The 60,948-nt window shown below is 35.6% G+C and overlaps 6 protein-coding genes across 11 annotated transcripts in view; 2 read left to right on the top strand and 4 right to left on the bottom strand.

The window, feature by feature from the left end:
* Nucleotides 1-213: 213 nt before the first annotated feature.
* Nucleotides 214-14,576, bottom strand: LOC124405715 (protein phosphatase 1 regulatory subunit 16A). Of its 4 annotated transcripts, none has more exons than XM_046880861.1 (10): nt 14,238-14,576; nt 13,609-13,735; nt 8,737-9,000; nt 8,300-8,602; nt 8,102-8,244; nt 7,643-7,768; nt 7,385-7,460; nt 6,902-7,119; nt 6,519-6,690; nt 214-1,325 (listed from the first exon to the last, which is right to left on the bottom strand). In XM_046880861.1, exons 3-10 carry the CDS (start codon nt 8,963-8,965, stop codon nt 1,012-1,014), a joined length of 1,581 nt encoding a protein of 526 aa, XP_046736817.1. In that variant the 5' UTR covers nt 8,966-9,000; nt 13,609-13,735; nt 14,238-14,576; the 3' UTR covers nt 214-1,011. The 4 variants fall into 4 exon arrangements, with proteins under 4 accessions (XP_046736817.1, XP_046736816.1, XP_046736814.1 ...); XM_046880860.1 differs by having other exon boundaries at nt 13,609-13,732; XM_046880858.1 differs by lacking the exons at nt 13,609-13,735; nt 14,238-14,576 and adding an exon at nt 9,543-9,652.
* A 483-nt stretch (nt 14,577-15,059) lies between these two features.
* LOC124405216 (transmembrane protein 42) lies at nt 15,060-16,654 on the top strand. The gene is made up of 3 exons (XM_046879920.1): nt 15,060-15,457; nt 15,557-15,703; nt 16,102-16,654. The coding sequence occupies exons 1-3, from the start codon at nt 15,344-15,346 to the stop codon at nt 16,243-16,245; spliced, it is 405 nt and encodes a 134-aa protein (XP_046735876.1). The 5' UTR covers nt 15,060-15,343; the 3' UTR covers nt 16,246-16,654.
* A 2,378-nt stretch (nt 16,655-19,032) lies between these two features.
* Nucleotides 19,033-36,026, top strand: LOC124405640 (dual specificity protein phosphatase 15-like). 3 transcript variants are annotated; one of them, XM_046880701.1, is made up of 8 exons: nt 19,033-19,151; nt 27,596-27,799; nt 32,069-32,185; nt 32,256-32,380; nt 32,975-33,146; nt 33,286-33,464; nt 34,320-34,520; nt 35,616-36,026. In XM_046880701.1, exons 2-8 carry the CDS (start codon nt 27,779-27,781, stop codon nt 35,896-35,898), a joined length of 1,098 nt encoding a protein of 365 aa, XP_046736657.1. In that variant the 5' UTR covers nt 19,033-19,151; nt 27,596-27,778; the 3' UTR covers nt 35,899-36,026. The 3 variants fall into 3 exon arrangements, with proteins under 3 accessions (XP_046736657.1, XP_046736659.1, XP_046736658.1); XM_046880703.1 differs by lacking the exon at nt 19,033-19,151 and adding an exon at nt 19,431-19,471; XM_046880702.1 differs by lacking the exon at nt 19,033-19,151 and having other exon boundaries at nt 27,526-27,799.
* Nucleotides 36,027-41,040: 5,014 nt separating this feature from the next.
* Nucleotides 41,041-43,163, bottom strand: LOC124405503 (ER membrane protein complex subunit 8/9 homolog). Its single transcript, XM_046880444.1, has 5 exons — nt 42,919-43,163; nt 42,716-42,792; nt 42,251-42,320; nt 41,879-41,973; nt 41,041-41,794 (listed from the first exon to the last, which is right to left on the bottom strand). The coding sequence occupies exons 1-5, from the start codon at nt 43,126-43,128 to the stop codon at nt 41,620-41,622; spliced, it is 627 nt and encodes a 208-aa protein (XP_046736400.1). The 5' UTR covers nt 43,129-43,163; the 3' UTR covers nt 41,041-41,619.
* A 2,490-nt stretch (nt 43,164-45,653) lies between these two features.
* On the bottom strand, nt 45,654-52,108 carry LOC124405581 (chitooligosaccharidolytic beta-N-acetylglucosaminidase). The gene is made up of 8 exons (XM_046880607.1): nt 51,866-52,108; nt 50,632-50,781; nt 50,015-50,207; nt 49,109-49,352; nt 48,378-48,702; nt 47,457-47,784; nt 46,961-47,368; nt 45,654-46,202 (listed from the first exon to the last, which is right to left on the bottom strand). Exons 1-8 carry the CDS (start codon nt 51,937-51,939, stop codon nt 45,957-45,959), a joined length of 1,968 nt encoding a protein of 655 aa, XP_046736563.1. The 5' UTR covers nt 51,940-52,108; the 3' UTR covers nt 45,654-45,956.
* Nucleotides 52,109-56,582: 4,474 nt separating this feature from the next.
* LOC124405263 (homeobox protein aristaless-like 3) overlaps nt 56,583-60,948 on the bottom strand; it is a 4,486-nt gene continuing 120 nt past the window's right edge. The window contains exons 1-4 of the mRNA XM_046880013.1: nt 60,806-60,948; nt 59,454-59,588; nt 57,825-58,090; nt 56,583-56,987 (exon numbers count right to left, since the gene is read on the bottom strand). The exon at nt 60,806-60,948 is cut by the window's right edge and continues 120 nt beyond it. Coding sequence (XP_046735969.1) covers nt 56,702-56,987; nt 57,825-58,090; nt 59,454-59,588; nt 60,806-60,883 — 765 coding nt within the window. The 5' untranslated portion in view covers nt 60,884-60,948 and the 3' untranslated portion in view covers nt 56,583-56,701. The remainder of the gene's footprint in view (nt 56,988-57,824; nt 58,091-59,453; nt 59,589-60,805) is intronic.

Here is a 60,948-nt window from a genome sequence, read left to right as displayed (position 1 = left end):
AGGACATCTAGCACAGATTCTAAGGTGGCACAATTTTAGACACTAGTTTCTAATTATTTGTAATTTTTTTTACTGATTTTAAATTGAAATAAAGCAATAAAACACAATGTATTGAATAGGAATGAGAACAGAATCAAAATACACAGAAGCATTATACTATTTCACATCTACATTTATACTTCAATATTCTTCGGTCTGTTTGTGTCATTGATTTTGAGATGAAAATTTTCGATAACAAATGCATAAAACAGTGCCAACGACTAACATATGATTAATTAACAAAATGGATGAAAAATTCAACAAATATTGCTATGAATGGAGAAAAACTTCTTCATCCACTGAGTTTCTAAGACTATGCTAATATAAATTATAAAAATAGATACAACACATATTACCCGAGTGTCAGGACAAAAGCTGTACATATAAAAATTCAAGACTATTTCAGAATCAAAAGTCTTGCATTTCCAGTACGCTGTTATCCAAATATATAATTGCTTTTGGAAAGACAAAAAATGTTCGAGCAATTTTTATAAGGACGCAAGTGAAACTTGATTATTTTTTAATACTAGTTCAAATACTCGTAATTTATCAACTACTTTTTAAACTTTTACAATTTTCCTAATTTCCGAAAAACTATTTCATTTCATACCGAATAGTGTCAATTTTATTTACATAGACTAAGGAATTGACCAAATAGGAGCTCTTTAGCTCGTTCTTTGCTTAATATACAAACGTTTAATAATTAAGAATAACTCAATTCCAACATGAAAAACATAATAGCTGCTGATATTGAACATAAGATTTACGACAATGGAGGGACACACTTGAACTACGACGAATTGTCACAAAATAATAATAATAATAATGAACAACATAAACTGAATGGAATGTATCCTGTGATCTGTGATGCGATAAGGGAAGATAAATAAACTATCTACTCTATAAATTCGGAATCACATAACTGGTGCAGCATTTGAAAAATTTGAGATAAGACGAGAACTCACTGACGCTTCACATCAAGACGCAGCAGCCCTTATCTGATTGACTATCTGCAAGGATGTCGCTGGTGTTTCCTGTGAACCTCTGGAAGTCTCTGGTGTTTAACTCTGAGCCTGATATCGATGAGACGGGCGTCGGTACTCCGTTGCCATTGGCGTCCACTGAGTTTGTGGGTGTGTGACGATTCTGGGCCCTCTGCTTCTTCAGGTCCGAGAGTGATTTGACGAACACTACAGACACGTGTATGTTGATCTTGCCATTAGCATCGGTCTCGGCTGTGTAAATGGAGGACTGCTGGTTGCCGACAGGCGGGTCAGGCCCTGCGACTGCCGAGGCAAATATGTAAATCCAAGGCTACCCCCGTACTCGAATCCCTCTCATATTATATTATATTATAATATATTATATTATACATATATACATCTCCATATACCATGTATACGTAAGTATGATTGTATGCATATTAAGTGTACAGTTATTGTATCTTTACATTTACAACGTATTTTAACACGTACTTACTATCCCTTCACCCTTGACCCCCACCCCCTTCTTACATATGCGGCGTTAAAATTCACTGTCCACAATGCCAATTTTATAACAATCTATATATATATATATATATATGGTATATATTTACGGGGGAGGGAAGCAAAGTACAAAATTTCTGGTAGACTTTTTGTCAGATCCGAATAAAGGAAACTAGTGAATTCAAGACTACGAAACTAGGTACTTAGTATTACTCAGTTTGAATTTAAAAAAATAGTTAAACCATTGATTGAAATGAAAACGAGCTACTGAAGGTTACTCAAATAGCGATTAAAAATTAGTTGTGTAAATCATATTGCAGCATCAATGATGACAGGATTTATCCTTAGATTAAAATTTATATACGCCATAAATGATTGAATTTATCGTCAATTTTGTGATAGAAAGAAAATTTTTATTTATGTAAAGTTGAAAATTTTTTAGTAAAGAAGCGGCAAAAAATGATGATTATTGTATAATCCATCAGATTTTGAGTTGAAATTAGAGAAGAAGAAAAATAACTGTAACATAATATTACACAATTCCGATCAAGTAACAGCTTGTTCTAAATGCTGAAATACGTTACACAATTGGCAAATGTAGACAGTTTATTCGACTAAGCACTAATAGGTTTGTATGTATGCGTTCAGTATATTTTGATAGAAAATGAAAATATTAATTTTTCTGTAACCAATAATAAGCGATTAAAAATTATACCCAAAGAGTTAATGAAATTTGGTTTTTAATATTTGACTGATAGCAATCACATAGAATGGTCATAACGAGTACCTGAACTTATACTATTTGTAAATATTATGCTGATATGTTTATCACAATTGGCTAGTTCACTAAACTAGGTAATTACGTATCTATTTGGTTACATGATTTTTTTAGTCTTCTGTGTGCAAATGACCACTTAGTTATAAGACTTTTTTTCAAAATATCCATTTCATTTCCATTTTTTTCTTTCCCCTTTACGTTTATGTTACTTTTTATGGGATGTGTTTCGAAATGTGATACAATAAATTGATTTTATTTAAAAAAAAAAGTGTATACTACCGCAAATAGCGGTACTTAGAACGTATCGTTATCAAAAGAAAGATGAAGAAAATCTCATGATTACAAGCTCATTGTAAGTCAAACCACAGGTCGGTAAAGTTATCCTGACTAAAATACTGAACACAACACTGAAAGTATGAAAGAATCGCACAAAGCTAATTACTAAGTGGAGGATCTGTTTTTGAAGGTCTTATTGTTACTGTATTATTTATTATTATCACTACGTATGATATTGTTTCCATCCTTGCGATTAATATAGATATGCAAAAAAAGTAAGAATAATACAAGAATTCCAAAATACTAAGATATACAAAATATTTATTTAATTATAACTCTACACACGCTCGTGGAGAGCCTTTATTTATTAGTTTCGATAAAATGATCAGTTCGTTTGAGTATGGAATTACACTATTAGGCAGTTATCTTTATACGTAAGTATGTATCACAGTATTCGCAAAAGAAGGTATTCCGAAATTTGCGGACTGGAGTTTTAATGAATAAAAATTACCAACGTGGAAATTGACTATCAAAAAGCTAATTTACTCAATACACTATGGAGAATATTGTAGGAAATCTATCTAAAGATCAATTTCTTTCCTAATTACGAAAGGTATAAAACTTTGATACTGCAAAATTTAATAAAACGACAAGCTTCAATCCCAGAAATCTGGATATACTTAGATTTAACGGCTTACAATCGTCATAAGTAAATAACAAATACTAATGGACCATCTACTTCAAGTGTGATAATAATAAAACGTGTATTAATATGCAACTTATTCGTACATCCATTTTTACGTATGTGAATATACATCTAGTGTCCTAAAATCTGTACTCATGCATGCTCAACCATGCTAGAAAATATGTAATATAATAATTCAGCAAATCATTCAGCAGGCTGATAGTTCGAATATTATAGAAGTTATTATTTGGTGGTCTGATATCTGTTACTGATAATCCCACAATGCTCCATTTAGTAGATAGCTCTGATAGTACAAAGGTTTTTATCTTGCTATAAGAAAATACTAGTAAAACGAAATAAAATCATTTCCTCAAGTCTTTATTGTTATTCGGTTCTTTCTTTCAATTATGCAAAAAGCAAGCATTAAATCTATGCAAATAGATACTGTGCAATACTGATGTTACTTATTCTGTAAGCTTCAAATTAAGAATACAGATTAAAAATCTTCTCTTGTCAATAGTTAAAATACGTAAGTAATAAGTAAAAAGCGATTCAGAACTTCTATAAAGGCAAAATGGAGATATAGGAAGAGAACGAGAGATAGACAAAGAGAGAGACAAAGATTGAGAAAAAGAGTGCATAAATTAATCGAAATAAGATATTTTAAAAATATACATACAGGGTGAGTCGCTCCAAGTATCGAGAATGGAATGGGCTTATTGTTAGTAGACGTGACGGGAGATCCCTTCAGCTAATCAACGGTCAGAATCAATTGCATCAGACTATGATCGTAACAGGAGAAGCATATTCAAGTTCTTGTTATAGGAAAAAGGTACCAACAACGACTAATCGAGCTACCGTGTTTATTATTAATAATTAGATCTCGGAATAAACGTTTCGAGGATCCCTCAGCTAATCACAAAAGCTTTCGATCGAACACATCGAAGTGTAGTAGAGTAACCAACTTTGATTATTATTAATCGCACAACTGGTACTGCTTAACACACATTCATCCCGTTAATTGGCTGAAGGGATGTGCCACAGCGTCTACTAAGTCCCTTGAATTCTCGATATTTGAAGCGAGTCACCCTGTGTATATATCTATATATAAATAATTTCTTCGGAATATGCAAAAATTTGCTGTTTATTACGGAACGTATGATTAAAGGAATAAAAATGTGAGATAAAAAACTAACCTCGGAATTATATCGGGAGCGCACAGTAATGGAAAAAGAAAAACGACAGCAGGTAAATGATCGACAGCTAGGTATTACGTGACATTCAACATTATATTTACAAATTTGTGTATGTACTCTACAACACTGGTTAGTTTTACATTTTCTTATCTTTTCTTTTCTTTTCTTTTCTTTTTTTAGTTATTCTCATTTGATTTCAATTTTTCATTCGTGTTTTATTTCATTTAATAGTTTGCGAGCGTGAAAGATAATAAAACTTTCCTACAAGTAATAGAACTATATGATAGTACTACGTCTTACCCTGTCTTTCGCGATATTACGTGTACAATTATTACCATCATTATCACTACTATCATTAAGTTAATATGATAGAATCACCGAAAATTCTCCTCTTCCATTATATAGTTATTTAAGTAGATATTATTCTTATAACAAGCGTTGATTTCATTCTGTGTGTGTGTGTGTTACCAAACGTTTTACAAAATAAACTAAGTACAAATGAAAAAAGAAAAAAAGAATATGGGGCAATAGAGAGATGTACTTAACGCGTTAAGTATAAATTGCTGGTGATCTAAGTATGTATCAAGTTATTTCATTGCTCTCGGTCGTGACGTTGAACTTTTTTTGGTTCTCAACACGTGACACTACCTACATACATGTATAAGTACGTGTGTAAAATATATAATACTCAAATCCACAGTGGAATTCATGCGTGAATGTGAATTTATGCAGCATCAGTTGATGCCAAAAAAAAGTAACTAATATAGCTTGAAAGCCAAGTACCAGTTGAAATGGTGATTAAATTCTGATTTCTAATTGAAAGGAAGCCTCAATTTCAATTATGAAAAATTTATTCCAACCGTAATAAAAGAATCTTGTGTACTGATCGGTAGAAAAATGTTAATCATATACTTTTTTCTATTTTAAAATCTGATAATATTCATAATTGATTGCTTAAACTTTTAGTTTTGTTTAAAAATGAAATTCTCATATATTCCTCGGATTTGAATTTACTAATTCCAATTAAAATTTAATTGGAACAAGTAAAAATTTGTACTCTTTATTTTTTGGCGGTGATGATATGAGAATAAATCTATAAAACAATCATTGAAACGTTCATATCACAGAAATATAGGAGATCTACAGTGATCTATGCACATAATATTCCCGTCCTATTTGCAAAAATAGTAATAATGGATGAGAATCAAATATCAACCAATCAACAATAGAAGTTCTCCGTAGACTAATAATGTGAGCAAGAATTCCAGGCTCTTCACTTATTCTTATTTTCAAGAGTTTGATCAACACATAATTGAATAATGTAAGTTAATTAATTTAAAAAATGACTGTACGATCGACATGTTTATACATGTGTGAATTGTTACAGAATTATATTTCCAGAGTGGCCATAAAATTCCAAACTTTTTAATTTAAAATTCAATCTATTTGCAGATTATTTGATAATCAAAAGCTGTCATCAATCGTGAAATGTATTGATGTTGCAAAGTTCACGTTTCCCAAAGCTTTCAAGATTTCCATTCACTTTTCTCGTCGAGAGTCGTTGAAAAGTGTTTATATAATACTTTTTCCTCAAATATTTGACGACCTGATTTTATCACAATTCCAAGTTTGTCAGATCCTCAACTCTCACTCATAAATTATTCCACACTTTATCTTTCGAATGAAGGAGACTTATGAAAGACTCTGTGGTAAAAAATGTCAGTGAAACACTTTCGATAGTAAATTTTTTCACAAAAACTGGGCTGAATCAGTTTTAGCGACTCCAGTGAAAGGCCTGGAACCTATTATGCTCGACTGATATAGTTTTATCACACTACAATTAATATCGTTTAAAAATTATGTATGTACGTGTACGTAATATTAACAGTAGTTACGAAAGAAATATTATGTATGGGTATATGGTATGTAATTCGCAACAAACACCGTTAACCGAGATTCCCTTTTTGTGACCAAATTAAAATTTTCTGTACTACCCACCTACCGCAATAGTCCACTAAACCACAACCAATGCAAGCAAAAGAAGCCACGGAATGTACCTGAGTCCTTGTCCACGTCTTCGTGCATAAACGAATCATTGTCCTTCCCTTCGGGCCCTCGTCTCACCGCAGGAGTTAAGCTGGTCGATTCTGTGTCTTCTGAAGTTGCATCATGTGCGTTGGTGCTATTCTCTGTTGGTGTTATGTTCTGCGTAGGTGCACCAACGTAAGTCTAAAAATTAGAAATTCATATAAAGCACATACTAGAAAAATAAGGATTTTTATGGGCAAATATTATATTATTTAACGATAATTGGTCAATATGTTTAACAAAACATGATTTGAAAATACTTTGGATGATGGTTGCACAAGTTTTTAGAGAATCTCATATCTGGTTTAGAAAACTTCGACTCAAGAAAATTTTATTGAATCGATTAGACTACCTGCTGTGCTTGTATCCTGAGCCTAGCTTCCTCCTGAGCGTCTTTTTTCGTGGTAAGTACTTTGTCCCTGATAGATGTTCGCCGAACGCTTTGCGTTCGCGTATTTATACTCTGAGATCTTCGTACTCTTCGCTTCTGAGCTTCTTGCAGTCGTTTACTCTCCTGTTCGGTTTTCAGCTCCATAATTCTCTCTCTCAGTTCGGGATCCTCGCAGATGTCTATGAAAATGCATTAACAATTAGCAATGGCGAAGTGATAAATTAGATACAATTCAAAGACCAATTGAAATTGACTATTATTTTTAGGAAAAGAATTTTTACACATTTTATCTCGTGTGCCATAGGATTCGAAATAATGAATTTAATTTTTCGTTGGTCCTCCTCCAACCCCAAAGTTTAAAACTCATCTGTTCACTTGGTTAACAGAATTTGCTTGTGAGAAAGGAAAAGTTTTCAGACGTACATGTTACAATACTATATTCACCTGCAGGGGTTTCTTCATGTTTATTTTTCGCGTTCAGATCAGCTCCATTGTGTACCAATAACTCAAGCACCTCCAGCTGAAAACCACATGGTAAAATCTTCTCAATAATACTTGTAACTGGAGACATTAGTCAATAAAAATCGTGCCGAAGATGACTAAATTGTCATTTGTCATTTAGATTTAAATATAAAAGACGATTTGTTCTTTTGAAGCTGAGACTGGGTGTACAGTTAAAAACTTTCATCAACAGTCACTCACGTGTCCCCAACAGGCAGCTGCATGAACAGGTTGCCATTTATCATTGTCCACAACATCGGTTGAAACATGCTGATCAAGAAGAAATTCAACGACTCTCAGGTAGCCATTTGCTGCCGCTATATGAAGCTGTAATTAAAAATAATTGTAATTTGCAAGCTTTTTTGATAATGAAGTTATAAAATGTGGTAACTTTAAATTAAGGGTGTTGTCTGGGTTCAACAGAGTGATTCCACATAGACGATCTTTCGTATTTACTTTCTTGTTTGTGCAATTTCTAAGACAATGCTGATTTCTAATAGCTCTCTGGGCTAACAACACCGTTAATCCTAGTTCCAAAGTTGTTGGGGATTAATTTACTCTACCAAAGTGACAATACAATTAAACAAAAAGCATTACAATGGATTTTTTGAGTTCAAATTCACTTTGTTTGAATAGATTGTACGTTTCTTATGTACTTACAGGTGTAGCACCTTGATGATCGGTATATTCTAGGTCACCGCCTTGGGCTGCGATCTTCTGCAGGTCTCGCAGCATCTGTACCTCAGTGCCAGCCCTCGTTTCGTCAATTAACTCTTGCGTCACACCACGCCTTGCCATTTCACCTGAAAATATATTCATTAATGAGAAAGAAAACGAAAAACATCCACAACGAAATACCTTCTATGCAGTCGAGGGTTTTCTCATCCTCGCATATGTCGTACGGCATATTTCCATCCGCGTTGACGGCCAGCAAGTTAGCTCCCCTCGCAATTAGGTAGCGCACCAAGTGAAGATGACCACAAGTCGCAGCAGCATGAAGAGGCGTCCACTTCTCACTGTCCTCTGCGTTGACGTTTGCCCCAAATTCAACGAGTATTTTCATCATTTCTTCATTGTCGTCGATGCAACATTGATGCAGCGCAGTTAATCCATCCTCGTTGGTAGAGTCAGGATTCACCTCTTTCTTCAAAAGCCTCCTCACTAATGGATGCAAGAGATATTCGATAGATATGAAAATATATACTATCCAATTGATAATTTTCTCTTCTTCATTTTTGCAATACATCAAGAGAAAACAAATCAAAGACAAGCAAGGATTTTGCTCGCTATACTACCTTCGTCGAGATCATTTCTGGCCGCAGCTTCTAGCAGCATAACACTGTCGCTAAAAAATATGTGACGTTTATTGCTTGGGTGTTTGTTCTGGTGACGAAGCCATTCTTTTTCACGATGACGCCATTGCTTCAACTGCTGCAGTCTTCGATGACGTGCCAAATGGAGTCTTTCCTGCGTCGTCAATCTCTCAATGTGCATCATCTCTGATACCAAGTCCGAGTGCTCCATGATGACTTGTTTGGAACTCTTGCAGCTATATTTACCTGGAAAAATCAAAGTGAGCAATGAAGACAGCAAAACTGGATATTTTGACCATGAAATTTTCATCAGTACAAAGAAACAAAGATAATGGACTCTCTATCATCTTAGGTTCCCTTTATTCAAATCTCCAAAAAGCTTAACGACGTGTACCTATAATTGCAAGGAGATCAGATCAGCGCTATATTTCAACAGGCTACAACTTACATAACATAGGATGAGGTGTTATAGTTACTGCAGTCCTGAATCTGGTACATAAATTTCAAACCACTGCTATCTCTAAATCTGAGACTATATTTTCCAAATGTAGTAAAAGCCCAATTTTTTCCAATCTACATTTGTTAACCGGACAATAATTCAACGTTTCTGCTGGTAAGCCTAAGGTTTACGTAAAAAAGAAACAGATCATTTCATTTCAACCAACTTGAGTCCAGACAAACTTTTCTCGCAAAAATATTGAAATTAATTAATAAGACTTTGGCGACTGAGAAACGGTGATGGTGAGGCCATATTGTAATTGAAATTATAAGTAGAGATTTGCAAATACCTTTACGGCCGCGAGCTTTGCCGGCAAGTTTAGTTAAGCAAGTTGCTCCCTGGTGAACCCTATTCTTCATCATTTTGCCCTGAAGTATTTAAAAAAGCGACGTTGGTTTCTCGACAGTTGAATAATGACTTTGAAAAATTATAACGCTTCTCGTCGTTGTTAGTAGGTGCGTGGCTGATGTAGCCCTGCCTTCTTCTATCATACATATCGCACCTGACTCTCATCACGCATCAACGACGTCAACATCCAGTCTCACGGACTTACATATTTATACTTATTTACTAAGCTGCCTTTGTCTGCGCAAGGTTTACAAGACCGAGATAATGTTTTGTGAAAAACAAGCAAGCCACAGCAGCAGTGTAGCAGAGATTTGAGATAGCAAAGAAATGAAAATACATAGCATTTTTTTCATAACTAAGCGATAATGATCCCTTAGAACATGTCTAGATACAAAACGGTAAAAACTATCGAATAAATATCACCTTGACGGTGGAGTACTTTTTTTAGATGATATAAAATAAATGACCGTCGCTTAATTTTTGCTCAAGAAAAGTCTTTCCGGGCAACTGATTACGGTAAGTACAACAGTTCAAAGGATTTGCAATGCTGAGGTTGAACAAATTACTTATGCAATAAAATGTTTTGATCTTGTGTCAAAATTTTGAATTAATACAAAGAATTCTGTAATGATATGTTGGGGCTCTTTTTTTTTAAAAAGACTTTTTATTAGTTGTTTCTGAATTTGTTGAAGATGTTAATTTGACCCCGTTTTTGAATGTGAAAATTTCCATAAGAATTCACGGACATTAAAGTGTGTACCTGAGGTTTGGATTGATCAAGCTTTGTTGAAAATTCAAATTTTCATTTCTGATTTTCGATGTTAGATTTCTCTCTCAATTTTGAAAAGTGAGTGAAAGCTAATTAGCTATTGGTAAGTAAGAAATGATAATATTATGGCTACATATTGCATTGATTTGCAATTTAGATTGTTATTGGAAAACGTGTTAAATGAAAAAATATAGAATCTTATAATTTCAGAACTGTGGAAAATGGTACTGATATCTCCTCAAATATTAATCACTAAGTATTACTTCTATTGAAGATGTAAAACATTATGAATAAATTATATTTTCAAAGAAACAGAAAATTACACAATTTGAGAAATCAAGTTTTTTTATTATCAAGTGTCAATCATAGTATTTACTACAAAATCAATTCGAAAAAACAAACTTTCATAAAACTTCATGTAAGCGATAAGTTTCATTATTCTCACCAGTGAATCGAAATACAAATGCAAATAGATATTACGTACATTGAAGTTGACAATTAAAATTCGCTACTAATCCAAAAACTGAAGTGCGTCGTCCAAGCATTTTATGCTGAATACGACGAAATGACAGAAAGAGAAAAGTGACTAGTCACCAGTCCTGTCATTGGTAAAAATCTAAAATTATTTCTGACAGCATAAAAGGACCAAAATTCAGCATTGATCAGCACCGAACAAAGAAAAATTTCAACCCATATAATTCAATATATATTTCGATTATAGAAAACGATGTGTACCTGTTCAATTTTTGCAATTACTGTTTTTGCAAATTTCTCAGGCAAGACATGATCAGACGATTTAAAAACTTCCAGTGTTTCTCTTTAAGGATGTACCAGACGTACGATCCAGTAAGAGAACTGTGAAGACTGAAATATCATACAACGGAGCTTCGGAAATGCATGTAAAGTTCATCGAGTTAATTTTAGTCGAAACAATATTACTTTAGAACAGAAAAAATGTTAGAAACCATAAATTGCAGATACGCTAGCAGAACTATTGATGACTTTGAAGAGATCTCAGTATTGAATCATTTCTACAATGAAAAAATCATATCCAATTTTACTGAACCAGGGCTCATTTTGATCGTAAATGAATTCTTTACAAATCAACAAAATTATATTTTCTATATGACTGCTCAGTTGATAAATAAAAAAACATGATTAGTGAAATCATTGTAAGCGACGAAACGTAAACCAATGCCTGAATAAGAAATACTCCATCGTTATCGAATATCCGACTTTGTGGATTTGCGGATTATTTATTGAGGAACAAAACAAGCCCGAGATCATAAAAATCGATCAAACGATGCGATTTATTCATTGTAGAAATGATTTGATAATAGAATCTTTTCAAAGTTACCGATAATTCTACTATTGTGGCTAAAATTTATGTATTTTTATAAAAGTTACATCTTTTCGACTGGAGTGTACTTTGGATACACCATAAAGGAGGTTGGTGGGTTAAAAATCGATACTTTATATTGCTTTTGTTACAAGGCAATCGTGTATCGAATATTTATCGAAATTATCATATTTGTAATCTACTAGGGCTGTACAATTTAATCCGCTGCACCAGCCAAGGCGGTAAACCTGATTAATCAGCTAATGGTTTAACCGATTAACCGGCCAAGTTGGGTAAATCTTCTAACATAGTAAGACAATTGAACCAGTTAATAGTTAGATACACTGAAAATCAATTTAATTAAAAATCAAGCAGTCCGTTGAGCGGTTGATTTTGAACCATTTTCAGTTAACAGTTATTTGTTTTCGCTGGGTAAGCCGGTCAAATTTCACAGCTCTATGATCTCCGAATATATCTTTGAGAAAACAAAAGTAAAAAATAGTGAAATTATAAACAAAAGCTTAAATATTGATGCTTCGATTCAAGTCGCTTCAAAATGGTTGAAAATCTAATAGATTTATTGAGAAAACTATTTTCTACCAAGTCGATAGAACAGTTTTATAGTCGTTATGATATCACCATTTTCTAAGCATAATCAATATCAGTGCAATGTTGCTAAAACTGAATATTTAAGAATACCAATACGAAAACAAAGACACTTTCAGTAAATGTATGTAAAATAGATTTTAGAATAAAATGGCTACCTAATTGTAAATCTTTGTTTATAATTTCAGTATTTTCTATTTTAGTGTTCTCAAGTGTATATATATCTTTGTAGCCTATGAGTATCATACTTTGATAAACACTCAAGGTACAAATATCTTATAATAAAATTAATAGAAAATAACAATTCTTTGGCTCTCCATTCTCCTCAAATTCCTTATTCAAATAAAACTGTTCCGTAGGTTCAAAAGATAGCTTATCTGCACCGATATTGTTCTATTACGACATGCTCCGATTACTATTCCCTGAAATTTCATGTTAAAAATTATTCCAATTCGTGCTATTCTCCAATTCTGATCGTCAGTGACTTGTGATCTTCTTATTCTAGTACAGATAAGAAATAATCAAAATTCGAATCTTATGATCTTGCGATAACTGTCTAAAAACTACACGTAAAAAAAGTTAGATTAAAACTAGTCGATACGATTGTCAACAGCTTATGATAACTTAAAATCAATCGCGGCAAGTTTGTTCAATTTGATCATGATGCAAATCGCTTCGTTACTGCGTATTCTGCTGTTTTTTCCCCCAAATGCATAGACGTAAGATTTTCCAACGATATTCACAGCTATTCCAACGTAATTCAATACACGGTGAGAGCTTGATTTTGTAGAAAAGTCCACTAAGACAAGCAGTCTAAAGGATAATCAGGACCCAAAAAACTCTTTTCTGCTTATCAAGGTTCTCCGACCAAGGAGACGGGTAGAAAAACATTGCGCAAACCTTTCTTGCGTGTACATTATAAAGACACGTTACATTCACATGCGAGTATTACGCATCCTTGTCGTTTATGGATGTATTTAAGCGAGCTCCATGCCTACATTGGAAATAATATTTCGCTGCTTGTTATCTTATCTATAGTCATCTTTTATTGGGCTTTTATAATCCACAATTGAAGGAGGCCTGAGAATACAACGGATTAACAAATGTGAAATGAGCAGAGTAGGAAAAAGAATAATTTTCGTATAATTTATTGAAAATTCTGAATAGCCGATGATAGTTGAAAATGTAATTTGTAAATTATGTAAATTGTTGATATAAAAATAGCAGTAATGATCAACGAACTTGAATGAAATAAGAAATATATATACAATCATCCGCACGTGCATTACTCACAATTACTTCTTCCTTTATTATATCACTGCGGCCGAGGAATAGATTGAAAATAGAAAACAAAAAGAAGCCTTCACTAGCAGCGAGTTGGTAATTGGAATGCAGCTGTCGACGTTGTTTCTCGTGTCTTCTTTTGGTTGTTATAAAGTATAATCAATCTAACGATGTTACGATTCACAGTCTCTCATCTCAACGTTCCACAAACTCGTGGAAACCTTCTGTCACAATAAAAAATGCACTTCGTTTCTCTATAGTTTGATTAACGAGTTTTCAGCCTAAAATATTGTTTCATTATTTACGGTATTATGCCTACACGTACCGCGTATGTGTATATATATATATACGTATGTGATAACCGTGTACATACGTATAGAAACGGAAATAATGTGGCAAGTTCAGCCTTATCTTCTTATTTCATTTTATTCCTATTGTTAATATTGTAGAGTAGAATTATGTGCAGTAACTAGATTCATTTTATTAACATTTTATTAACACACGAGACTCGACGAGACACGATGCATGAATGAATGCATGCATGCGTGCTGCACTGCACCGTCTCTCTCACACACGTTCACTCACGCGCCTAAAAGCATGCATATTGCACGCAGTAATTGACACTGTCTCATATATACCTGCCAGAATTACTCTGCGGTCTTCACGTTCCGTGGCAGGTTATATTTCGCGGCGGCATTATCAACGTATTCGCGATACGCTGTTATACGTCAAAGAAGCAGTAACCCGTGAACAGCATACCTGTTTCACAGGTATTTATAATTATTTCTCGAGCGAGGTTTGCGGGCTCTTCTCTCACTCACTCACTGCCTCTCTTTCCCCCTCTCTCTCGCTCGATATATCCGCGTGAAAGTTGTTGAAATTCAACAGCGATACACGGTAGGTAAAGACCTCTAAACTTCGGAATGTGTGCTTCTTTCGCTGCAATATACGTCGATATATTTTCCACATTTTCCGCAATGTCTCATTGTTACGAACCGCGGTTGTACATCTATGATGCGCATATTGCATGGAGGAAACAAACGCAAATCAACATATTATTATATATTCTATCGCTCCGTAATGAATTACATTTTTATAACGAACAAACGAACGCGGCTTTCCGGTGCGCGCACCGATTCAACAATTTGTTGCCAAGTTCACGACGTTCCATTGAAACGGCAGCGAATTGTACTCTCGTAATCAAGACTTGACGAGGTTTTCCTTTTTTCATATGGATTTTCTTTCTGCAAAGTTTTGACATGTGTTTGATGTAGTTTTTCGGACCCGAGAGGTACACTGAAATGAATTATGCGCATACGCTACTCGCGTAACACATCCATACGCGGTATTATCGAACGTGTGATACGTGTACGTACACGACTGTCAGCGCCATCTACGAGGGTTTTTCGACAACGACGCGTCTATGTATGTCGCGATACCTCGAGCATGTATGACTTTATGCACAGGCGTGTCAGGTGCGCAGCTGGCGTACACACCTTTCACTCGAGACCAGTTATTCACGTTTAGTTCAGGCGACCGCCGTCGTAAACGCAAACCTTCCGAACTCATTGAACTTTGAACAATTAATAATTAATCTCAGACTCGTCGGAACCATCGTTGTTACGACATAATATAAATAGAAGTATCAAATAATACCGCAAACCTTGATGGTGATATGGTAGTTTAGTTATTTTATTATTATTATTGTTATTTTTTTTTGTTCGCATTTCCGTGACCGTTTACGATGAATACGTCACCGAGCAACGGACGTATTCATTTGTCAATTGTCGCTGGTGTTTGCGCAACAATTGGTAGCTTGTTTGGAAAACTATCCGGTGGCGTTGAGGTCACGTCGACGGTGAGTGGCGGGCTGTTTGGTTGCGAAGAAGATTAGCGCGGGAAATTCAAACGATCGAAAGATAAAAGTGGCGTTTTTACCATAAACTTTTTATTGCAGGTCTTCCTACTGCTGAAACTCACTCTTCTCGTGGTTATGATCACAATGAACACTGCGGGCTGCACTTTTTTCGTCAAATCTCTACAGGGTAGCGGGTCTTCCTTACCAGCTACCGTCGCCAGTTCAGCTACGAACTATTTCTGTTCAGTAAGCTCGCACCACGACTTGTACTCTCCTCTCTCAAATTTTTAATATCAAGACGATTGACACGTGTCGATTGTATCGCCATCTCGAAACTCCTGAACCTCTCCTTTGGCCGCGGTTTTATTAAATCACATCGGCATTCGGCAGCACTTTGCCATTCGTATCTTATCTCGCTTAATCGGGAGCCACGTCATCTTGGCGTTTTTGGGCGCTCCGCTCTCCCCCTTAGAGTTATGCAATTTTAAATCCATATCTGCTGTGCAAGCCAAGGGTGAGCGAAAGAAATGTCTGGAAAAATGTACGAGTGATTTTTTTCAATTTTGTGACACATCGTATTGTTTCCATTTTATCCTAATCTATTAAAATTATTGATACTCAAACACATGTTTTGTTCCGATAAGGCTCTGATTGGCTTTCTCGTATTCGGAGAGTCGACTTCTCTGATGTGGTGGATGGGAACCACGTTAGTTCTCTGTGGATTGCTGCTAATCTGCTACACGCCAGTGACCAAGGTCGACCATACTACGAAATTGAAACAACGATAACGAGACTTCAGTATTTTACGATTTCATTAACAATCTGTGATCACGACATGTGTATTCGTAAAAATACATTGTAACTTATTTTTACTTATGAACAAACACGTTTGTATAAGGTGTTTAATTTTATATCTGTAGTCATACGAACTGGTGTCAACTGTCAAGATTTAATGGCTATTAACGCTTGATGTTTGACGTACATTCAGCATGCAAAGTATTTTCACTCAAGAAATAATGATTACTTGAGCCCGTATAAATATGTATTAAAAATTACAAAATATGTACGTATAAAATAGACTTAAAAAGCCAAAAAATATGGAAACAAGAAACTGCATTTTCTGGCTTCAAATATTATACTTACTACGTAGAAAACCAAATAAAGAATGAAAATGATTTAAATAAAAAATATGTATTTACATATTAATCCGGGCCCTGATTAATACTGTGCATCCTTCATTCTAGCTTTACTATCTCAGGTGATACTCACGCGTTTACAACGAACCTCAACTTCGTTAACAATTTAACGTACTTTATATTAATTGTGTATTTCTTAGTGGATAAGTATTTGAATGATGATATTTAACGTGTAATTTATCAATAAATAAAACTGTCATCGAGTACTCTGTTTCAAATTTTATCTTTATTATTACTGTTCTCAAAGTTGCCTCCTTCTAAAAAAATAGTTACTGCAACATCGAATGTTCACTTCCACTCAATGTTTGCGAAACAATATATTCGAGTTTCCATCGTGAACAATGACGGTATATTTTTGACCTTAAAGACTAAATTGTTTGGCAATTCTGTATGCAAATTCCCATATCATTTGAAAAGATCAATCAAGGAAAATTCGGTAGACGTTGATTTGGGTAAAGCTTTTAATTTTTTATTTGTTTTGCTTTTTTGCCTGTTTTTTTAATATTAAAGAAATGATGAATCGTCTATTCTGCGAATATTTAATTTTGCGTGAAAATGAACTGTTTGCGTGGCGGTAATTTTCTCCTCACAGCGAGTAATCTCTGAAAGAAAAATATCATACGTTGACAACTGCGGTAAGTTTTTGAAATTTTTGATAATTCATTAGTCAAAATCAGTAATAAGTGAAATAAGAAAGAAGAAAAAACGCTTGGGGATAAAGTTTCACGTTAAAAAAAGAAACTTTCAGGATAAAAGATATTAGTTACATCTGAGAGTCCGAATTCCGAACGCTTTCCACTTAAGGGGGCGCTTCAAATATCGAAGCCACGTATCTAAAACGAGAAAAAAGGCTCAAGTGAATTTTTTATACGCAATCTCAACAAAAGCAAAACTATACTAGTTTACTGTCGCGATTTCGTACAATCCGTGCCATTTTTTTATTTCTGTCTCAAATGAAAATGAATTGGCGTATTTTTGTACAGAATTGCGAATAGAATAAGACTTAAGGACTTCGATATTTGGCGGTATATACGACAACTTCGAAATCGACTTACCTTAAGCGAGAAGTTACTAAAATTATCCTTCATATGTTCCAATGAACGGACGATCTCGCCATAAACCACGTAAGCGAAAGTGATAGGCGTTCAGCGTTGGTCAAAGATTCATCATATCTGGTTTATTCAAACAGTGCCTTTTATTTTCAACTATTCTGTATAGCACATGCCCAATACATTTATATAGATGAGAGTACAAGAATGCCACTGAATGGTGAATCAAAATCGACGTAAACCAAATAATCCAATTATAGTCACATCAAGACGTCTCAAAGAAGGTCGATTTACACTTCGGGCGTCTTACGAGAATTTTTTTGACCCACCGTTTTGTACAAATACATGGCTAACTGACAGACGCAGGTCAAGTTTTAAAGAAAAAGTCAAACTTTGAACATTATGATTTTAGCATAAAAATTAGGGAAAAAAATCCCAACTTTTAAGACAGAAGATTTTGTTCCTATACTAAAAGTCTATTCACGACTAATCAAATTCCAAGAAATCGAAACCAAATTTACCAATCGTGCCAATCCCTCGTTCATGCTCGAGAAATGAACCCAATATGTATTTCTCACGACGTAAACGACTCAAGGCACACATATGTAGGTATCTACAACGGTATAGGCAATCCGGTCACACCCTTGCGGCTAATTCGAAGTACACTAAAGATTTATCAAGCAACATCTCTTTAGCTATGCAATACGAATAATTCTCAGTGAATTCGAATTTGACGAAAGGTCTCCAAACTAGAACCCTGACAGTAATCGGACTTTGGTGTATTTGATCCGATTCTACAAAATTTCTTGGCTCCCTTTGTTCGCGAGGGAACCATACGTCGAAAAAAAAAAAAAAAAAAAAAAAACCAAACCCAAGAACATTGGAACCGGCGAATCCACCGGAGATTCATCATTTTTATCGTTCTAGTCATAAAACCTTTCCTAAAATTCTTCATATCTCGGCTTGTGTCATTCGAATTTGATCAGATCCATTCCCATCATAGATCGCAGGTATGACGTTTCATTCGTGTTTCTTTTTTTCCCGCCCTCTCAACACTCGAATCAGACGATGGGGCCCATTCACCCTGAAACAACGCGTCCCGGACCCGCCTCACCGACGGTGTGTCGAATTATAGCTGACTCTGAACTCCGACCCCGCGTAACTCGAAGCTCTTGACCATTGGATCGGAGTCTTAGGAGAACAGCGGTCGAGGAACGAGGAAAACGGGCCTCCCCCGTCGTCGAGGCGCCTGTAACAGGGGAATTATCGAGCGGCGCTTGCGCACCCCGGAGACTGCTTGACGCCGTCAACGCGACGTCGACCGTCGGCGACGGTAGTGATGGTGCGTCGCGCTTTGCCGTCAGTGTGGTAGGTCCGAGGCTCCTCTAGGGCTGCGTCCGTCGAAAGTCGGTGCTCCTCGGTGCCGCATCAGCCAGCTCAGCTCAGCAGGTACCGTCCTCATCGAATCGCCCTTATCGGGGTCGCTAAGCGAGCGCGATGCATGCTCTAAAGGGCTGAGCTTTCGGAGTTAAAGGATAAGCCCAGGACCATGGAACTGTCCTTTCGTTCCCGCCCGTCGAATCGCCTAAGGGACGCCGCATTGTGACAGTGCCTGACTGTCATAGTGAGAATTAAGAATTAAGTAGTTGAAACGATGAAGAGCTTCCGCCGATGATCGCTCGATCTTTAAGTCACCCTGGAAGATCATTGCACTTTTCTTTGGAAAGGAAACTGCGACGGTTCACACGCCTCATCCTGATTTTTCCAGAGTGCAGCTGGTTCATATTCATACTTGCACTACATGCATGTTCCTCTTGATGCACGACTGTTTCCCTTGTCGGGCTTGTTTGAATTTATAACTCATCCGGAAATGGTTAAAACAGCGGGAAATACCATTGCAGGTTTACTTTTAGAGTCGCTCCGGATGATGGTAGCTCTGGATACACAGACCGGTTGCAATAGTTACTGTAAATTTTTAGGCCGAATTTTTACCGTCAACGGAAATTACATCATGTGATTTTTCATCAATTGGGGCATATTTTCAGCTTGAGCGTTGTAGAAAATGGTGATTTTGACATTGATCAAAATTGGTTGGTACTGATTTGGACTGTAGGAAATTTTTTTTCGTCAGTTGGAAAATTCAACATCAGATAGTGCTAGATTCACACCGAATTATAATATATAGAAGCTACATTGCATTTGTCTTACAAGTAAACACATGAATTCATCGAATCTAAAAATTGATGATTCAATTTTCAGTCAAATTCAATTTACACAGACTATTTTCTCAATGATTCGATCATTTTTAATTCAAGATTTGAAGAGAGCGTTGTTTTGAAGAGTTTGCCAATTAATTTTCAGCTGATCTTGTTTCGATTTAAACATTTAATTATCCTATTTTCCTCAATCAATATCTTGATGATCCACGTAGTTCAATTCAAAGAAGACGGATCTTTAAATATCACAGCCATATCTTTTAAAGAAACTTCTCCGAAAATTAACGCAATGTTGCCTACTTCAACCTATGAATTATAACAGCGGATTGTAATATTGGTTCCCACGAAACGTTTACCACGTAATATTTTTCTCCGATAATGGAAAAAGCTGATTGTGAAACTACACTTACATGACCCTGTAGTAATTACATCCGATATTTATGACACATATAGAGTCGTTTTATCGCATGTATAATTGATACGCAGAATGAGTGCAAAGACGAAACATCACTAGCGATTTGCAACGTTCCAACCTTGCCTTCGAGTTATCAAACATTACATCGCTGTAATCGCGATTTTTTACACCCTACAAGTTGAACTGCAGTAATTGAAAAATGACCAAACTTACAATAGCAATGACAAGGCATCGCAGCAATTGAAACTGTCGCAACAGAAAGTTACAAGAATGAAGTTAGTAACGTTACTGTAAGAAAAATGGCTACTTCGGATTTTTATAGGCATGTTCGAGTCAACCATTATAAACAAAGTATACTTTAGTCTTGCAAAGCCATCTCCTTGAAAGTCATTCTTAAATTGCCCAATTATGATGATTCTTTAGTCAGACGTTTCGTTACGTTATTATTATAACTTTGCTAACTTCAGCCTGATGGAAAGTTTAAGTTTTCATCGATATAGTACGCGTCAGTGTCACATCTGATTCTAAATGATTGAGAAATACTGAAAAAGCTAGAATTTTGTTTTGTTTTTCGTTTCACATAATACTACTGCATTGGCATACCATGCGCTGTACAAATTCCTAAATTATTACAAAGATTTGAGTACATATATGTATAAGTAGCTGTGACACAATTCCAGATATGCTCAATGTTATTCTTGCATATACGTAGGCATCCAAATTGCTCCGTTTTTGTTCATTTCGAGTAACTGTGTCTGTGAATGTAGTCCTCATACACAGGAGTTCTGAATAAAATTAATGTTTGCCACGTCACATGGTAATTTCGAGGTAAGTACACTGAGCTAATACATCATGCGACCTTTTTTTTTTTTTGTTTTTAACTTTTAACCAATTTTTCACAATACACTAATGCCATCATCGTTTATAGGATACCGTTAATTGGAATGTTCTCTCGCTCTCTTTTCTTTACAGAAAATATTCCTTTTTTACAGTCTTTTTAGCAAGGAATCTGAGTCCCTACATTTGCATAGTGCATATTGGTTTGAAAGATTTTTTTAAATTGCTGTCAAGCGATCCTTGGGAGGGTTTTGTATTATATACAGGTACAATTCGTTGTTACCGAATGCAAATTTAATTTCTTCGGAGTCTCGTCTGCAGTTTGGTTTACTGTCTTCTTCTGAAGACTCCGTTTTCACAGAAAGTAATATTTGAGACCTTTGAGACCATCATACTTGGCAACAAAACTTGCCTGAGAAATCGGAATGTAAAAACTTACCGAAAGTTGAGAAAATATTAAATACTTTTTCGAAAACATCGTTAGAGAAGCTTTATGATTTTTTTGTGAGATATCTTTTCGCAAATTTTATATTATTTCGAAAACGAAGTAAATACGTAACAGTTGTATCGCACAATTTTTTACTTTGAAGTGTATAAATCGTAAGAGATGTACAATTGAACGACTGCTACATCCATCGAGAGAATTTACTAAATTAGCAACTTCCGTTAGCGCGAAAATTACCGACACGGTCGCGGTCACGTAGTTTTCAAAGCTTTTGTACGTCAAGAATCGCTGCCAATTCGGTATGTCTATTAAACGTACTTGAAGTTCACGCTGGTAAACTATAGTTATGCGTATGCAACGTTACACGTATGTGAACAATGTCTCTAATCATTGAAATAATGTTACATTGTTCTGTGAAATGAGCTCGTAAACAATTTTCAGAACAGTATGAGGTGATACTGAAGATTTTTTATTTAAATGGAACGTGTTAAACGGAGTTATTGAATGTCGTTAATAATGACGAAATTAGTTCTCTTCTTCTTTAGCTTTGTTAGAAAACACGAAGCCGATTTGAAAAATTGCAAAAAAATTTTACTAGTATATTTATCGTTATAAAATAAATGCAAATAAGTAAAGATTTTACTTAGAATGGAATGAAATCTAGCAAAAGATATAGAATACTGGTTGTGTCAGTTTCAGAAAAGTTTTACCGATTTGTTGAAAATTATTTTTTACTCACTTAATGCGAAATTCGTGTAATAGCCTTGTTTGTGAAAACGAAAATCAACTCTTCGCAGTTATTGGATGGTCACGTACGAAGTAACAAAATTGTTTCCAGTATGTTGCACGTGATTTGGCTGGGCTTGAAAAACTTTACAAGGGAGTTTCTGAAATAAGAAAAAATAGAAAACTGTCATTTCACTCAGAGATTCATTGTGACTAGACTAAACAATGGACGGAACAGAGTAAACCAATTGAGAAATTAATAAAAACGTTTCCGAAATCTGAAAAACAAACACGAAATCTGATGGAAGAAAGTCGTAGCTACTTCTAAGCCAAATTTCAATTAATCAAAAATCCGTTCTGCATGAGCTTAGAGAATATTTTAACGATTCTGAAAAGTTTTAGTTTTTGTATTTTCAGATATTCGGATATTCTATTCGCCTGAAAGCGTGGTTACCGTTTTGCCAATCGTTTTTGCAGAGCTCCATTTAAACGAACGTAGACAAAAGTCAATTTTTGAGCTGATTTAAAAAACGTTTTCCTGTTTCAAAGTGAAAATCCGCAGCTTTTTCATGCGTTTTGATATATTCTGTTTTATTTCTGCTCCTTCCATAGTTAATATCAGCATCGTGATAGTTCACTATATTAATAAAACAATATAAAGTAAACCAGAATCTGTTGGAATTTTTTTTTCTTTTCTCTCGATATTATACTACAAAGAGGTCACGATTTTTTACGCGGTTGAAGTAAGTAACGTTAACGTTACGAAATCTCAGGAAAAAAATTATTATGTTACAATTTTGGAATCACTTTCAAGGATTTGACTTTTGAAAAATATTGGTTCCAGGGTATTGCCTAGCTGTTTATTCTGAAAACCTTCAACCTCTGTTTTTTCAACATTTCCACAGTGCACCTCGTCCCCACCTCGGTGTAAATATTTGCTTGTAAATCCATATATAGATTTTTATACGGACCAGGAATTTTCTGTTAAACTCGCCGTTCAAGAAGACAGTCAACCGAAGCTACACTATGCAAAAATGTAGCTTTGCTTGCCAATCTGTTGGCAATTTGCGGCAAGTTTCACCGAAAACTTTTGGTATAAAAACTGGAACAAGTTTATAAATATTCAGACGAATTGGTCTGGTTCTTTAATCAAAGTTTTTGCTGAAAATTTCAGTTTTTGCATTTAATTAGTTTCTCATCAAAGCAGAATATTATATAGTAAAGAAAATTTTATTTAACAATTTCACCGGACTTTATTCTCAGTTATTGACAAAATATATATATAATATTAAAGGTATGAGGTATTCCAAGGGATTCTGATTATTCTCTGATGTTTTCATGTGGAAGTCTTCGATCTAGAAAGTAATGATGATTTTTTCCAATTTTTTCGAGACTTGATTTTGCGAGTTGTGGCTTTTTCAAATTCTTTACTCTCGAAAGTCGCTTGTATTTTAGACGATTCTAGTTCATTACCGAAACGTTGCACAAAAAATTTCTCATTGAAAAAAAAAAAAAAATTCAGGTCTTCAACTGTCTTTCAAAGAAATATTTTTTTTCAGTTTTCAGATAAAAATTCCTCGGCAATTTTTTTTTAACAGAGCCTATCTCACTCTTCCGACAATCTAAAAATAAGACATTCTTTGTGAACAAAAAATTTTATGCCTGTAATACGAACGGCTTAGAAGTTTTTTAAGATATTCGATTAACGACAGCAAAAAAAGATTTCTCTGTCCTCACCTTAAAAATAACGGAATTTTGGATTTTATTGGTCACGTAGCTTTTCAGTCATTTTGATAACGAAGTGAAAAACAAAAACGTTTATTTTTTATTGAAACATATCCCAGCGGGAAGTTCTGAGGCTGTCCCCATCAAAGTTAGCAAAATTAACCGATTGTTTCTTTTTATTAACAATAAGATCGGATCATTTCACCGCGGTAGCAGTTTTTTTCAAAATATTTTGCGTTTCAAACTCCGTCTTATTTTTTTGTTTAATTATCGGACATTTTTTGCCCGTATTTATTGTTACTCGGCTACGTCAAAAACGAGAAATTGGCCTTCTTCACACTTAAAATGTCACTAGCAAGTTTTTCAAAAATGTATAAACTAAAGACCGAGACATCCGTGATTTTCTGTACGATCAGTTTTCTGTGTTATTGGTATTTAACGATACTTTGCAACGAATAAGATTTCAAAGAGACGCATACCACAGTAGAATAAAGTAAAAAATTGTCTCATTTTTTCTTTTTTGAGAGACTGAAATGATTTAAATTTTAAATCAAAATCGGACGGAACAATTCCTTATTTTGATTTTTTTTTAGAGACTGCGTTAATGTCAAGTCTAAGACTCGATTTAAGACGAACTTTTATAAGATCTGTGAATCCTTGTATGTTTATTTGCGTATTTCGGTAAAAAATTATTTGCAATTCTCCAACGTGGAATCCCCTAAAAAGTTTGTTTAGGTTAAAATAAAGATTCTGGAAAATTATGAGCGGGCTACGTGACCTCGAAGATCTTCTTCATTTAATTTTTCACTTTTTCACATTTTTCTAATTTCTGAAGAATATTGAAAACGTTTTATTTATCTCCTTCATCGGTCAAAATATGAAATTACGCCGTAAGGAAGACCGCTTTTGTAATTTTAAATCTCGAGTTCACGTCTAAGTCTGATAAAATAGTTAAAATTTCATCAAAGACATAATGATTGAAGTGCTACAATTTCTTTCTTCATAAATTCAACAAAAAAGTGAAAAATCAAGCGAGGACGATGTCCCAAATAATGTAGAAAGCTCATCTTGTCCAAGAATCTTTCTTTTAATCTAAATGAACTTTCTAGGGCGTGCCACTTTGGAAAACGTCAGATTATTTTTTTTTTCAAATATCCTAATCCTAATTTTTCCAAAATCCTCACTGGCATAAAATTTGCGAAAATTCTTTTGTACATATAGAGGACGGGGGGCAAAGCGGAATACTTAAGGAAATACTTAGTTTTCATGGACTCAAATACGCTGAATCTATTTTTTTTTTATTGTAACCAAAGGAAATAAAAATGATTTTCAGATGTCAGGGAAGAAAGAGATTTTTGAAAATTTTTGAAAATTCAAAATAATGCTCAATAACGTTTATTGAAGTCATCTTTGACTGTTCAAAAACCATTTAAAAAAAAAAATAATTTATAAAATTTTAAGGGTACCCCTCCCGTATACATATATGTATTTACAATAAAAGTAGATTCGTTCGTTCGTTATTTTCGAAAGAAATGAAAAAAAATGTTTACAACGTTTTTTCATATCGTATGTTACATATCTTGAAAACAAATATAAATTCCGTTTCCTGCTCTGTTGTTGTCTCGAGTAGCTTTATTGAAATATCAGTGCTGCATCCATATACCGAACAGGAATTTCACAAGGCGAGTCTTCTTGTCCCGAAATTGGATACCCAACCCCCGATTTACTGCACACCGGGTTTGTTTGCTCCGGATTCTTGATATGCTTTATTATATTATATCTAACAATAAGTCTGTGTCGGAGATTACGATCCTGTTCAAGGTTAGGTCAACAACCTAATTTTGCACATTCTTCTGAAAGTACATACCTACGTGATGAAATAACTTTTCCTTCAAGTGGTTCGTAATATTTCTGGTAATCTAAATTCACACCGCATTTTTTAAAAATCCTGGCGTCATTTGGTCTTGGAGGCCATTTTTCTTCGGTCGATGTTAACCCTTTGAAGCATACATTTTTTAAACGATCGGCCGTATGATCGTGGAAATTCTCACGCGGGGGCTTTTAGAGTCACTGATTACGAATCTGGTATTAGATTTGATAAATTCAAGATGGCGGAGAAAAATTTAGCAAATTGTGGAATTTTGATTTTGAAAATCTGAGTTCGCATTCGGATTTAGCAATAAAAAAAAACCTCGTATCTATCATTTTCAGCAAAATTGCACAAGTTCCGAAACTTTTCGCCACCATCTCGAATCCGCCATTTTCAATTTTGAAAATCTGAGTTCGTATTCGTAATCAGCGACCCCAAAAACTCATTTTCACTAAATTTCAAGTTATTTCCTCGGACAGATACTTCAAAAATAAATTTTTCCGAAAAAAACGTCATTTTTTTTAGTTTGTTTATTTATAAATCTTATATTATGTACAATTATGCTAATTAGACTGTATTTTTATGTCCGTTCATCAGTAAACTAACTAAATAGTGCAAAAAACCAGATCTAAATACGTAAAAAAGTACATAAATTAGAAAAATTCAAGAAAAATTTGGGTTCCCACTATGCTTCAAAGGGTTTAATTATTTTTCATTGATCATCGATTTATTTGTACAAAATTTCACCCATTTAACATATCCTCAGATTCAGATAATATTAATCTAAGAAACTGTATCAGCGGTTTCGACTTTAATGTAAAATCAATTATTATTGATTTTAAAAACAAAAAAAAAAAGAAGTAATCCCATTCCGTCCGGATATTTGTATAGTTTTGCTTGACGTGCTTTACTGTGGGGTGGAATATCGATCTGAACTGTTAGAAAAGTCTGCCGATCACATCGCAGGTGTTCCGGCATGTATCTAAACGCCTGCATTCCACATACACATATATACACACGGGTCTATAGGATGTACATAATTGAATGGAAAATAATTTTTCATTGGAATTTATGTGTTCATGCCACGTCAACATCGTCGATATGCCTACGCGATAGCTGCCGCACATGTAAAACGATTCGGTCGATTTTCGAAAAATAATTTTTCAATTTTTATATTGACGCTGTTGTTCGGGAATAATTTATACAGTTTTTTCGTTTTCAATTCGAGTTCATTCTCCGTTTGGAAAGAATTGTAACGCGACAAGTATGATATTGAAATTGTTGGATAAAATACAAATCTAAGTGTTTTCAAATTGTTTATATATTGAAAAATGAATAGGTAAAAGAGAGACGTTCAACCCTTTGAGTCACAGATTTTTCAGCTAATGTTTCGGCCCAAATTTTTTAACTCGTCAATTTTTGAGGTCGCTGATGACGAATCTGAAGTCGGAGATCGGTCATTTTAAATCCAATATGGCGGATGAAAAATCGAAAAAACTACGAAGTAACCAAGATCATTCGAAGTCGTAAATAAGCTGCGATAAGACGAGAACATGAAAATTTTTGAGGTGAAAGGGTTGAATGAAAACCTGATTGCTTTAAGGAAATCGACCATTATAAAAAGTAAAGTCGAATAAATTGATGTTACGCCTGTTCAAGGCTTCAGAAGCTGCTCCTGTCGCAGCAGCAGAAGGGTGGAGAGGAACCATGAAAAGGGGTGATAGCGAGCCGGAAGGAAGTTCTACGGGAGCTGGCAGGAAGCGAACAGCTACGAAAACAACGGATTGATGGCCGCCCTGTATTTCTACACCGTAGCTATTCGTTGCTTGGATTCTAACCGCCATGGGGAATGGCATGAACAAGGTAGCGTGGTAACAAGTAATCGATTCGCGTGTCTTGTAAAGTGCCGCTGTGCAGTTTCTTTACACAGCAATTTGCAAATGTACAGAAATTGTAAAGAAAAAACTTTGCTAAAGAAAGAGAAAACTGCATTCAAACAAGAATATTTTCGACGGAATAATTTTCACCCCAATATTAATTGATAATTTAAAATAGTAAAGTCATAAAATTCTTATTTTTAGTTGCGAAAAAGACGTTAATTCGTTATAGATTTATTTCTATTTTATAGTAGATTCAAATCTGACAACAGTGAGACGAAAATATATACAGCAGCTTGGGGTAGGAATGAAAATTCAAGTCGTGTACATGATGCTGAATAATTTACTGGCCTGCGATTGGACCGCAATTCATCGCAGCTGGTCCATTTACTACTACTGAGATAGTGTTGTCAGTGAGGGGGCCTTTTAAAGCTGAATAAATGGTCTTTCACAGCTTTTCGCTATACGTTACGTAACCATATGTTTGACTTGAGTATACTCAAGTTCCGTTGGAATGTACCGGGTCTAATGGCCAATACGAGGTGGCCAAAAAGAAACGCGTTTTGTTCTAATTGTAAAATAACAGCTGACGAAAATTGTGATAAAAAATTAAGAAATATTAGTAACTCGGTGCAATAATTCTGGTCAACATTCGTTTTATTTTCTTTGATATTTGAGTGGTCTTAGTAAGATTTCATGTCAACGGCCCTAAGGGTAAGCGTAGTTTTTTTTAAATTGGATTCAATCATTTACTTTATCGATATTTTCGTAATAATATATGACTCAAAAAATTAATATTTAGACGGAGAATTTAATTTTTTTAAATATCTTAAGTCTAGTTGCCCGTATTTTTTTCGTGAATTTTCATGTTTGAGAATGAATAATTTACGAATGAAATCGTAATTATATCAGAAACCGTCTTTCTTCTTACGATACTAGAATAATATAAAAACTATAGTCGAAATAATATAATCATGATTTTATTTAAAAATTCTGCATTCTAAAACCCGAAAATTCACGGAAAAAATCTGTTGAATACTTCAAGGTTTCTGTGTACTTGATCCAAGATTATTGTAAAGATACTTCCACGTGAAAAGTACTATTCTTGTGATAAATATATGATTTGTGATCGATTTTATAATGACTACAAATAATATACAAACCATTTTTCAACAGAGAATATAATGTATCACAGCTTTGAGAAAAATTGACTTTCGCAGATTTGAATAAACATTCTGACAAATCCTGTGCTATAATCGTCGTATAAAAACTGGCATTAATGGTGCGCTTCACGTTTTAATATTGTGTACTCGGGAATAATATTGTAAAGAAAAAATTACGCCATCGCATTTCGTGCGGAAAGAAAAGTAAAAGAAAAAATATATCGTGAGCCATATAATCTAGGCTAACGAGTATATAATCGTTGAATGCGATACCGAATTTTATTTGACTGTACAAAATCTATTCCGAATCAACAAACGGCGACGGTTCGACAACACAGACTGATTTGTAGTGTGGAAAAACTTTGAATTCTTATCGATTAATTGATTTGAAGTGGCGTAGTATGTAGATTCATACGATGGTGATTGTACATGGCATTTGCAACAATGTTTTACATTCAGAATGAAAAATCAAGCATGAAATAATGAATGAAATGAATTCGTAATTATCTAAAGTTTAAAATCGTGACTTGCGAGTGTAGAATGTAAAGTGACGGATTTATGTCATGTTGACAATAATATTGCTACACCATGGATTGTCGCATTAATAAATACATTGCATTTTTTAGATTCGATGGATTTAAAATTTTTGCAAGTAGATTTAATTATGTTGAGTCAAGTCGAACCTCTGAAAAGTTAAATTACACATACTTGGTGTAAATTCGTTCGAGAATCCTCAGTTTGTATAAAAAGTTTCTATCGCTGAATTACAGTTGATTTCAATTTCAAAGTCGAAAAAAATTAGAGTCAGCAAAAACATACAACAAGTGCATTGAGATTTTCATAAGTTTTAATTAGAGCCGAATTCGAAACAGTGACTGTGAAATTCTGAAAAATTGTGTAAAAACAACAGAGAATACAAACAATAATATTAATCCCAATAATTAGATACCACTGTAGAAAATTTCGGTCCATCGATCGGTTTTTCTTCTTTAAATTTTTTTCATATCTCGACTTTTAAAGTTAGTGAGTTTATGATACTAGCTATCTCTGCATATATTTTCTGATTCTCCGCAGAATTTGTGAAAAACTTTTCTCTGGGTTACCTGAATGATTATATATTACAAAACCCGAAGCCTTACCGCAAAATTTCTATATAATAAATAACCGTAATACATGAAATTTTTTCTCTGAAGTTCAATATAAAAATTTATAAGAATTAGCTACTCGTAAAGTTCAATTTCTATTATTATAAAGATTCTGTTTCTGAAAGTTTTCAATATTCAGTATAAATATTATAATATTCTCAGCCATGCATGTTTCGCGTGAAATCGAAAGCCTGAAAGTGACACGAGCTTCCAGATGTACCTATAGATATATTTTCTTTCCGTTCAAAATGATGCTTGACACGAAACAGCGATAATCTAATGTAGCTGCACGGGTATGTATGTACACGTTCGTGAATACATAGATGGGCCTAAAGGATTGTAATACCCTCGGACATGACATGATACCCGGTGTATTAGACGAGCGATCGATCGATCTCAGCGATGAAAGTGATAGTATTATACCTATGTACCGTGGCCAAGTCTATACTCGCATAAAGTAATCCCACAGTAAATGTGTAAAGTAATCTATTTGTACTATATGTTACACCATGCACAGTACACGTATACATGTTTGCAAATATCATGGCTGCGCGATCTTCAGTAGATATCACTCGGTATAACCGCGGCCTCCTCTCTACTATGTCATAAAATATTGTATTAATCGGGTTTATAAATATTTGCTATGTTTTTGGTACGCTGTTGGAGGGTCAGAAGAACGGAATATAAATAATAGAATAGATCGTAGTCTGGCAGTGAATAAAATGAGATTGTTTTAAAAATATAGAAAATGGAAAATGTTCCTCGAATCGAATTTAGACATGTCCGATTCATCTTGTCCGAATGTCGAGGGATTCAAACGTTGGAATCCAGGTGAATAACGAATGATTTCACTGTGGCGTGAAATCCGAGATTCGACAATCAGGTTGATTTTTAATACCACCGGGAAAAGAAACACATGTGCATGCATATACGGAGATAGAGGCTTGGCACAGTGTCGCGTGTTCGTGTCCTGAAATAATGAGGCTGGAATTAAACAACTCGGTGTTCGTTAGATTAGGCGTTGTTATTTTTTAATTTTTTATTATACTTCTCAGTGCTTTAGGCAGGCAAATTTCATAAAGCCTCTAATTATTAACGAACCCCTTAAAATGGAAAAACTACTGTAACCCGAATGAGGATGATTATAATTAACTTTGTTACAGAATAAGCATAATTTATAAACAATGTTGGTTAAAATCATCGCAAAAGGAACGTTTTCAGCGAAACTGTAGTGTGTATAAGGTACGAATGCTTATTTCTGGTTCAGAAAGTAATCGATGCTTTTCGGTCAGCGACCGCCTTCATTTATATCACACGTTTTCCTTTATATTCCAGAGGCGTCAGGTCGTTTTAGCTTCTTTCCTTTTTAAGACGTTACAATAATATCCAAACCCCAGACTACATGGCAAACTATTCTTCAGAATTGCTAAAAAATTGCCGAACCACGTGAAATTAAGTGTAATTTTTTCAGCCAGACAATGTGCGTCGTTAAAACTAACGTTTGGAATATATTATATAAAGAAACACAGGCAAAATTAAGTCAGACCGTACCGCTTCCCTTCATTAGAATTCTCTTGACGATAATCACATGCGGATGAGTGAATTTAGGACGTGTAAAAAGAATTTTCGTACACGTCATGGACACATTGTCCACGATGACCATTAGTAAGAGACAAACCATAGAGTGAGAAAACGAATGACATCCCTGAAAATTAGGTCAGTACAACAACGATCTGAAATCTTTTTATTTCTGCTGTAGTATGCTATTCGTTCAAGTATCCAAAGCCTCGCTTCAACTGCCAATCAAGATTGAAGATATTATATCAATTCCATTTTCCTCTCAACGTAAAAACACGGACTTGAATGATTAATTTCAAGTTAGCGATAAGCAAGTTTGCGACTAATGAGTGGAGTAATTTATCGCTCCGGGTCCTCTCCATATTTTAGGTCTTGCCCGGGTTATACGTGGGCAATTACCGGGACAGTAAGGATGCGGCTCAGTTGGAGCGCTATGAGATCACCCATATTCTTGCCATCCATGACGCAGCTCGGCGTTTACACTCCGTAAGTGAAATTGTGCCAAGAAAAGTGGAGCCATGGTCTCAGAATACAATTGATGGTTTTATTTCGGCAGGATAAGCACTATCTGTGTATACTGGCAGCCGATACCCCCGATCAGAACTTGACCCAGTACTTTCCACTCTGCAATGACTTCATCCATGCTGCTCGACTTCGAGGTGGCAACGTCCTGATACACTGGTAATTAGAACCATATTTCTGGTCTTTTTTTCGTCTACTCGTTGATTTGATGATCCTTGAAATCCTCGTTATAAAGGGTTTGATTGTCATTCTTCTACTTTTGAATTTAATTTGGTAAATACTCTCTAAAAATTCTGAACTCGCTCTAAGGCCATGCTGATTTGTTTGTGGTTTTGTCGAGTCCAACGCTTTCATATTTCTTACAGTCCCTGTTTGAAAAGACTTTGGTTAAATGTGTTTAGATAATGGGAGGATCCTCGTAAACGTGTTATTTTAACACCTTGACACTGAAACATTGTCTAACGTAGTTGCAAGATGCTGTAACGGTGATTTGTCACTAAAGTGCCCCCAAGATCTAAAAAACGTCTCTTGATATTCTTGACCAAATAGGCACTTGCGAATTTTCTGGAAGATACAGAAATTCTCTGGCTGTTTTCTCAGTGTAGTAAAATAGTGTAAAACATGATTTCATTCGTTGGTAGTAAGAGTGTAAACAACTCCAAACGAGGTTTAATTTTTTCTGCATGTAATATGTACAATCTACACGAATTCTGGTACCTATCGTGTTCTGCTTCTGTTCTCTTCTTCCAAAAGCTTAGCGGGGATGTCCCGCAGCGTAACAGTAGCAGTAGCTTACATCATGAGTACCACGGATCTCTCTTGGAAAGAGGCACTCAAAGTAGTTCGCGTTGGTCGTGCGGTGGCAAATCCTAACGTTGGTTTTCAGCAGCAGCTACAAGACTTTGAGGCCACTCGCCTCCAGGAGGTACGTGCACATTCCATTGCTCTAAATTCGGTATTGACATTGCACTGTTATGTCAGGCTTGCCTCAAAAGTATCATTAGCAATGGCATGTGTAACAGAACTCGTTTCGGTGTGATATTTACGTTTCATTTCCGTTACAGGAACGAAGAAGATTGAAAGAACGATATCCTAGCTTAGCTCTAGCAGCATCAGACGCAGAAATCTGCAGAGCTGCTCTCTGCAACTACGAGAGTCTGGCACTTGCGAGAGAAGTATGCGAGGGTAAGTGTGCCATGGGGCGCACTTGTCCAACTGGCCTTTGCCGGCAGCCATCCAAAAGGTAAGAAACGTGTTTCACGCTATTTGTGGAATGGGACTGAAGTCAATTTTGGGGGCAGGCGAGTAGAAATATCAAAGACGACACATTGATAGACAAAAAGCGGTTGACCAGCTGCGTTTCCTGAATCTAGATTATGTGCAATTTTGTGAACTATTATGACCCATTATTTTTTTTTTTCAGTTTCGTATGACAGTTTGTTAGGTTTTGATATTATGGAACCCGCCACTATCCCCTTGAACCCAAATTTCAGATCAATTAGAAACTTTTTAGGGGCTGCTTAAGAATTTAGAAGTGTTTAAAAATGGTCAAAACTCGATTCTTTTGTCTTCGATTTTTTTTCTTGTTTCTTGAAACAAAGTGTCACAATCATGGTTAGTAAAACAGTACACCGCCATCATTATTATACCTCCACTCATTATAAGATTAAACTGGGCACCCTGATACGTAAAACAGTCCCTGACGGATTTGGGTGTAAATTCGTATCGCGAATTTATAGATAATGCTAAATTTTCATAGAAAAACAAGTTTTGGGTACGAACTTACTTACACTTACACCCAAGTTGAGGATATTTTACCTCGCAAGTCAATGAAGCGTGATTAGGCAGTATAAGATTTGTGGGTAGGTATCCCAGTAAATCAAAACGAATTCGAAAAAGTTAGGGTGTTTTTAGACATCGAACTAAATTCTCACGACGAACTAAATTCTTTTTAATTCTTGTCGGAATAATTCATTTAAAGTATTTTTCCATGCGATCTAATCCCATTTTTCGAAGGCCGATTCGTTTTGGATTACTGGCATGATGCGCATGTGATCAGAGTGATCGTATGACAAGATTAGCATGCACTAAATTGCAGAAATTTGAGGAGAAAATCTTCAACCACAAGTACGACTAGCCTGACGACCGGGAGGACACCGCCACATTCTCCAAGGATGCTCCCATCGGCGCCACCCTCGCCGGCGTTTCCGAGATCAGCCAGTACCATCGCGTCTGGTCAACGACCGCGCAGTGGACCAGCAGGTCTGCACTCTTATACGGGATCTGCACCCCCGTCCAGGTAAAATTGTCACTGTTCAATTCATAGAATTGCAGAAAAGGCGAAGCGGCAGATACGATAGAATGTTTGTCGTGCATTTTTAGACGGAATTGCAAAGCAAAGTGCACCTGTTGTACTCGTTTTCGCGAAAAACGACGTGATATACGCTATTTTTTGTCACACTTGCGAGGGAAAGTTTGATTTGAGAAGCAATGAAGGTATTAGGTTAGGTTACTTACGCTCAATGACACATCAGTGCGTAAAATTGAGATATTCGACAGTGCGCATGCGCTGAAGAAAGCCCTAGTGTGTAAAATATAGCATTTCAAGTATGCGCATGCGCTAACGTCGTTTTACCGCACGTTTCGGAAATGGAACGCTTCAGGCACGGTTCACAGGCTTTGAAAATCGAATTTTCGAAGCGGGCGTTGAGAGAAATTCATTAAAAATGTGCTCGCTCAAACATTTTCGAGTATTTTCTAATAAGTCAGTACGTGTGTATGTATGCCAAAGCTCTGGTGATACATCAAGTATTCGGTTTTTAAATTAAAATTTTTTAAATTCTACTAATTCTGGCTACTTATATCACCTGAATTCTGAAAAATCGAGTGATTGATTCGGATGAAATTGCGAAAGAAAATGAAGTATTCGATGAAGATGTGACATAATTTTTTTAATATCTCTTGACTGGCCGTCACAAAATTGTGGACATAACCCCAATTTCAGAATAATTCATAATTCTCAGAGTTTTCCAGGAATCTTCACAGACTTTCGTACGCGATTTTTTGTTTTCAATTTATACATCATTATATACATAGTCACTTATTACACTTGTAAACCGGGTGTTTCATTTCAAGTGGACTGGTCAATTAATTCGGGAGCAATAGATTTAATCGGTAAATATTTCATACGAAAGTTACTAGATAAAGGCAGTAAGGATAAAACGGAATCACCTTAAATTTCCTCAACAAAAACCTGTAGTTTTAATTATATAACAGCGTATAAGCCATAGCTTCAAAACAAATCCAATACCATTTCCTTGCTTTTTTAATGCTGATAGTCAGATACTCTCCATTCAAGCACGCCATACAGCCTACCAACTTTTATTTTTTTCAGAGCCATATCTCGAGTGGATTTATCCAGCGCCGTTGCATGCAGCAGCAGCAATACCAACCTCTCGACGGTTGGCAGAGGTGGGCCGCCAAATTCGGGAAACAAATGGCGTCTGCGCGCTGGATCAGCTCCTGTCACTCCCAGAGCGACTCCACCGTCTTCTCCGCAACATTGGCCACGCTGCAATCCCGTTAACCTCCAGGCCAATCAGGCTAGACTTCCGGTCTCGCCACAGCCTCAGACGCTGAATCAGGCCGACAATGAGTCCCAAAATAAGATAACGTAACGGTAGGAATACGTTATTCATTTGTTTACCCAGCGGATTGGGATCATTAGATGACAAACTGATGAGACGAACTTCATTGGATTATGCATTATATGAGTAAAGAACGGATGTCCAAAAAAGCGATATTGGGATCCATCATATGGCGTGAAACTGTATAAAAGCAATATGGCGCTGAAATCAACTGATTGTTGTACGACTGCGTTAATTAGGTGTGCAAATGAAAAATTCCATTAGTATCGTTGGATGGAATGTCGAAAAATAATTGACACCAATTTTTTCTTTTTTCAATTCAACGTTCCCTAACGAAGGTATAACAGTTTGAAATTGACGCGTGACGTCACAATGTGCTTAGATATAGATATAGTACAATGTGAAAAAATGAACATTATGACGTCACGCGGAATTCGACTTCCTATATATTTGTTAATAAACATTGGATTGAAAAAAGAAAAAATACGTGTCAAATATTTTTCGATAATCTATTTAACGATACTAATGGAATTTTTCATTCGCACACCAAATTGCATAAATATCAAAACGCCGAAAACTCGTACTGTGTGTATGATGCAAGCTAGTTAGCCTTTCGTTTTTTTTACGTTAAGTTAATGTGGCGTAAAAAATCTGACACTAAGCAACTTGTATAATATATAAATATTCTTCCTGCGCATTGGATACCAGGAGATGATGAAGGAATTCGAACCTGATCTTGAATGAAGTCGGTGAGATAGATTGATGACTGAGTACAGACAATTAATATGCAAAGAAATAAAAACATTCTAGCCATGCTGAACCGTCCAAAATAGATTCGAAAGAAACGAACAAACAAATAAAAATCGTTTACACATAATTGTAATACTGGAAGATCGATCGATTAAATTTAAACGGAAAAATTGCCAAGTAAAAAAAAAAAAAATAACAAATAATAATTCGTTAAACACGTTTACACAAAATGCATTATTCGCGTTAAAGTTTTCATTTATAAATGTTGTTATTGCATAAATGAAAATACTGTGCACACATATTATAAATAATGTATTATACATATTATAATGATTGTTGGAACGGAATCGAAGAAAGGAAGAAAAAAAAATTAAGAAATTATTACGAGATATAAATTTTATAGAATATTGTTGTGAAAATTCTTATCGTTATATGAATATAATATGATAATAATAGCCAACTATTATTTTATTTTATTGATCAAACTGTTGATACTTGCACACAGTCACCGACACAATGTTGCAGAATTTTATGTTTACGAAAAAAACTAGTAATTCTGTATATAATGAAATGATATTCTTCACCAATCTGTTTTGCAAATATACAATATGGGCAATTCCACCAATTACACGCCAATAATCCGGGATAAAAATTTGAATTGTGTACAAGTTTGAACTAAAGTGTGCACTGAGATAGAAAAATTGACGACGTTTTAGTCTTCTACGATTCACGCTCTGGGATAAATTTGAAATGCAATTTTTCAGTTATGCAAAATCGACTTTTCTCCACTGATTTATATCTCCGTTGTTGCCTGTATCGAATTATGAAAAAAGAAACGTCCCTGACGTAAAAAAACTCTTTTCGCATATATTATTTTTTTCAACGTAGACACGGTGAGGTTTTAATGGTTGAAATTGATGTTTAAAGTATGAAGGGTTGAAAACAATTAAAGCTGTTAACGATGAATAAAGAATTAACGAATTGTCTGTGATAAAGTGTTCGATAGGCTTAGTTTTTGTTGGTTTAGATAGCAAAGGTACGAAAGATTCACATAAAGGGTATCCCTAGTTAAAAGGGCCAAAGTGCCCCAGTCTTATGCATGTATATAGATAAATCGTCTTGTTTCAGGGCTAAAAATAATAAGTTATACAAATTTTTCGCTCTCATTTTTTTTAGTTCATGAACAAGTCAAAGTTAGATTTTCCGAATAAATAAATAAAATACTGATAACTGGTGATAATTATGATAATAATATATGGGATTTAAAGATTTTATTCTTGTACGAAAGTCGTTCGTGACTACATATCATTACGAAATATGTTACCAATGACAATTAGCAGTCAATATTTTGGAGAAATATGTGAAAGAAATTGTAAGGTAATCGTGCGGCGCATTTCTTGTACTCCTTGGTAAAATCGAATTTTACTTAAAAAATTTCAAGTCCTACTGAAAAACTCTGAGCTTTCAGGTATATAAAAAAAAAATAGAAAAAAAGGGCTCGTTTCATGAAAATTGTGTTTTTTTGCGTATTTTCGATGTCTATGTTTAAACAAATAATATATTTAATGAGATGCGAGTTGTTCGATATCAGGAGTGTAACTTTTTATAATACGTTTCCGACAACAAAAGAAATATAAAAATTTACAAAAATCCGATTTTGTAAAGATTAAAAATTGCAATCCGAAAATGGTGCGGATAGTGAGTCCTAGAGGGCTAAAACTTGGTCAATTTTCCTATTTTCGTCCACACTTCAAGAGGTCTCAAAAACGAAATTCAAATTTTTTATCCTGTATTATTTGTATATAATAGTTGGAAATTCTCATATAAAAATGCGATATATTATATATTTTTAGCATTAAGCTGTTACACGTCAGCCACGAATTTAAAGAAAACACAAAAACTGTACTAAAAGTACTATAACAAAATTTTTACTTCCTTGCACAAATTTTGCAATTTAATATATGACGGCAAAAATGTTATAAGTATTTTGCGTAACTATAATCCGATGGTAATATCACTGAAAAATTCAAAGTGAGGCTAGATTGGAATATAAAAAAATTTATTATCTCTATTATCTCTAGTTGATGACAGATTTTTTGTTTTCGTTTAGAAAAATTTTGGTTCAACAACACGAATCAGAAAACTCATGCTGGTGATATTTTGTGGCACAATCTTGTTATTTCGCTAGCAAATTTTTTAATTTTTTCAAAAGTTTTGTCATACCTACTAAAAGTTTTTAAAACTATGTCATTTTCACACAAACACAAGCTCAAACTACACTCTATAAAAATGTATAATTTTCTTTGATGAGATGAAAAAGCAAAATGGGGTCAAATACTTTAAATGCATGATTATTGTTAAGGTTTATGTCATTTGTTTGGAATGCGTTATAGCGAATATCAACTATGGATTACCTTACAAACAGTATTCAAGTAAGTATAAATTTCGTGGACAAAAGTTAAGAGAAAGCTATTAGAAATTTGTGATAATTTATAAAAATTCTGTACTCGCCAGATTTCATCCAAAGATTATTTCTAATATATTTGCTTATCTACCGTTGAATAAGAATCGATTGAATAAACGACAGATGAGAAGTGCAAGACAACTTGTGCATAATGACATGGAAAAAACGTAGTAAAAAGTATTAAAAAATATTTAGAATGAAGCCTGCAGCCAGAAAACATGATTTTTACGTCAGGCACAGAGTTTAGGGTTTAAAATTAATATTTATGATAACGACAACGTAACAGTAAGAAGTTAAATAATATTAATGTCACACAAAGCAGCTGTAGCACCATTGTGTATAGTTCATAGAGACGTCAGAAAAATCTGCGATAGCTTGATCAATGCCTTAGTGATTAGCATGCCACTATTTTTACGTGTAGAGCGAGATATAAATGTAAGTAAGACACTAACGATAAAAAAAACGTTGAATAAGTCATAAATTTAAAGAAATTTTTTAAATCCTACTTTTCTAAGTAGGTCCGTAAAAATCCATAATAATATATATGCTTGATCATATCGTGTTGTTAAGTTTGACAATTTTAAAAAATTATCAGAAAGAAAATTAAATTACTATCAAAATTACAATTCTTTAATGAATACCGATATAATGTATATCGATAATATCGTTATGGTAATAAAAATAACGATATAAATATTATACATAATATATGGATATATATAGATGAATAACACTAATGTTAACGGGTGCTATTTTCCAACAAAACATTAAAATAAATAAAAATAAAATCGCAAATATTACCGATAGCGTATTTATAATATATCATAGCAGTGACGACCAGTTTACGCTACACATAATCAAACAGTACACGTGACCAAACGACATGCGACTAGTTGCAGTTTGATTTATAATGTCCCAAGTCAAGACAGCTTTTTGTTAAGCGTATATATAATGAAGAAAAAGAGATAGAAACAAACAAGAAGGCATCAAATGAATTATTAATTTATCCAAGGTTGACACCTATGACAAATTTTGACTAAACTGCATCGACTGGCAAGAAAACAAATGGTTATGACAAATTGTTGCACGTATCTATCGCACCGCATCAAATAAAGCTGGAAATAATTATGAAAAGATATGATTAAATATCCTGCCTGTGCTTGCAAGAAGATAAAGTTTAAATAATTGAATAATAAGGTTATTTTTGTTTTCTAAACAAGAGACGCAGAGGATCGTTCCGCAGCTGTAAACATCTGGAGAGTGTTGTGATTCGGTAAATGAGTACATAGATACCGACTTAGAATAAAATTTCAATAATTTTGTACCTGAATAAATGAAAAGTTGAAATTTCTATCGAATATTTGTATCGCTGGTGTGTGATTCAAATCAATTTCAAGAGCGCATGGAAATCAGAAATATGCCACGAAACAAAAGAAGGTAGAAGAAGCGAAGAATAAGTGTGAGAAAGGCGAGACGAGAGATATAGGTGTAGGTAATTTGTGTACAGCTGAAAAGCCAGAAAGTTAAAAAATTAAACTAAATAACTGATGGTTTAATTGTGTATCGTATACTGTTAACAGAAGAAAAGTGATAAAAATTTGACAAACAAAACAAATAATAATAATAATAATACAAACAATAAATAAAAATAAAAACAAATAAAATAATGCAAGGCGAAATAATTTGTAAAATTTCTTACAAATAACTTGAAATTTTGTAGAATGAACATAAAATCATCTGTGAAAAGCTTAAGCTGAATAAACATTTCTTTCACAATCGTATCAAAATTTGTCTTTTCTCCTACTCTTGTAATATGCATGTATCTGTAAAAATAAACATGCAACATTGAAATAGTTTTTCGGACTTCGGTTTTCAGAGGTCTGCATATTTTATTAAAGATTTTGTGACACAAAAGATTTAAAGGTGCAGATATAAATACAAAAAAAAAAAAATCAAAAAAATTAAGTTACTTTTGTTGAACTATGAAATCGGTAAAATTATGGTACTTAAGGATTCTGTGCAAAGTTCAGGGTTGTTACAAATTTTTCAGTGAAAATGTTGTCATTTTTATAGGTTTTCCAATTAAGACTATTTCTTCAATACGATTGTAGTACCATTTATTCGGAACGTGTTACGAATTACGTATTCATTTTACAGGACCTATTTGAGATAATATTATGTTCTAGAATGCAAAGCTGGAATGCGTAATATTCATGTTATTGCATGTTTTGTTTATATCGAGATAGAATATAACTGTCGTATAAATCAGAACGCGAATGAATTTAACAATTGACTTGCAAATTGAACCATTCGCTTACATTACTCACGATTCTGTCAATGATTAACGTGAATCCTGAATTCAAATAAGAATTTTTACCCGTTTTCACCCAATTTTTTTTATAATAAATTGAAAACTTCCCTCACTTTTTTCAGTTTTCCAGGCTTGCAGCAACCCTGTAAATTATCTCCCCTTTTGGCCCTTGGCAATTAAATTACCGTGGAATTTTTGTGAGGCACTATTCGCTCGAATATGTAAATTAAGAACCGAAGCCAACAGCTTGTATTGCTTCATCTATGATTTTGTTCAATTCGTTATTCTGCCAATCAAGTGATATGTTGTCGAGATGATTGTCGAAGTCGACAAGATCGCGGTAATCTTGCCCTTGCAACATCGTCGAAACTCCATCTAGAACACCTTTATCTAAGTTTACCCTATAAATAAAAGGACAGATGTTGTTATTACTCGCTAATCATTACCAAGATGCTGAATTATCAGGTACAATAAATATTCCATACTTATTTTTTTCTATAGGTTTCCATTTTCCATCTACATTTAGTGAAACTCTCAAGGGATTTTCGTCCATGCGAAGCGTAACTTTCCTGTTGTCAACCTGTAATTTTGAATATTCCTTCAAAATATCTTTTCCTTCTTTTGTACAATTTACTAGTCATGTCACGTCGAATTAAAAATTTTCTTTATATGTACAAAAACTGGTTTTCTTTTGTAGTAAGAAATATTTTATCTTCCGACATTTTAGAAACATACAATAGAATTTAAAAAAATGTTTTATGTTCTAAACTAAAGAGAAACTAAAATGACAACTGAATCCGAGAATGATATCTAAATTGGGCTTGATGATCACAATTGCCAATTTCCTCCATACTCACCACAACTAATAAGGCCGAAGCATAGCTCTCTGCTATTTTGTCGGCTATTCTGTGTGCTGGCTTGTCCACGCTAAGAAATCATACCAATATTTAATGTATAAAAAGGATGATTTATTGCGATGAACACAAATATAAGACTTGCTCTTTTCAGATTGATTAGGACAATCGACACACGTGATGGGTTTTAAAAATAGGAGTAGATATTGTTTTTTAACTGGTTTTTTCAATTTCTGATTTCTCTTAGGTCGAAGTACCTAAAGTTATTACTAAAACAAGACTCTGATAATTTTTTGTGGTGTACGTAGAACTTGGTAAGTTATCTAGGAATAAGAGACACACTTCAGGGTAAATATCAGTTACCCTATATCCGTTTAATATTCGACTCATTGTTGGCGATAACTTAAGTTTTAAGCTACATATCAAGTATCTAGTTTCAGTCAACTTTTTAAAGCCGGGAATACACACCTTAAATCAGAAATATTTTCATTAGCCAAGTAGTAACCAGCGATGAGTAGTCCTTGGTGAGCAGCGACTTGATCGACCTGCAAGAAGCAAGCAACAACATGACATGTTCAAAATTGTAAAATATAGTCTTTGCCAGAGTTGGGCCACGTATACGAGCAGCTGATACATGAATAATAAATAATAACGAAAGTAGGTAAACTAACCATAGTCAAGGCGACTTCAGCCATCGGCGATACATGGAGACAGAGGTGAAAAAGGGGCACGACATCGACGATGTAGAGTTCTTTCGACCTGGAAGCATCTCTCGGCTTCTGCTCCGCTAATAGCAAACCGTTTATTGCACAGTGAGGATATTTCGCTGCGTGTAAAATTATCTTGCTGTAAGCGCGCGTCGAAAATCTAACCTCCGCCATGCTCGCGATCTTCCGTTGTTTCACTTTTGTCAAGCCTGTAGCATGAAGAATAGGCAGACTGTGCTTGACCACTGACAAATGACAGCTAGCTACGCAACTCACGTGACTGAAAATACAAAAGACTATCGCGAGGCAGGTTCATGAATTATCGACCGAGTGACTTACTACGCTGGTAACAAGAGTTCTGCATAACCAACAACGGTCAGCGATGTATTAGGCTGAATTTTCACCGCACAAATTGACGCGGCAACGCTGCAACGCTAAAAACGCCGTCGTTGGCAAACAGATGCTCATGAAAATGGATACCGACGCAACTGCAAAATACCGCGAGTCTGAACTACGTGGTTAAGTCAGTTGTTCACAGTTGCGTTTTTATCTTAAGGATTGATGAATCTAGGATTATTGATTGGAAGTGTGAAGAAACGCAGAAAATGAAGGAGGGAGAAGAAAATCGATTAAAACGGTGACAGTTTTTCGAGGTAAGAAGATAATCCAATTCATTCGCATTATTCCTGAGTCCAGCACTCGTGCATAATTGAGATGCCTTTTCATGTCCATACTGAAAAAATGCTTTGTTCTGAACAATAAACAATATTGAAAACGAATCAATATTTGATTCATTTCAATGCATTACGTGACATTTATTGATTATTTTTTTATATCTCTAACTTATAGGCAAGCTCTATGGAATACACTGCGAGCAACGTACATACCTAAAAGTTACAGCCAAAAAAGGTAAGATTTCGTTCGCAATTCCCCTGTTGTTGATCCATTTCTCTTTTTTACGTCTTTTTCGCATTCCTGAGGGTACATATTAGTGGGAAAAACGTCCTGTGAAACGATTCTGAGAAGAAAAGTTTCCGAGATTTGAATATCGCAAAAAATCAAGGTTAACCCCCTTTTCAATAATTGGTAAAAATTTTGAGGATTTTGAAAAATGCTGGAATAAATTCTTTCATGCATTGTATAGACGTAATTTTGCAAGAGGAATCGATTGCGCGCAGTCCGAATATGCCTTCAGCTACTTCGTCTCGCTTCAATTAATGTGCTCCATTTTTTCACAAATCCAATTAACGATCCTCGATCTCCGAAATCTTCGAATGAAAATGTAATTCAGCTCTATAGACCTAACCACGTGGGTTTCGACGCGCGATGAATTCTATATGCTAAATATACTAGATAGAATTGATAAATTCATATTAGAATCGTCAAAAATCCGGGTTCAGATCCGTATTATACAGCAAATCCGGCTTTTGAATCCGCATCTAATAGAATTTCGAATCTAAAAGAAACGCGACGGCGTTATAATCGATAAATCTACTCCTTCACAAGTTATTTGAGGTCCTTTGATGATGTTTGACCTCAAATAACTTTTGAAAGAGTAGATTTATCGTAAAATGACAAGAGACTTTTTTTGTAGAACCTTTCATTTCCTACAAAAACATGTTTATGAATTTTCTGTACGACGCGTCGTTATCTAGTTATAAAAATTGCAAGGAGCAAGAACCATTTTTGCCGTGTTATTCTTACGGAAAATAGAAAATCGTGATGAGGCACCTCTAAATATCAATATTAAAAGCTTAAATTTTGATGGTACTTTTTTTTCATCATCGAAACAATATTTTCAGTTGGAAATTATTTTTAAAAAATAGTCCATTTTTTTGGTACAGTCTAATACATAATACTTACTAAATAAAAAACTCGAGGCCGAAGCATAATGTTTATTATAAATAATGATAATATAAATAAAATCACGTGACATCAATTATGGCCGATCGAAACTACCGACTTGTTGAATATTCACCGCTTCTACGATTTCAGAATTTCTTTCGCTTCCGACTCGCGAATCGCACGTAGAGATAAATAATAGTCGAGTGGAACGAAACATCAATTCGATTTCACGCCTCTGGATCAAACACAAGTAGCGATGCTTATCGTAAAAACTGATAAAAATTGTATATATATATATATATATATATATATATATATATCTATTGTATATGTATAACATGCACAGAAAATTTCATCGAATCTGAAACTGAAGTTTGAAATTATTTTAGAAGGGTCATGGTATCTACTTCTGCATTTACTAGCAAAATATCGAATCACTACTCATTGTGCTCATTTTCAGTCAATGATATTTGTGTCTATTCGAATTTCGGGTGAAATTACTTTACGTAAAATTGAAATAAGTTACGTATAGAGTAGTTATACTCGTATATACATAGGTGTGCCAAATTTGAAGGGTAGTTGACAAATTGTGCCTAAGCAAGTAATTTGCGACAGGCAACCCATGGTCGGATGCATCGTCTTCGGGTACTACAAAATATCGACGGTCGCGGGTTAAGAAAAGGCTAATCTTTGTGGCTTCGTTAGAAATTTCGACACAATGATATATCTGTAAAAAAACATGAAGGATTGAATTTTGTAAACACAGGTTGAATTCTGCGAATACAGAATTTGTCTATAATATAATTCAGAGATCGGAGCAATCGGATACCAGCATACATACAGATACAGAATATTTAAAGACGCCATCTGGCGACAGAAACTCGATTTACGGCAAACCAGAGTGAATTTGATAGTAAGACATTTCACAACGCATATATACATATATCACTCTTTACCAAATCAATATGACATAACAGAAGTGCAACTGTTAGCACGGAGTTGTCTGTCAATCAATATTCGTGTAATTCAGCTCAAACTGGGATTGAAACAATCAGCTGATTGCCCAGTGCGACGCCATATTCGCTCGCGCCACGCCCACATTTTAGATTCCAATATTCATCATCGACTTTATTTGCATCATAGTTCGTACTCATTTTTCACTGGCACTGTGCATCGTGCTGCGCGCACCATTCGGGTGCCATGGCATCCGAATTAATACCTCGAATCGTCAGACGGTCTCTATGTCCGTGAAGTCTGGGCTCTGCTTTGGCGGTTGACATGAAGAGTGGATTGCTCCAAAGTCGTTCCGCGGCTGCAGCTGTGCGTGGCCAAAGTCTTGGATCCAGAGATCTGCTATCGACGTATTCTCCCCAGGATGCTACTTCGCCACCCAAAACTTTGTCCTTGTTATAAAAGAAGAAACATTTTAATGATAAGTCTTTCAGTGAATCTAGTTAAAAACTGGCAAGTGCTTGTAGAAGTGAAAATATTATCACTCCATCAGTAAAAATATTCGGTATCTTAAGTTTTCGAGGTTTTTCAAAAATAGGTTTACCGTGGTTATAGAATCAAGAGACTTGGTGAAGTCACACGCTAAGTGCAGTAAAAGTCAACCGAGGGTTGCTTAGTCTCTGCGTTTTGCCCATTAACTTCAAAGTTAATCACACTCTGGATTAAAAAGCTCGACGACACTTGGGTTAAAAAATACTATCGATCTTCTGATCTTCGATCTTTGATCGAAGTTTCAACGAGGAGGTCCCATTAAAAATATGAATTCTTTCCCAACCCTTTGCTTCTTCCAAAAATTTAAACCTCGGCTTCAAATCTCTCATGATTTTACCACATATTTTTAGTATACAATGAACACACGCATAAAATTATTACGCCAGTGTAATTATCAATGTTTTTCTAGTGCTAGTCTGTCACTGATACTACATGTGTCACATCATCTAATAAGTGTAAGTGCTTTAAATAGATACACCTTATCTGAACAATGCCCCGAGATAAGGTTGTAATCGAGTCGTCTATTCACAGTATCTACACTTACACTACTTACATAAATTTGAGGTTGATACTATGGTTAACTTGATGCGTTACATGTATATGAAACTGTACGCTAAGAACTCCTTGAAGGATCCTCGACAGAAAATAAAAAACTTACCGTTTTGGGTATATGATTATTGTATACGTCCCGCCATGTGTGGTACTTGGTATCACCCCAAAAGCCGTGGTCAAGGTACCAAGTGTTCTTTGTGCTGACGATGATCCGGTATCCTAAACTAAGGAGCTGGTGGGGTATCGGAGACGAAGATTCGACCCAGGTTTGAACAACATATCGGTTTTTGTCCAAATATTTTTCAATCACTTCTGGACTGGTGAGGTATGAGGACCAAAGTATCGTGCTTGCGTTTCGACCACCTGCCTTGCCTCTCTCCTCGTTGACGATGTTCAGTAAGGATGCTTGGAATTCGGACCAGAGCTGCAAAAAGTCGTGAACCTCTTGACCTAGGCCTCGACTAACCATCGCGTCTGTAATTTCTTTCGTCGCGTTCCAGCATGGTATGAAAACCTGTAAAAAATCATAAAGAAGGCGTGAATTCTAAGGAAACCTACTACCATCGTCTCAACATGCAGTGACAATGTGGTGGACAGTGCACCTCGTCTCCTCCCATGTGGAAGACCTCATTGGGGCCCCAAAGTTCTATAATGTCCTTATAAATTTCTCGGAGGACACCGTAGAGGTTGGCGTTTGTCGGGTTGAGTTGGCCACAGGGTGGCTGAATGCAGAACTCTTGCCAAGGCTGCGAGTCTATGCAAACTCCCAGTCGACCGAGGCCAGCTTCTTCACCCCATTCCCATCCTGCTCCACTGTGCGCTGGCATGTCAAGCTCCGGGATCACTCTGACGCCTCTCGCCTTCCCGTATTTCAATATCAACTTGACGTTCTCAGTTGTGTAAATCTGTGCTTGACTGTAGGCACCGTATCTGGAAGTCAGTGGAAAAAGCTGTACTCTTGAAGTCAAATTCAATATTATATTATCCATCGTTAATTCTTAATCTTGGATTTGAATGACAGTTTCATTTGATTTTAAGTTTTAACTTCTAGTATAATTAATATATATATATATAAACCACCGTTATTTCTGCAGGACTCGTTTTTGTTACATCATGGAGGCATTTAGCATTTGATTCAATCATTCTCAAATGAAATTGACAACTGAGGAAAAGCCAGAACAATGACTCTGTTTTATTTATGAGACGATTTATTTTCTTTGCAATAGTTTGGGAATATATTTCTGAGAGATTTCGAGTATTATGAATTGCATTTTCTCTACAAATCTCGAGTGCTTTCAACTTTGTTGGATCGAAACCCAGACGATTTTTTCTGGTGAATTCAGAGGAAATCGCTTTCAAAGTTTCATAAGGTACCTAATACCAAATTCTTCATCCTTTTGATTCTCAACAATTATGAAGAGCACGACAGTGGAGTCCACTTCCGGTGTTATCACCTTATAACCAAACTGATTAAATAGTTCACCTCAACCAATCCTAGATAATGAAAATTCAAATAGGCTTACTGCGTCATGGTAGGAACTCGTTTTATCTCGAGAGGAAAGCTCTGGGAGTCGGTCACGTGCCAGTGTAAAACGTTCATTTTGCAGGATGAAAGACCGTCGATCGTTCTGAGGATTTCAGGAACCGTCACAAAGTTCCGGGAAGTATCCAACGATAGTCCTCTGTGCACAAACGCTGGAGCATCTCTTATGTTCGCCGAGGTGAGGATAGCCAGAGCTCGAATGCCTCCGTGCTTTATAACTGGTGCTGTTAGTTGTAGCAATGTTTCTAACCCGTGTCTCAGTCCGTAGACAGTTTGAGCTATGAGCTTGGCCATGCCTTTGGTACCTAATTCAAATTAATTGATATTATGCATGAGTCAGTGAGTTGAAATTGAGAATTTTACACTATTTTATTCAAGAATGTCGAACGAAATGACCACTTTTTACTTCATAATTCTTATTTTACGGCATGGGCATTGAAAAGTTCACTTTTTGTGGCTGTTTTCGTTCGGTAAAGTGACGCTTTATACGGCAGCGAACAAAGTTGCGGAATAAAGTCTTTATTCCGCAGTTTTGATGCGCAGTTCGAAGTGCGCATCCCAAACTGCCGAATAAAGTAGCTTCGTCGAAGAGATCGCAACATAACCGCACTCTTCGTTTTGCTTTTCAGAATGATAATTCATTTTGGTTCTCGATTTCTGCGTGAATGAAACATTTCTAGATTCATGCGATCACTTAAATTTTACACATACCTGAATCGTCGAAGTGCAAATCCAAGGAGTACGATTCATTGGTAAGCCAATCAAGAGTGAGGTCCGAAGAATTGACATTGAGAACGACCGTGATCGAGGTGCCATTCTTAGCTAAGTATTCTCTGCTGCAAAAGCTCTGAAGGTTCTCCACAAAAATCCCGGTAATTTCGTTGACAAAGCTCTTTGCTCCTTCTGGGATGGCCATGGTCACGAATTTGAATTGGGAGGGATGGATTTCCGTGTACTATGCAAATATTGTACCAAATAATTCAGAAACTGTGAATCTTGAAAGATTTTTGTATCTGAACTTTCACAAATTTTAAAGCAGCTATAATCTTATTTTTTCTATCTTATTAAGCACGTTTGTGGCAAAAAGATTAATTGCATGTTGGTTTAATTATGGTTTCATTTAGTTGAAAATTAATATCGGAAAGCTCTTTTTGGTGTTCAAGTTTCGTAAAAACAATTAGTCTAATTGGAGATAAACAGGAATTCCATATCCAATCGGATTTTCTCTCAAGTTCGTTGGAATCGAATAACTTTTTTCATTTCCGATTAAAGCTTCACAATTATTGCATACACAACTAAATAAAATCAAAAATAAATAATGGAAAAATGTAGGGATTTTGAGCCTCAACATATTTCAGAAAAAAAATCACAAAAAATCCTCTGAGTAGAAATTACTAGAAGTATCGTTTGATACTTGAGAAAACTTGACGATGGTTTTTCCGCTGACAAAATTGAGTATAATTTCGGTAGGCATTAGGTACGAATCTACGAAAAAAACATATTCAAAAAAATCTATCATCGGAGGTCAAGGAATCTTCAATCAGCGTTAATCACACGCGATTTGTATAATCATCATGTTGTTCAGTTTTTAGCTCTACTTTTTATTTCACATCTCACTTTATTCCCAAGGGTGGTAACGCCTGTCGGAATCGGCCAGAGGGCGGCAAAAGAATCGCAGATAAGTCTGCAGGCGGCCAAAGTCGAATGTTCCTCGAGAATTTCCAAAGAATTCCCAATACGCGGAGGTTCCGCAAGCGGACGTAGAGTCCTGGAGCATTTATGATCCTGGCATTTGTACGACCGATAGAATCTGAAAGTTTGCAATGCGTTAATCTTTATTGTGATTCACTCATGCGATTGATTCGGTCATGTTGTACAATAACGTTATAGGTACAACATGACCTCGACGAGCTAGTGAGTACGGACAATTTTTTGCTACTTGTTTTGCCCATTGTTATGTCTGTTAACGATTCTGTGCACTCAAACGATTTAAGGCTGCGTTGGAATAATTAAAAAAAAAAAAAAAAAACTATTGTTCACGAAAACCTGTTTGACTCTGGTAGAGTTTATAAAGCATTTATTGTTACTGAGACCCTCCATATGAAGCATTCAAATATTTGCGAACAAGTAAAGTTACAGGAAATTATCAATATTCGTATTCCATTAAAAAAAAAGTACAGATTAGAGGTATATAAACGAAGAAAAAGATTCAAATGCATATTATCAGTACTTACGTTTGCTGCACCCGTGCGTTTACTTGAATTAGTGAAACTGTCACCAAAATGCAATAGAATAAGTCCCTCATTTTGTTGCCCTTAAGCTTGTGTACACACAACACAGTAATTAAGAACAGTGCGTGAGAAAAAATCCGAAGAATAAAACGTCTGGAAGAAAATTAAGTGATGTTTAATATCAGCTCCTTTTTTGTCGTTTAACAATCTTGTTTTGTGTGCGCAGAAAAACGTTTCATTTCCACTTAAATATTATAACATTTTTGTACAGAATTGTCCAAAAGTTATTGTATCAGCGATGCTATATATTTTAGACATCTCGATTGAGGTGTGTTGAAAAGAACAAATCTCCAAATTCCCGGTGAACGAAGTTCAGTATTAATATAACAAATTGTATAAGTTGTTAACTATATATACAAAGAAAATACAGTTCCAATTGATAATGGATCGAATGCTTATCAGAACAAATTTATTTAACAGTGTTCTGGGACTGAAAATAAAACGTGATGCTCGTTCCTAAAAAAAAATGTTCAAATAACTATAAAAGTTACGCTTTAACATGTAATTCCAGAGAACTAAAGATATCTATATACGAAGCGTGAAATTGACTTAAAAACGTCTTGTTAATACTTCGGAACAAAATAATGTTCCCCATTAACAGTTATTGTTTTCAACACGAAACCGATCCACTTGTGTTAACACATTTAATCCACAACCGTCGATGTTTCACTTGACTACACTCGTTACATAAACACACACACACACCAGTAAAATGCACATCTCGGTTTACACGCGTAATTTTCTTTTCTCCTAACTGACACACTAATATCCGCGTATATAAATCGTCACTAGAGGAAAAAATAATATCAATATAAGTCATTTTCGTACCAAGAGCGTAAAGCGTGCTTTTTTAAACCGAGTGTAGAAATTGCAGTGCAATCCGAGGACGACTAAGTTAAAAAGCCAGCTAAGCCCTTGACGCACACTATTTTTTTTTTTGCTTCACAATTTCAAACATCACGTTATAAGTACACAAACGTACTTTATCCAATCAATTAATAATTTTCTTGAAAATATTGAAAAATAGTTTGAACGAACGTTTTGAATTTTTAATTTTCCCGCCGGTTTAAAAACGATCACTTTACCCCCCCTTAATGGATAGAAAAAAAAAAAAAAAAAAAAAATTCGAAAATCGTGAATGCGTTACAAAAAATATATTCCGAGTGTCACAACTCACCGGACAGCAGCACGATCGTTAATACAGTTGTCGTCAAACGAATCTGGGAATGTATAGAAACGATGTACGTACATTCACATCTAAAGTCGGTCAGCCGATAAGACAAAGACTTATCGTTGGCACGACACGCACGTGAGGATCACGTACAGCTATTTCTACTTGAAATTCAAAGGTGCATATATCTAGTGTTCAAGTCCAACACGTTATCGCGGATTTCGGATCAAGACCATCGACCAACGATGTTCGCTCGCCGAGCACGACTGCATGCGAAGACCGTTTCACGTAGGGTAATCAACTTTTAAATACCAGCTGGTCGTGTCACGTGCGTGTGTATCACACACACATGGACGTTGTGCTGTGGGCTGCGGGGTGTGTGAATAACGTTGTTTCCTCGCTGACGAGGGACTTCGCCGACTTCGAATGCAAGATCGTTAACCTCGGAGGAAGTCACGGCTGATCGTAAACGGAGTGCCATTATTTATAAAAAATTATGAGATTATGATTGAAATATGTCTTGTCACTTACAAAATTCTTTGCAAGTATTTTCCAGAGTATTTTAAATTTTAAACTGACAAATGTATAAACTTTTTGAAAAGGTAATTCATTGAATTTTAAAATGTAATTTTCTGACGTTGATATACGTTTGAGGAAATTTTTTAAATAATTCTTCATCACATTGCTCGGTGTTGAAATTTTTTAAGACAGGAAAATAATCTATTCATACATTACAAACGACTTTGTGGCTTTGATATTCACTGTTAAATTTATGGCGACGTGTAATTGGGACAAACGTGATCACCAAACGTGATGGTATGAATAAATGCTTGGAGATAATATACAGGATTAATCGTACACAGGTGGATGATTTCATCTCGTACCGTTTAAAAATGGTCGATTTGGTGTCGTTTCGTGTATATAATTACAATTTGCGATTCGTGCTCAAGCATGAGCAGCGTGTATCAGCCGTGCAAATTCGAATCGTTGAAGCGTTTTTGACGCGTGCATTACACTCTGAATAGTTACTAGTCACGATATAAGTTTTGTTATTTTAGAGTTAAAATATTGCAAATTGTTTGATAAAACAAATCATTATCATGTACAGCAACAAAGGATATTCCGCTGAAGATTCTGCAAGGCTCCATCGAAATTCTGCACTGTTACTTTCGTTTGTTTACCAATTTATCTCGGCTCGACGTAGCTACGAATAAACGATAAATGAAAAGTTGTTGCAAAGGTCAAGTTGAACGATGATAATGTGCATAATATATATTTATATATATATATATAAACCGGTTTATTATGCGCACCAACAACATTTTTTAATACTTATTTTCTCACAATGCCGAATGCAAATTTTTTTCTGTTTAAAAAATGAATTTCCGCCGAACAGCAAAAGCGTTTTTTTATTTGTGTCTGTTGATAAAAAACTAGAAAAAATATTAGTTATTCTATTATTGGCAGGGTAAAGATTACTTAAAAAAATTGAGCGATAGGAATCGTTTTTTAATGAAACTTAATCGCTTTGTATCATTTATCACTTGAATATTGTAAACATCTGTCTCAACAGAACTGCGTTCATTTAATATACCAGCAACATTATTTTGAAGCTCACTACAGAGCTGAGAAATAAAATTCATCTCGAGAATGTCTGAATACGAATATAAACTGACTATTGCACACACCTGATTGCGAATTATCTAACAATCGATATTTGAGAGGCTACAAACGAATGCAATAATGTTTGCAGGTAGATTTTGGAATGCTCTTGATCGCGAGTAGGCAAATGACGTTGACCTTCAGAATCAATTATGCAATGGTGCAAAGCAAAGTTATACTGAAACTGGTTTCACCGGCTGCGGATGCACCTGCATGCCTTTACTCATAAACTGTAGATTTGCGAAAGTTACGCACAGCCGGTTTATCAGCGCCCGGATTGCACGTTGCAATTTGCTGCGTGATTATGCACTCGCGAAAGGTAACGGGTTAAGGCCACGATTAGGTTTATGTGCATGGAAAAATTGCTACTCATCGTACAAGTATGACTCTGACCACCAATGCATGAATTATAAATTGTCGTCGTTTCTCAGTGATTCGTGATTCTATACGAGATGCTGTTCACTTCTGAAACAGCCGGTTTACCTGACTTTGCGAATGAATGAATATCTGAAATAAGTAAAAGAAGTTTACAATCTAAATCAAATCAAATTGAATTTATCTAAAAGTACTTTTGCAATTGTATGATAGGTATGTGGAAGAGTTATGGAATTATTTGAAATTATCTGAAATCATAAAATCGTGATTACTTATATCTATTTGGGCTAAAGGAATAAATATCGATTTAATGAGCAAAAATGAATTTGCAAATGAAGTTGAAGTTAAAGTTGGGTGTTAAAACGTGAGATATAATCCTTAGGATGGGCCAAAAAAAAATACTATTTGTTTTAATACCTGTTCAGTGTATCTAATTGTTATTTTGAAACTTGACATGCTCCTCCCACCATCGTCCCGTAACCGACATCTTGTATTTTTAAATAACTTTTTTTAAAATTTCGCATGCGTGACAGATTTATTTCAACAACTGCATCCGGCATTTATGATAAAATTTAGTATTTACAGATTTATTTACATTACAACCCACCGCATTCATTATCGGCATTACCCGAAAGGCCGCATTTCCAGGAATTTTGTCAAGTGGTCTAGCGTTATCTAACTTAGAACTTCCCGCCGTCGAACAAGACCCGGCAGGATCCCCCCCCCCCCCCCCCCCCCCACGCCCCGCGGAACGCCGCCATTGTGCGCCAGAACTCTCATATTTATACTACAATTAATTTTTTTTGGGCCACCCTAACGATCATGCGTCCTCGTCAACACTACCTTGAAAATCATTACCAATTTTTGAAATTATTGAGACAAAAATTGGCTTAGCGCGTACTTAGAACCTTATTATTATTCTCAGTAACACTGTGAACTAAACTCTATATTCGTTTTACTTCAATTTCGAATATCGTACACCGCACAAATCTTCAAAAACTCTTTATTGCACCAATCGTGAATCGATAGTTTTTGCCGCAACACCTGAAACGCGCTAGTTTTTGTAAAAAATTTGAAACATGCTACTTTTCGTAAGAGGTCTCGTAATATTCGTCACCATTTTGCAGAGGAAGGGATTACATTTTTTTGTTCCGAATCTTCTGTAAATGCAGTCTGAATTTAACAATAATCTCTTGATCAACTTTTAAACAGATTTGGAACGACCAACTTGGAACCTTAGGAATTAAAACAACCAACTCATTCTGCTTGAGAAGGTTTATTTATACACTTTTATACATGTAATCATTTCGTAACGGATAAGCTGAAGTATAAAGTTAAAGTTTTTGAGTTTCTGAGAAAATAAAATCGCAACATGACTGAATTCTTTTTTATGTACCCTTAGGGTTGTTATACTGCTTCCCCTCAACTTACCGTTCACCGTATTGAAGAATGTGTTGATTTTTTTTAAATTAAGTCTTCACGTACGATTGGGTCATCTCGTGTTGTATCACGATTGAATATAGCATGTTAAACTGAAGTCATTTTTTTTTTTTTACGGGGTAAATTTACGTATATGTTTTATATCTGTGCATATGCAGTATATTGTATATGGTATATACACCTATTATAATTATTTACAATGTCATACATATTTCTAATTTTCATCATGGAGCCTTCGTAACGAACTCATGTTAAAAACTTCACGTTTCTATGTATATATATATATATATATATATAACCATATCACTTGACCAATATTTCGATGTACTTATCAAAGTCTATGCAATTCCAGCAGATATAGATCCGTAGTTGAAGATTTTTGCCGTTATTTTTAGGTTCAAAAAGAATAAAATCAATAATTTATACGATCAAAATACAAAGAGTGCAATTAAAGTTATCCCATCCAAAATAACAAAAGATTTAAACTTGAAAAAATAAATTCAAAGTATCGCCAGCTTTACAGGGATCACATTATTTAACAGCAAGTTTTTTTAACCCCACAAAGGAATCGTAGGTTGAATTTCGATAGATGGTAGCTAGTTTCACTCTTCCATAATAGCTATTTATGTGGCGTGCCCATAAACCGCCTGTTTTTTTGGCAAGGATAAAGATTTCAGGACGAGCTGAAGGCGAGCCGGAAGCGAGCCGGAAGCGAGTACTGAAATTATCCGAGCCAAAAAACGGTTTACGGGCATGCCACATACAATATCTTTTACGGTATGGGCATTGAAAAGCAAAACGAAGAGTGAGGTTATGTCGCGATCTGTTCGACGAAGCTACTTTATTCGGCAGTTTGGGATGCGCACTTCGAACTGCGCATCAAAACTGCGGAATAAAGACTTTATTCCGCAACTTTGTTCGCTGCCGTATAGAGCGTCACTTTACGGAACGAAAACTGCCACAAAAAGTGGACTTTTCAATGCACAGCCATAGAAACAAATTTTTTATACATAATGTAAAACTGATTTTTCATCAAATCACCAGTTATTCCAAGAAGCATAAGGCTATCCTTGATAATTTTAACAAATAAATTCAGTAGCTGAACAAATAGTTGGCATTTGATCCGTCATAGTGATCGAAATTGGATGAATTGAGTTCTAAGAATACTTGACGTTGGGAAGATTTAAAAATACTTCGACTTCTTTAAAATTGCTACCAACGGAGTAGTTAAATGTTTAGTGTAGTTGAAATGTTTTTTCACTTTGCAGGTCAGTTATTTTGACCAAAGTTACCTCACTCAACTTAAACTGTATCTTTAAACTTCTCTTCTCGACACATTTCTACCCTACAGACCGCACTTCATGTCTAATTATTCTTCTTGTTGCTGAGAGTAACGTCGAGAGGTTCGTCAATGGGCTGAGTCACAGGACCGACATTTTGGGGCTGATTTACCGCAGAGAGGTGGTGGTGAAATAGCGCTGGATGGGGGTGAGGCTGGGGATGAGACCCTTTCACTGTCAAGTCCATCTCGGCTTCCTGAGGTCTCTCGCCGATCCCAGCGCCGCTGGAAACAGGGCTGACGGATCTTCTCGGCGGCGAATTGCAGCCGCATCTCATTCTTTCTGGCGATTTGTCACAGGCCACTGGATAACTGTGTGAAAAACGAAGGAAAAGAAACGATTTAGGAGGATAATTATGTTTACATTGGCTCAAGAGATGAATTCATTCTCAGTAGGTACATTAGAAGATGTCTCTAACCAATGAGTCAACATTTTTTTAACCGAGAAAATCAATTCGACGAATGGGCTGATGAAAGAATTTGGTACTAAAAGAGAGCGATAGAATTCTCCAGAAATCATGAAACCACTGCGAAAATTTCTGAAAAATTTAGGACCCTTGTGTTGAAGTTATGCATATTTCAAAATACCACGTGTGTAATTCTAATTGGGAAGGAGTTCCTTCGACTGCGATATAATTAGGTTTTTTTCGCATGAACTGGTTCTAATGAAAATTTGTCGAGGATACTTTTTTTGTATAGAATTTTAGAATTTTGGCAAAATTTTCATGGGTGGTAAAGAAACGTTTTGAAGACTGTCAGAAAAATACTTTTTACGGCACGTGCATTGAAAAGTCCACTTTTTGTGGTAGTTTTCACTCCGTAAAGTGACGCTTTATACGGCAGCGAACAAAGTTGCGGAATAAAGTCTTTATTCCGCAGTTTTGATGCGCAGTTCGAAGTGCGCATCCCAAACTGCCGAATAAAGTAGCTTCGTCGAAGAGATCGCGACATAACCTCACTCTTCGTTTTGCTTTTCAATGCCCATACCGTAAAAAATATTGTATGTGGCATGCCCGTAAACCGTTTTTTGGCTCAGATAATTCCAGTACTTGCTTCCGGCTCGCTTCCGGCTCGTCCTGAAATCTTTATCCTTGCCAAAAAAACAGGCGGTTTACGGGCATGCCACATAAATAGCTATTCGACTCTCACCCGTGCGGTGAAAGAACCCGGTAATCCTTGCAGATCGAGAGTGAGTTGCCCCCTTCGATCCCCTTGTCATTTGATGGGGTCATCTGCCCCGGAGGAAGTGACGGCGGCGGCGGCGAGGCGTCGGGATGCTCGACGCCGGTCTGCGGTGGTCGCAGTAAAAGGGGTCCAGCGCTACCCAGACCAAGGCAACGCATTCGCCAGGCATCTTGAAGCAGTTGGAGTCGAGCCTGCTTCCGCCATTTCGCTCGTCTGTTTTGGAACCAGACCTGAATGGATGAGGAATTGCAATTGAAGTCAAATTTTGATGTGTACATTGGTGTGAAAAAAATATGATTACGTTTCATAAACATATTCAGACTCTATCTAAGTTTTGGTGTACTGAAAGGAGGCGCTGAAACTTAGCAAATTGAATGATCAATTGCTCATGCGCGGACTTTGTCGTCTGCTGTCACACATAACTTATGGAAATTATGTAGGTGATTCGAATTTCTTAGTTTGAGTAGATCTCAAATATGGTCGATGAAGTGATGTAAGGAGGCTGGGCAAACTTTTCTTCATAAGTAACTGATTACTGATGACTGCTTGGAGTCATCTACGAGCCTTACCATTTATTCATCAGTCTACCTGATCAGGGCCTGACCAGAAACGTATCGTGCCATTTTAGAATGAACTGACTAGGCTTGTGTTGAGGTACGGTGGTCAGACTCCGATCAGGCGTTGATTGAAACTGGATCAGGGTCTTATCAAGCGTTTATCAGGACAGGTTAAGTAAAGCACTAGCTGATCAGACTCGAGCAACGATTCTTCGGATTTATTGATTTTCGAAGTAACGTAACAAATTGCTTAGTTTTATATAAATGTAAAGCGAAGGCTACTAAAAATGAGTAGCTTATACCTATCTGTAGGCAAACATTCGCAAAAACAATAAACTGCGAAATGATATTTCGTACGATTTTACAGATAGATGGCGACACTTTATTACAAGCCATCTGACACTTTTATCCTGAGAACGTCAAGGACTTCGATGTCACCTGGTGCCTACACGTGGTACTTGCGATGTGTCAGGTTTAGTCAGGGTCAGATCAGGTGCGTCGTAGTAGAGTTTGCCTGACTTGGCCCTGCTCAGGGCCACATCAGGCATGCCTTACGTAAGGGATCTCTCAGTATGGGATGCCTGATGCCAACCTGACGAGGACCTCATCAGGCACGGCTTGACAAGGGCCACGTCAGGTGTGTTTTAATGAGGCACGCTTTATTTCAACCTGATCAACTTTCTACTCGGATCGTAGAGGTATGATTTTAGTTTACCACTTTGCAAGATTTGTATTTAGTTGGTTCTCCTGTGTTGTAGACGAAAATATTACCGCAATATGTTCTCACCAACTGTTATTAGAGTTCAATTATTTTCCGCATTCGGAATCGGTTGCTTCTTAGTATAGATAATGACAAGTACGAGATTAACCGAAACCGAATTTCATGAATAGATATCTGGGGTTTTTGAGAGATAGGAATCTGATAAAAATTATGATCCGATGCAAATGATTTTCAAGTCAGAAGACAGAGTATATTGACACAGTAACGAACAAAGATGAACTATAAATAGATGTAAGATTGTCAAAATCGTTTTACCTGAACACGTGCTTCGGATAAAGCAATCCTGAGTGCTACTTCCTCCCGAAGGAATACGTCCGGGTAGTGAGTTTTTTGGAAAAGTGACTCCAACTCCTGAAGCTGCTGGGGGGTGAATGTGGTGCGGTTCCGTCTCTGCGTATGAAAGAAAAAAAGGACTCAATTCCGATTTCCAAATGCAGTGAGAGATGAGTTTGATGAAAATTTACCCTCGCTGTAATTCACGAGTAAAACGAAACTTGGAAAACTTCAAAATTTTTATTGTTCGAGTCGCAGAGAAATGGCCGACAGTTTATAATTTTTTAGGTCATTGTAATATTTTAGAACACTTCTCTTATTTTGATTTCTAACAGAAATGATTTTTCGTTGAATACTTTTTGTCTGATGGCAAAATTGACACTAAAACCAAGAGATCAAAACCCATGAATATGTGTAAATCGTTTTATCTGGCAAAACAACCAAAACTAGTCGCATAGAAAAATCTAAGCCAAGCCTTACTTACTGATCGTGAATTACACAGAATGGTAAGAACCATTTTACCATGATCGTCCTGAATTCACAATTACAGCCAGTTTCCGCAAGTTATTTGTTTCATATCGCGAATCTCCGTTTCCATATGCATTCTACACCTTGTATAGAAGAATTATATTCACCTCAGTTTTGACACATATTAAACACAATAAATTGGAAGACTAGTCGAATCGTTTTCCATACCGATAAGTGGCCGAGATCACGTTGGATTGTCAGGTATTGTTAAGGTCTCAGTTTTAGAATCGAGTAGAGATAATTATAATTCGAGTATAGATCTCATAGTGTTCAAAGAAACAAATTTCCATCCACGAAAATAGTCAGAATCTTTCCACACGGATTGAATATGTATGCTAATGCTTTTTATGGATTCAAATGATTCATAGATTTAAATGGTAACGGTATATCCGAAAAGTAACGAATGGATTAAAATTGAATTATTCCAAATAACTTCACTCTTTATTCCAGCTGAATTTCAGTTTGTGAAAGAAAAGAAAAAAAAAAAAATAACATCGACTGATCGTGATGGGTAAAGTCGAAGTTGTATATTAAAGATTGGATCGAAATGAATCTGTGTTACAATTTGAGCAAAAAAAAAAAAAATTAGAAGAAACAAAATCCATGGATACACATTTGAAACGACAAGTGAATTTATTCGCATTGATCTCCGTGTGTCACGCGAAACTGATTTCCGGTTCAATTCGAATTGGTGGAGATGAAGACGAGCCTATGTTGACACGTTTTCATTCACAGGAGATTCAATCACCATTAAAAATCGAAATAACGAAACGCTTTGAACTGATTTAAACGGAATTCACACTGACCTGTCGGCGACGGCCGAACATATATTCGGTTAGAAGGTCCGCCTGGGGTCCCAGAGGCGAAAGATAAGGACCCGCCATGGCTGTCCGAGGGATGAAATCGTCCGTGACTTGGCCTGGCGTCGGACGACGATGAAAGTTTGGTT

The sequence above is a fragment of the Diprion similis genome, chromosome 4 (genome assembly GCF_021155765.1).
Source record: "Diprion similis isolate iyDipSimi1 chromosome 4, iyDipSimi1.1, whole genome shotgun sequence".
NCBI classification, from domain to species: domain Eukaryota; kingdom Metazoa; phylum Arthropoda; class Insecta; order Hymenoptera; family Diprionidae; genus Diprion; species Diprion similis.
This window is presented reverse-complemented; position numbering and strand designations above follow the sequence as displayed.

Coding starts and splice junctions, on each gene's coding strand:
- LOC124405715 (XM_046880858.1), bottom strand. CDS start 9,615: ATGATGAAGAATAGGGTTCACCAGGGAGCAACTTGCTTAACTAAACTT. Junction 9,001..9,542: donor CAAAGCTCGCGGCCGTAAAG/GTATTTGCAAAT, acceptor TGATTTTTCCAG/GTAAATATAGCTGCAAGAGT. Junction 8,245..8,299: donor AACCCTCGACTGCATAGAAG/GTATTTCGTTGT, acceptor ATATATTTTCAG/GTGAAATGGCAAGGCGTGGT.
- LOC124405216 (XM_046879920.1), top strand. CDS start 15,344: ATGAATACGTCACCGAGCAACGGACGTATTCATTTGTCAATTGTCGCT. Junction 15,458..15,556: donor GCGTTGAGGTCACGTCGACG/GTGAGTGGCGGG, acceptor TTTTTATTGCAG/GTCTTCCTACTGCTGAAACT. Junction 15,704..16,101: donor CTACGAACTATTTCTGTTCA/GTAAGCTCGCAC, acceptor TGTTCCGATAAG/GCTCTGATTGGCTTTCTCGT.
- LOC124405640 (XM_046880701.1), top strand. CDS start 27,779: ATGGGGAATGGCATGAACAAG. Junction 27,800..32,068: donor TGGGGAATGGCATGAACAAG/GTAGCGTGGTAA, acceptor TCCATATTTTAG/GTCTTGCCCGGGTTATACGT. Junction 32,186..32,255: donor CAGCTCGGCGTTTACACTCC/GTAAGTGAAATT, acceptor TTATTTCGGCAG/GATAAGCACTATCTGTGTAT.
- LOC124405503 (XM_046880444.1), bottom strand. CDS start 43,128: ATGGCGGAGGTTAGATTTTCGACGCGCGCTTACAGCAAGATAATTTTA. Junction 42,321..42,715: donor GAAAATATTTCTGATTTAAG/GTGTGTATTCCC, acceptor ATGATTTCTTAG/CGTGGACAAGCCAGCACACA. Junction 41,974..42,250: donor CTTCGGCCTTATTAGTTGTG/GTGAGTATGGAG, acceptor TCAAAATTACAG/GTTGACAACAGGAAAGTTAC.
- LOC124405581 (XM_046880607.1), bottom strand. CDS start 51,939: ATGTACGTACATCGTTTCTATACATTCCCAGATTCGTTTGACGACAAC. Junction 50,782..51,865: donor AACGATCGTGCTGCTGTCCG/GTGAGTTGTGAC, acceptor ATTTTCTTCCAG/ACGTTTTATTCTTCGGATTT. Junction 47,369..47,456: donor TCCACATGGGAGGAGACGAG/GTGCACTGTCCA, acceptor GATTTTTTACAG/GTTTTCATACCATGCTGGAA.